The sequence below is a fragment of the Oreochromis aureus genome, linkage group 3 (genome assembly GCF_013358895.1).
Source record: "Oreochromis aureus strain Israel breed Guangdong linkage group 3, ZZ_aureus, whole genome shotgun sequence".
Taxonomy (NCBI): domain Eukaryota; kingdom Metazoa; phylum Chordata; class Actinopteri; order Cichliformes; family Cichlidae; genus Oreochromis; species Oreochromis aureus.
Window position 1 is genome coordinate 110,789,075 of NC_052944.1, and position 72,089 is coordinate 110,861,163.

At 41.2% G+C, this 72,089-nt stretch overlaps 2 protein-coding genes and 1 long non-coding RNA gene across 3 annotated transcripts; 1 reads left to right on the top strand and 2 right to left on the bottom strand.

Annotated features, from left to right (window-relative positions):
- Window positions 1-32,615: 32,615 nt before the first annotated feature.
- Window positions 32,616-34,796, top strand: LOC120437859. Its single transcript, XM_039608423.1, has 4 exons — window positions 32,616-32,638; window positions 33,330-33,354; window positions 33,491-33,600; window positions 33,818-34,796. The coding sequence occupies exons 3-4, from the start codon at window positions 33,491-33,493 to the stop codon at window positions 34,410-34,412; spliced, it is 705 nt and encodes a 234-aa protein (XP_039464357.1). The 5' UTR covers window positions 32,616-32,638; window positions 33,330-33,354; the 3' UTR covers window positions 34,413-34,796.
- Window positions 34,797-43,053: 8,257 nt separating this feature from the next.
- LOC120438985 lies at window positions 43,054-44,767 on the bottom strand. The gene is made up of 4 exons (XR_005612305.1): window positions 44,757-44,767; window positions 44,293-44,461; window positions 43,541-43,754; window positions 43,054-43,441 (listed from the first exon to the last, which is right to left on the bottom strand). It is a non-coding gene; the product is annotated as an uncharacterized LOC120438985 (long non-coding RNA).
- Window positions 44,768-44,796: 29 nt separating this feature from the next.
- LOC120435029 lies at window positions 44,797-48,429 on the bottom strand. Its single transcript, XM_039603772.1, has 8 exons — window positions 48,149-48,429; window positions 47,353-47,489; window positions 46,783-47,089; window positions 46,055-46,137; window positions 45,846-45,898; window positions 45,583-45,625; window positions 44,879-44,932; window positions 44,797-44,823 (listed from the first exon to the last, which is right to left on the bottom strand). Exons 1-8 carry the CDS (start codon window positions 48,333-48,335, stop codon window positions 44,797-44,799), a joined length of 891 nt encoding a protein of 296 aa, XP_039459706.1. The 5' UTR covers window positions 48,336-48,429.
- Between the last annotated feature and the right edge of the window lie 23,660 nt (window positions 48,430-72,089).

Consider the following 72,089-nt stretch of genomic DNA (forward strand, 5'->3'; position numbering starts at 1 on the left):
CGTTAAGCTGAAAGAAAGATGCTTTAATCACAGGAGTCACACATGTGTCCACTGGACCATCTGGGAACTCTTCTTGTTTAGCACTCGTAATAACACAAACACTAAATCCTCCTTCTCTTGTGCTGTTTTGTAGCAGTGTGTACACCTGAGACTGTCACCTGTCTGTCTGTCCTGCACTCTCTCTCTGTTTTTCTCTCTGATTGTGGAATAAAAGTATGAACATGTATTTATAAGTTACACTTGTGTTTGAATCTGCAGCTTATCACACATTTGATTTCCATGTGTGAAAACTGCAAGTGTCCAGAGTGAGGACAGACTGAGGGACCCACTGCTGCACATCATCTGTGAGGCTTTGCACCCCTGATGAGCCACCAGGACAAACTCAGCAGTGTGTGAGGAAGAGGAGGAGGAAGAGCCAGCAGCAGCTGACAGATGGAGAGAATAGACGGACTGTTCCCTGTTTGTGAAGGACTGCTAGGAAAGTTTAACATAACTAATTGTCTGTCCTGAATCAGTCTTATTAGGTAATGTTCAAATAATGTTATCATCCCAGTGTTTTCAGTGTGGGAGAAAGTACTCAGGGCCTTCAAGTTACACACTATGAAAGGCAGCAACAAGTTTAATGTTCAGAAACCTAAAGTATGTATCAGCAGCAGAATGGAGCTAAAAATAAATGTTTGTTTCAGTTCTATGAAGCTTTGAGTATTTTGGATTAGTAGTACTGCTGTGTTTGTTGCATCATATTGCTGTAATTGTTTATATGCTTTATATATTCTGAGGTAAGTTGATCTATAGTGTTACATCATATTCTATAAGGATGTTATGTGTTTGTATACTTTTTGCCCAGTTTGACCCATTTAGCAGAAGAAGCAGATACTTATTAAATCACACAAAGCTTGTGTAGAAACAAACAAACAAATGAACAAAATATGTTCTCCTTCATTTCTGTCGACCACACGTTTCCAGCTTTCATGGTTGCTTAGCAACCTGGGCAGCGCGACGGAGGCTAGACCGTCCCATTTCACAAGCCTCACACTTCCAGCCTTAGTGGTCTTTGAGTACGCGGCCCTTGAGGATCTTTGAGGCTGCGTACTTTAAGGCTGCAGACCCTAAATTGGGGTACAGCCTCAGTGTGTTCACTTTACATTTCCTCGGTTTCGTCAGTTCTGATTTCTCCCATCTGTGCCTTCCTTCTGTGTCTCATTCCCTCGTTATTCCCCAGTGTATTTAAGCCCTATGTTTCTCTGTGTTAGTGCGTTGTCCCTCAAGCTGCTTGTTTCCTTGTGTGCCTCTCTGTGAATTGTAGGTCATATTTTCCCCAGTTTAGTTTTGAATGACTTTCCCCTTCCTGCTAAATAAAGCCGTGCCTTTTGACTTTATTCCCGTGTGTTGTGAGTCGTGCGTTTGGGTCCTCGCCTGCTTCTTGACAGTAAGGGAGTAATATACTGTTTGTGTAAAAATCTGTCATGCTTTACATGCTTTTTACAGCACTCCAAACTTCTGAAAGTATATTTAAAACGAACTAAGAAAACCAAATAAAGAAAGAAAAAATACAAAAGTATTTCCTTAAAAGTAAAGACTGCCAGGAGGGAGAGCTGCCTTGGTGGAGATTTATGTTATTGGAGGGCCTCTCATTAATGACATATATAAAAACTCATTAACTTAGTTAAACTCAGACAACATGCTGATTAAGTGCTTTTATTTCTGCAATGCAGAAGTGAACCTTAGGCTGTGGAAAATTACCCACTTCTTTAAAGAGCTTTAAAATGGAATAACATAGAATAGAATAATTATCCTTTAATTTTCCCACAAAGGGAAATTTGGGTGCAACAGCAGCAAGAAAGACACTTATACAAACAAACAGGACACAGAACAGAAACATACACAATTTTTACATATTTTACATATTTACATCAAATGGTAAAATGGTAATCCAACAACAATAATAATAAAAATTTGTGGGTTTAAAATAATAGACATTCAGAAAGGAACGATTGCAACACAAATAAGTCTAATTGGACACTGTTGGTCAATATTATCATGAAGTGATTGATCCATTGATAGAAATCATCAGATTGATCCAAGTACCTGTGTGAGTCAGAGGACAATACACAGTGTCCCGTCTAGGGACAGGCAATAACATGAGTGAGGATCTCGCTTCCCCCCCAGGACCCAAGCAGCCACAGGAAACAAGTCCGGTCGTTATATTGTGATTTATTTACAAAGTGATAAATAAAAGTGGAACAACAAAACGGGAGTGTCAACACTTCAGGGTGAGCCAAGGCCAAAATAATAAACAAAACACATCTACATAAATCCCGCACCCCTGACCTTACCAAAACAAAGTCAAAAATAAAGACAGAGTCTGACCTCCTTAACTAATTCAAAACAGGAGAAAAAAACGGGTGATCAAAAGAAACGGCAGCTCACCCCTACCCACTCCACTTCCACAACTTTACGGGCAACACTGCAGCCCACGACTGCCACAGGTACACTGCTGGGTGCTGAGGAGAAACGCGAGGACCTCCTTCGCCGTAGCACTCCAGCCTCCTTTTAATGGGCAGATCCTCCAGCTGGAACCAGTCGCGTCGGGGCGGTGTACCCACGCACCAATCGGAGCAGGGCCCTGGCACAGCTGAATTAACATAAACAGATGTTACCTGCCCAGAACAAACACATGATAATGCAAGTTCGTAACATCAGTGACTCAGCCTGGAGCAGGGATTCCAGCTCGTTTTACAGGCAGTGGATCAAACTCTGACTTCACTCTGACCATCAGTGGAGTCCAGGCTGAAGATGCAGCAGTTTATTACTGTCAGAGTTTTCACTGGTTGAACAGTTAGGCTGTGTTGACACAGTGCAGTCGTACAAAAACCTCCCTCAGTCAGACTGAACAGAAACTGCAGTAACTTCCAGCTGCAGCAGAGACTCACACAGTTCAATGAGCACAAACACAATTTCACGAAGGGACTGAATTTTTCATCATATCACTCAGAAATCTGAAGTTCACTATTAAATGATCATTATGGTGGAAACTGATTTCTACCCACTCAAAACTCAGGAAATCTCAAACTGACACAGTTGTTACTGTGAATCTTTGAGTAGTTAGAAGATGCTTGATCATGAACTTTGACCTCAGCTTCATAATGGATCACAGACACACTGTCTTTAAATAAAAGAAACAAATCTCAGCACTCAGTCACCCTGAAGCTCAACGATTTCTAAAGGTTATTAAAATGATCAGTTTTAAAAGAACAAACACTGATCTCAGTCAGTTCAGTGTCAGCGAGGTTCTCCAGGTGTCCTTTTCATAAATAAATCCAATTTTAAAGGAAAAAATAAATAATTCCATTCCTTAAATCGAATCAGTTTAAAGTCAAATATATACAGTTTTACATCTGTTTTTTCTCGTCTTCATGTTCAGACAACAAACATTTGAAAGTGAAACTGATTTCTACCCACTCAAAACTCAGGAAATCTCAAACTGACAAAGTTGTTACTGTGAATCAGTTGTTACTGCTAACATGCAGGCTAAAGGCCTGTATGTTAGCAGCTTTCAGCCAATCAGAGCAGAGTTCAGGATGAATAAAGTCACTTAGTGCATTAGTGTGAACTCATCTGCCTTCTGCAAAGAGGACACCTTCTGTTCATTTAGATCAGCCACAGAAGAACTCAGGCACACATTTCATAAACAGCTTCACTATCATTAGCTCACACACTGATGCTGAATGAGTAGCATTTCAAGCTAAGCAGCCATCAACAAGGATTCCTGTCACTCTGTTGACATCAGAATTAGTCCCATGTCATGTTTTCTTTAGGCTAACACAAACACTTACTGTTACCAACAACTTTAAAGATACAGTTTGACCTGTTTGGTTTCATAATGTCTCATTGAACATCCAGAAATATGAGATCACTTTGTCCTCATTTCTTTCCTTTAGCAGAACAAATATAATTCCCAAAATCCTCCAGTGGATGGAAACTTGTGGTTTGTCCTTTCCATGTCCATACAGGATGTTTCACATGTGTCAGTCTGTCCATCTTACTAATGTTTACTCGTGTGTCAATATGACAAAATGTTACAAATACATCCACGCTGTTCATTATGTTTCTGAATAATTATCAGCTTTTCTCAGGAGCAGGAATCAAAACTATTTCTCTCCACTAGATGTCATAAATGATTGAATTATTCAGTTTTCACTGAGGGTAAAACACCCTGTTATGTTGAGGACAGCTGCAGCTGACTGACTCTGTGTGTTTGCATATGTGTCCTGCCTCTCTGCTCACAGCTGTTAAGAGGCCAGTGTTGATCAGTGGCTGTCCAGGCCTTTCAGAGACACTCACACACCAGCAGCACAATGATGATGACACTGACTGCTGGCCACCCTGGGGCTCCTTGTTCAGGGTGAGACTCTCAGTGAAAACTTTGCTTCAGCATGCAGCCAGGTTCACCACAATGATTTTCTGCTCTGATGGAGAAACTCTGAAACAAGCAGCACTGACCTTCTTCCATCTGTTCTCCATTTTAGAGAAATGATCCTCTAATGTTTGGAAGTTGATCATATTTAATCTTTCAAACTGGATTTGTTTCAATAACTCTTCTTTTTCACATTTGCAGGTTCCCAAGAAACATGTTTGAAAAGGAGGGAAGCATCCCTACTGAAACCTCAGGATGACAATCAGTTTTTCTGACAAATTAATTAATTTGAGAGACCTTGAGTGTTTTTTTCTGCACATTATTATATATTGAAAAGTAAGTAGACATACTTCCAATTGATCCCCTGGTAAACTGAATGACACACTTTCTGGAAGAAGAGATGAAAGTATCATTAAAATAAAGTGTTCAGCCACGTGCAGCCATAGCAGCTTCAGAGATCATCTGCATTTATTCTCTGAACTCTATGAGAAGAATGAAGACCGTTCTTCTAAAACGTATTTCCTCATTTGATGTTTCATGATGGTGGAGAAGCACACTACTTCAAACAGTGGAGAAAGGGGTGTTCATCTGAGCTGAAACCTGGTGGCTGTGAAGGACACAACAAAGTTTTTACATCACTGTTATAATCATACAAGCATTTAGTGAGGCTTTGTATTCAGGCATTTTCATCGTAGGATAGACAGGTTTCATCAGATGATAAAAGTGATCACCCAGACCAGCTGTAAGTAATTTGAAATGAGACATCACTCTAACTGGAAAACTGGTCCCAGCTTTTTCTTGAATTTCTCATCCGTCTATAAATTCCAAAGATTTACATCTGGATCAAAGTAACGTTCTAAATGTATTTTTAAAAATTCCTTATTTAAAGCATCATCAGATCACACTTAAGCCAAGAGTACTCATATTAGTAAATATGCAAACACATAGTCAGACTCAGGGAGCATCTCGCCACATATTCTTTCTCTCTCTCCTTCTCTCTATTTATGAACAACTGTTGTTTTCTCTCCACCTGTCTAAGCGAAACACACAGCGTACACCCCTAGTTATACACAGACATCTATGGGTGCACTAAGATTCGTCTCATGGAATGTAAATGGGGCTGGCTCCAGAGAAAAGAGGTTAAAAATCTTTAACCAACTCAAAAAACTACAGGCAGATGTTGTCCTTTTACAAGAGACCCCCAGAGATCTCTTAGAGGTTCGAATGAACTTAAAACACCTGAGTTTCCTAATGTGTTCTCAGCTTGTTAGAATTCTAGACAAAGGGGAGTAGCAATTTTAATACATAAAAATATTAATTTCACAGTACTCGATACAGTTATAGATCCAGAGGGCAGATTCTTAATCATTAAACTATCTATACTGGATAAAAAGCTATGTATTGTAAGTGTATATGGTCCAAATGTTGATGATCCCTCATTCTTTCACGGTTTTTTCAGTGCACTCTCTGAACACTTAGATGGCACACTTGTTCTTGGAGGCGACCTCAACTTTGGACTAAATAAAGAAATGGATAGGCTCAACACAACAGGAACTCAGCATAATTGGCAGTCCACAAATTTAATCAAACAGTATATGAGCGACTTTGGTCTTTGCGATGCATGGCGCTCCCTTCATCCCACCAGTAAGGAATGTCAAAGTCAAAGTCAAAGTCAGTTTTATTTGTCAATTTCTTCAAATGTACTTGCCAAACAAAGGAATTGAAATTACGTTTCACACTGTCCCATGCGTAGCCATTGACAACAATAAAGTGCAGATGCACAACATTTAGGTAACATACAGGATATAACAAGACAAGACCTAACATATAATAAATAAATAAAATAAAGTGTTTCAACAGTGTGCCCTGGAAAGTAGTGTACTAGTCTACTTGAGGTAGTCCCAGGTTGTGGTTGGTAAGGGTTTTTGTTTAATGCAGCATAAGACTGTAGCAGCAGTAATAGTAATATAAATAATATAAATAGTGCTAAAAAAATACTAAAAATATATAGTAGCAGGTGTGTGCAATTGCAATGCAGAAGTGGTTGTTTCCAGTCAGGAATGTTTTCCAGTTCTTGGTTCAGAGAGTGTTTCCTTGTTGGGGAGTGTGCGTGGGGGTGGGGGGGAGTGTGCGTGGGGGTGGGGTGGGGGGGTAGAGTCCAGTCTGTCTTCCTATGCTTCTGCCAATCTGGTGGTTCTGCTGGCTGGGAGCCAGGAGGGGAGAGAGTTCAGCAGTCTCACAGCCTGGTGGATGAAGCTGTTGGTGAGCCTGGTAGTGCGGGAGCGGAGACTTCTGTATCTCTTTCCAGAGGGCAGGAGGCTGAACAGACAGTGCTTGTGGGTGGGTTGCATTGTTGACAATTGTGATGGCTTTGCGGGTGAGGCGGGTGGTGTAGATGTCTTGCAGGGAGGGGAGTGGTACACCAACTATCCTCTCAGCTGTTCTCACAATGCGTTGTAGAGCTTTCCTGTTATAGTCAGTGCAGCTACCGCCCCACACAGTGATGCAGCTGGAGAGGATGCTTTCAATGGTTCCTCTGTAGAATGTGGTCAGGATGGGTGGTGGAGCACTTGCCCGCTTGAGTTTGCGCAGGAAGTAGAGGCGCTGTTGTGCTTTCTTGGCCAGTGATGCTGTGTTGGTGGTCCAGGAGAGGTCCTCACTGATGTGCACCCCAGGAACTTGGTGCTGCTCACCCTCTCCACCGCCATGGCGCCGTCGATGGTCAATGGGGGTGACAGGTGTGGCCTCTCTGGAAGTTGACAATAACCTCCTTGGTCTTGCTAACATTTAGCAGGAGGTTGTTGTGTCTGCACCACGTGGTCAGGAGCTCAACTCTCTTTCTGTAGTGGGTCTCTCATCGCCTTGGTGATGAGCCCCACATGCGTGTGTCGTCCGCAAACTTCACAAGGTGGTTGGAGCTGTAGGTTGGTGTGCAGTCATGTGTCAGCAGGGTGAAGAGCAGAGGACTGAGCACACAGCCTTGTGGAGCCCCGTGCTCAGGGTGATGCTGTTTGAGACCTTGTTGCCCACACGCATCGCTTGAGGCCTCTGGCTGAGGAAATCCAGCAGCCAGTTGCAGAGGGAGGTGCTGAGGCCCAGAGGTAAAATAATTTCTTTCTCATCACATAAAAAGAAAAAAGATAACAAAAATATTCAGGAATTGGAAAAAATCATCAAATCACTAGAAGAAGCCTACGCGTCCCACCAAGATCAGGAAACATTGAACAAAATACGCAAAACAAAACTAGAATTAAATGAGATAATTGATAAAAAAAACAAAATTCTTAGTACAAAGACTACGCTTACAAAATTATGAACATGGTAATAAATCCGGTCAATTTCTAGCAAACCAGCTAAAAATAAATAAAGAAAAAACAACTATATGTGCTGTTCAAGATTCATCTGAGAACACAGTATATGAACCAAAACAAATAAACAACATTTTCAGGGATTTCTATAAAACGTTGTATTCACCACAAATAAACCCATCTAAAAAGGAAATTGATCAGTTTCTGGACAACATAACTCTTCCAAAATTATTAGACACTCAAGCAATGGCACTGGATTCACCACTGACACCAGGTGAACTCCAGGAAGCCCTGATAAGTATGCCCAATAATAAGGCTCCAGGCCCAGATGGCTGTCCTGCAGAATTCTACAAAGAATTCTGGACGATTCTAGCACCAGTATTTTACAGAACATTGTTGGAAATCAAAGAAAATGGCAGACTTCCATCAAATATGAATTCTGCGAACATTAATCTCCTGCTAAAACCAGGCAAAGACCCTGTATATCCCTCAAGCTATCGTCCAATATCCCTTATTAATGTAGACCTCAAAATAATCTGCAAAGCTCTCTCGAAGAGACTAGAGAAAATAACCCCCCTCTTGATTCATCCTGACCAAACTGGTTTCATAAAAGGTAGGCACTCATCAACAAATACGCGTAGATTACTTAATTTGATAGACTACTCATACAGTAAAAACCTGGAAACTACAATATTTTCTTTAGATGGAGAAAAAGCATTTGACAGAGTTAACTGGAAATTTCTATTTGCAACTTTACACAAATTTGGTTTTGGATCTTCTTTCATCAACTGGTTAAAAATATTATATAATTCCCCAACAGCTTGTGTCAGAACAAATGACCAGACATCCTCCAGCTTCTGTCTCCTGAGGGGCACCAGGCAGGGATGCCCACTCTCCCCTTCACTGTTTGCAATTTTTATCGAACCACTAGCAGCAGCAATTAGACAGAATTCAGTAATTAAGGGCATAAAATGTAAGAACGTGGAACATAAAATCAGCCTTTATGCGGATGATGTGTTACTCTTTCTCCAAAATTCACAAACCAATATCTCTGGGGTAATCGAATTGATAAACTCGTTTGCAAAAATTTCAGATTACTCAATTAACTGGTCAAAATCTACAGTCCTTCCGATTAATTGCTCCTTCCATAATTCCTCTTCTTCTCCACTGCAATCGGGAAATATAAAATATTTAGGTATTAATGTTTCTCCCAAGCTTGCAGATCTAACTAAATTAAACCATATCCCACTTTTTAAAGAAAGCAGAAGGTGATCTGGCTAGGTGGAAATGTCTACCCATATCACTCATGGAAAGGGTTGCCGCTATAAAAATTATGGTCTTACCAAAAATAAATTATCTATTCTCAATGATCCCAACTAAACCGCCACAAGATTGGTTCAGATCTCTAGATTCATATATGTCCAAATTCCTTTGGAAAAATAAGCCACCACGTATAAGCTTAAAAACACTACAAAAGACCAAGGATAAAGGAGGATTAGAACTACCTAACTTTCAGCACTACTTCTTAGCCAACAGGCTTCAGTTTATCTCAGGATGGCTAAAACATACCCTCTTAGATGAAGCTTGGCTAGATGTAGAACAAGCACTTTGCAATAATCTAGAGATTTCAGATCTTCCATTTATCAGCTCAAACATCCAAAGACATGAATGCTTCAAAAACGTCAACATCAGCTCTTCTCTAACAGCATGGTGGGAGTTTCTGAAGTTGACAGAGTCTTCATTAATCCCTTGCAAACGTACACCTATCTGGAACAACCCTGACATATTACAAAACAATAATATGATAAACTTTTCAGATTGGAGTGGTAAAGGAATCAAATATTTAGAACATATACTAGAAGGAACAGAATTTATTTCATTTGACAGACTAGTTACACAATATGGGATCAACAAGAAAAGATTTTTAGAGTATCAACAAATTAAATCCATAGTAAAAAAGAAATTTAAACCGGGAAAAATAAACTGGAAAAATAAAAATAATCTTAATTCTAACCAATATAGAAATTATCTATTAGATTACATTAGTCTTGATACAGCCTCTGCCACCACATCAGATCAATTGCTCTGGGCTACTTTGATCAGCTCCATCACGTAGTGGGGGTGGGGGGGTCATAGTTTGGTCCTGCCTTCACTGTTGTGATTGGTGTGGGGGTTGGGACGGGCTTAGGGCATCAGGGGGTTCCCCAGGAGCATCTTCCTTGGGGGGCTCAACCGGGGGTAGCGGTCATTGCCTATTAGGGGCTCTGTTGGCTCTTAGGTAATGTTTCCTCGTGGCTGCGTGCAGCGGGGCTAGAGGAGGGTCTGTGCTGACGGATGTGGGTTACTGACCTGGTAGCCTGGCTGCCCCTGGGTGGGTCCGGGATGGGCGTGAGGTTCTGGGGGCGCTCTGTCTCTGGGCTGGGACCCTAGCCGGGCCTGGTTGGTGTGTTGCCGGGGTTGTGGGCGGGTGGGTGTATGGGGGCCCAGCTCTCGCGGTGTGCCACCAGGGTGCAGAGGAGGCACCTTAGAACAAACGTACACCAACACTACATATGAGCGGGAGGAGGGAGGTTTGGAGTCTTCTCACACCCCCATTCTCTGCGGCCTGTTGGAGCGGGGGGGCTAGGAGGAGGAGTGGGCCATCTGACTGGGGTCTGGTATGTGGGGCCTCCCTGCCGCTGCGGAGTCGGGGCGGTATGCTTCTCCCCACCTCAGGGAAAAGGGTAACACCACCTGGGTCTGGGTGCAGTTTCAAGGGTACCTAGACCCGGTTCTTAGAGTACGCTTGGGGAGTGTGATTGTGTACAGTGTCTCTTTATGTCTGTCTCCACGTTGGTTGAGTGTGGAGTAATTACATTTGAGAGCATGAGGGTGGGAATGGATGTTTGTATCTGTGTGTGCCTGTTTGTCTGTGTCTATATGTCAGATTGGGTATCAGACGCCACCTCTCTGGGGACATCTCAGGCCCTACAAGGTTTGGAGGCCTATCTCCCCCCACCACTTCCCCTGCCAGTGGCAGACGCCCTCAGACATTGGTGCGTTGGTGGTTCTTTGTGTCTGGGGATGGGCGCCCAGGTACACACCGGCTCACTCCTTGGCGGCTGCTTTTCCAGGCCTGGAGCCTGGGCTCGTTCGGGCCACTTCGGAGGTGGGGTGCCCTCGGACTCTCAGCCTGGGGCTCGGTCACTCGGACACAGCTGGCTGCCTGCGGAACTCATGGGCACGTCACTGCAACCCCCTCTGGCTTCTGCTCCGCGGCTGCTGAGTGATGCCTCATCTGGGACTCTCCTCAGCTCTTTCTGGGATAGTGACGCGGCTACCCCTCTGTTGGTCTTCCCTGGTCTCTTGTGTTCTGGGGGCCTCTGGATGTCTGGAGTTTTGATCTCCTCCATACCTGCTTCATGCCCTGGAGGACGGGGCAGTGGCCCCCCCACACCCTCTAGCACAGCGGTCCCCAACCTTTTTTGCGCCACGGACCAGTTTATGCCCGACAATATTTTCACGGACCGGCCTTTAAGGTGTCGAGGATAAATACAACAAAATAAAACTAGTACCGGTACCGAAAAAAAGAAGATTTATTCATAACACACGTGAAAAGACCCAGGAAAACCGAGTTAATAATAAAAACGATAACAAAATAACGCTGAAAACCGATAAAAACCCAGAAAACCATACATTTCACACCTGAGCCTCAACTCTCGCGGCCCGGTACCAAACGACTCACGGACCGATACCGGTCCGAGGCCGAGGGTTGGGGACCGCTGCTCTAGCAGATCATTACATGAAGGAACCTTTTAAAAAACAAGCGCGCTCATGCTCACAGGTGTACACAGGGGTGCTCACACACACAAACTACACCCCTTTTGGCTCCTACCTCAAAGCACACTGTGCGCTGTCGATCTTACGTGCTGACTCAATAATGTTTAACATTTAATATTTACTGCCATATTCCCATATATCATTGTGATGTTGTTTATTTTATTACCCTCGTTTTCTTCTGCTTGTTGTCTTTTTTCTTTCTCAACAGGTGATCCAGGTGATCGATCAATCGATATATGTATTTTTTTGCTTACTCTGTTGGTTTTTGTTTTTTGCCCTTTTTCCCCATCCCTCTTCTCAGCTGTTTTCCTTTCCCTCTTTCTTTCTCCCCTTTCTTTCCCCCAGTAAAGTCTGTCCCGTATTCCCGTAATGAAAAATAAAATAAACAATAAAAGGTGAATCAAATAGACCATTACGGCAAGGCTGGGATGGTCCGTTTGGTAAAGCAAATCCGTTGGGCATCTTTCTTTGCCTTTAGACAATAATTCTGATGGCAAAAGAGCCAAACGGGACAGGCAAAAAAAAAAATTAAAAAAAATAATTAATTAAATGTGGCAATAAATAATTAAAATTGGAATTAATTAATTAAATAAATAGTTATGACATATGTAATTAATTAATTATTGACACATTTAATTAATTATTTATGTATTTCACATTTTAATTAATTATTGACACATTTATAATAAATAATAATAAACTTTATTTATAAAGCACACTTAAAAACCAAGGGTATGCCAAGGTGCTTAACAAGTAACATAGGGAATAGAAGGAAGATAATAGAAATAGGACCAAGGCAAGTACTAAGTATGCAAGCAGGTAGCTGTCACTGATACATAAGAAAGCAACAGGTACAGAGCAAACAAGAAATTAAATGAGCATAAAAGTGCATAATATAAAATCATGAAAGAAATATTAACTAGAGGGAAAGGCCAGATTGAATAAGTGGGTTTTTAGTCTTGATTTGAACAGTTCAATGGAATCAGATGCGCGGAGGTCGAGAGGAAGGGTATTCCACAGTACCGGGGCAGCCAGAGCAAACGCACGGTCACCCCGGGACTTCAACCGAGATCTGGGTTGGGTCAGAAGTTGTTGAGTGGCAGATCTAAGTGTTCTAGCAGGAGTATGTGGTTTGATAAGTTCACTGAGATAACTTGGCGCCAATTTATTAATAGTTTTGAATGTAAGGAGTAGTATTTTAAATTGAATACGGTACCAATGCAAGCTAGCTAGAACAGGAGTAATAGGGCAAAATTTCCTGGTACCAGTCAAGAGGCGGGCTGCTGCATTTTGGACTGTTTGCAGTCTAAGAAGAAGGGAAGAGGGAAGACCGTAGTACAAGGAGTTACAATAATCCAGCCTGGAGGTCACAAAAGCGTGGATGAGCTTCTCCAGGTCCTCATGTGGAACATAATGCCTAGCCTTAGAAATAAGGCGCAGTTGGTGGAAGCTAGATCTCACTACAGCAGATACTTGCTTATCGAGTTTGAGCGAGCTATCCAGCAGTACACCCAAGTTACTGACATAGTCACACGAAAAGTTAGCAAATGAACCCAGGGCAGCACAGAGTCGGGCAGGAGGGATTTTACTATTGAACACCACAGTCTCAGTCTTCTTATCATTTAACACAAGAGAATTACTCAGGAAATATTCTTTGACCTCCCGCATGCATTCTTGAAAGTAGTGTAGAGACACAGCAAGGTCATCAGTAAGTTCAAAATAGATCTGTATGTCATCGGCGTAACAGTGGAAGGCGATATTGTATTTTTCAAAGATTGCGCCTAGGGGAAGCAAATACAAGGAAAATAGAATAGGGCCTAAAACTGATCCTTGAGGCACACCACAACAGACCGGAGCGGAGGAAGAGGAGAAGGTGCCTAAGTTAACTGAAAAGGATCTATCAGCGAGGTATGATTTAAACCAGTCGAGGGCAGTGCCTCTAATACCCACAGTGTGCTCAAGTCTTAGTAATAAAATGTTATGGTCCACCATATCAAAGGCCGAAGAGAGGTCGAGTAAAACTAGGACCATGGAGCGTCCAGTATCAGTGGTTACAAGAATATCATTAAGAACTCTAAGCAACGCCGTTTCAGTGCTATGCAATGGCTTAAAGGCAGATTGAAATTTCTCAGCGATATGGTTCGTGTCCAAGTACACCTGGAGTTGGGAGAGAACTAGTCTCTCCAGGATCTTGGACAAGAACGAAAGCTTAGAGATCGGTCTGTAGTTTGAAAGGTCATAACAGTCGAGATTTCTTTTTTTAAGAATCGGGTGGACTACAGCATGCTTAAAAGCCAAAGGAACACAGCCTGAGAGCAAGGAAAAGTTCATAAGAAATAGGATACTAGGTCCAATTACATCAAAACAGTCCTTAACTATGCGAGATGGAAGAATGTCAAGCACATTCTTCCATCTGGTGGACCATAACATTTTATTACTAAAACTTCACAATTATAATTTACAACTGAGGAGTGCAAGGAGGTCCTACTTCTCTGACATCATCACCAAAAACAGTCATAACGCTCGGGTCTTATTTTCTACAGTTGACAGGCTAACAAACCCTCCTGTGTCAGTGGCAACTGAACTTCATTCGACCATGGCCTGCAATGACTTTGCCAAATTCTTCACAGAAAAAATCCAAAAGATTAGACAAGCAGTTGGTACATCAACAGCAGATCCAGGATATGTACTGTGTCCACCAAAAAACTGTTTAAACACCATCAAACAGTTTCACCCTATTAACAGCAAAGACCTGGAGGACATCTTAGGTCAACTGAACTCCTCCTCTTGCTGTCTAGATGTCCTGCCAACAAGTTTTTTCAAAAAGGTCTCAAAGACTTTGGAGTCAGACCTGTTACAGATCGTAAACTTTTCTTTAATATCAGGTGGTCATTGGCCAGGATGATTTTAGACAAGAAGGCCGTTTTGGCCGTTTTAGCGGCACTTTGGAATTTTAAGCGGCTAGTCCGTAGCATGTCGAGAGAAACCTGAAGTTTATCTTTTTTCCACCTTCTCTCAGCGCGCCGACACACGCGGCGTAAAGCGCGCGTAGTGTCATTAAGCCAACACTGAGAGTAGGTTCTAGGGCGCTTCATTTTAATGGGGGCAACAGTATCAAGAATTGAAGAAAATAGCGATAACAAGGTATTAGCACAGTCATCCAGCGAGCGAAGAGAACAACAGTCGAGAGTGACAGATGCAGAATCCAAAAAAGACATAGAGAAGTTTGACACCGCTTCAGCATTAATTACACGTAGCGGGCGAAGGGGAGCCGCAGGATGTAGTTCATTAGTGCATAAGCCAGTATCAAATATAACTGGGAAATGATCCGAGATCCCAGCGTCACTTATATCCTTGATACAAATGTCCAGACCATATGAGAAAACCAAGTCCAAAGTATGTCCTTTAACATGCGTTGGATCATTAACCCACTGAGCCAGGTTAAAAGAGTCAGTTAAAGCAAGGAAGTCTTTAGCAAATGGGTCATCCTTACAACAAGTGTGTATGTTAAAATCACCGACAATGAGAACACAACCATACTTAAACAGAACGGAGCCTAGGAGATCAGCAAAGTCCGTGATAAAATATTTGCTATATTTAGGTGGTCGATAAACCACCGCGCAGAGTGTGGTCATAGATGCAGTCATCTCCAATAATTGGACTTCAAAGCTGGAGTAGGTAGGTGAGGGTAACTGCTGGACTGCATATGAATTTTTAAAGACCGAGGCTACGCCGCCACCCCTACCAGTAAGCCTTGGTGAACTAAAAGTGACACAGTCCGATGGAAGGAGTTCGGTAAAAGGGGTAAACTCACCAGGACGAATCCAGGTTTCAGTCAAGAATAAAATATCAATCCGATTAGTGGAGAGGAAGTCATTTAAGAGAAAAGTCTTATTGACCAGCGATCTGACATTAAGCAATGCCATCCGTATCCTAGGGGCTAAGTTGCCACAGGAAGTGCGTCGTAGGACACTTAGGTTGCTTTGGCAAACGCCGCGTCGGAGCGATGTTATCCAGACCCGTGTAGGAAAACATGCCACAGGAATGGCAGGGTAGACTTCGTGGTCGGCCGAGCAGATCCAGCGGTGAGTGAGCAACTTAGCGTCAGAGCGCTCCTGGGAAGGAGGGAAAGAAGATAGAATATCCAGGCTGGCATGTGGGTAGCCTGTGGTTCTGGCTTTAAAGTAGACCCTGAGGCGAACGCGACGGCCGCTTCTTCTACCACGTTTCCTATAGCATTTCTTGTGTAGATTCGGAATAGGTAGATGGAGGAAGCCGGTCGGAGGGTCCAGTCGGGGCGCAGTGGCAACACCCAGGTTCCAGCAAGGATCAGTCCGAGAGGAATAAGAAAGTCGTAGATTTAAAAGTGTTTGCCTGTCGTATGTAATCAGTGCACCGCCATTAGATGAGCATACAGCTAAAAGGATAAAAAAATACAATGCCAAGGTCCATAAAGAGCGTAGAGAGGGTAAAAAGCAGCAGAGCAGATACAGCCGAGGACGGCAAGCCACATACACCGGCGCCATCTTAATTAATTATTTAATGATATATTTATTTATTTCATTTTGGCAGTCCTGGCGCCTGGCTCTCATCATGAATTAATTTTATCTGTCAGCCTCACCCATCAAACTCAGGGGGCGGGGTTAAGGCTGATCGACTCAAAACCATTGCTTTGGCCTGGTGGCCATTGTTTTTAGCACACAACAACCGGCAGAACTGAACTTTGAAAAACTCTGTTTGTGTGTCACCAAATACGGTTTTAATATTTTTTTAGCCGAGAATGTAGTGGTTTAATCTTCATATGTGTGGTCGGTTTGTCAAAATACAGCCTCTTTGCAAAAGTGCTTCGATGATTTCGGAGATGTCTGCCCAGACTCACGGCAAAGCGTGGGATAGACCCGCTCCCTCGCAAGCAATCGAGCTGTTATTACCGCCGACAAAGCGCAGGCCCCGGTACACAGCTGTAATAATCCCCGCTGACACGGACTTCTTCTACTGAGGTTATATTTATCGGGGTGTTATTTCCGAATTATTTCTGAAGTATATAACTAACATTAAAAACATGTTTAAGGAGGAGAAAGAGCAAATAAACTCGATTAACAGCTGATCTTTGGGTTTCTGTTCAGTAATCAGCGTGACCTGCGTATAATCGCAGGAGATAACATTGGTGTTTCCGTCATGTAGTAACTGCTGGCTTTAACTGTACAAAGGTTGTTCGACACTATGAAACACATACAGACTTCATGATGTTCGGCTAATCTTTTTATTGTGAATATTAATCATGAGGGTAAATGGCCCTGTACACCACGGAGCGAGGTCAGCATCTCCATGATATCTTCAGCTCTCTGAGTTAACACAGAGTTTCCCAGCTGACTATCTAACTGTCATCTACGAATATGTCACGGGTCATATCAATATGATTTTACAGAAAAGCATCCTTATTACTGCCAACTATTCCAGAGACGTGGAAATCTACATAAAGAACACAAAAATATAGCAGTCTAACGCAACACTGTAACAGAGACGAACCGTCAGTTTGTCGCAGATCAAAGTGGAATGAAAGTGATTGGTTGAACAGGTGTTCGTGATCTGTGTTTTCTGCATTTTCATCAGCGTCAGGGACTCAGCAGCAGATTAGAATAAAAGTTATACATTTAATAAATTACCAAATGAATCCACGGAAGAAACGAGCAAACCTGTTCCGACAATTTGAGTTTGTATTCCCTCAGCTGCAGACTCGCTGCTGTTTAAATGTTTGAGAGGAAGATTAGATATAAAGCAAACGTCCAACACTCAGTCTGCGTTCACATTTGATATGAGGCCAGCACGTATAGTGGCTGTGTCCTGTTTTAAGATCATACATGTAAAATTGTTGTCTGACCTCCGTCGATCCAGCCGCTCAGAGTCCGTGGTTACCATGGTTACTGCATAAGCAGCTATAATGTTAACAGCGGAAACCTACCGGCAGCACGAGTGTTTATGTTTTTCATTGCAAAAGAACTGTCTGAATGGTTAACTGAAGTTAACTTGGATAAAATATAGTTAAGGAGGATCACAGATAAATGCCCATGTGAGCTGTGTGACTGTTCACCACTGCACTGAAATCAGTAGGCTATTACTGAAATATACGTGCTATATTATAAACTATGATAGGGAGGTCCTACTAACATGTTTAGTTTTAAAGGACACCTTCCTGCCTTTAGTCTCATTCATGAGCAGTATTAGTTTTCTTCTAACATCCAGAAGTCTGCACGATGTGTTTCATAGTTTGTAACAAGCCTTTGACAGTTAAACATAACATGACCGAAAAAGAAAAAAAAGAGAGAAAAAAATCACACAAATTATATGTTAACCTCATTTATTTTTAGTTAAGTAAACTCTAAACATTCTAACAGATCGCTGGTGCTTAGAATACAGTTGAATAACTATTAAAAAACAGATGATATAATATTTCTGTCCAGGTTGCAGTCTGCATTATGAACATGCTGTTGCAAACTCTGCTCCTCTCGGTGGAAATGCGCCTTTAAATACACGTAGACATTGAGGGCTATCAGGAGGGGCTATGCGCTTACCTGCTGCTCTCTGGCAGGTAGCTCCATGCCCTCCTGGGTTTTAAATGCACCTTAGAACACAAATGCATCAACACTACATATGAGCGGGTGGAGGGAGGTTTGGAGTCTTCTCACACCCCCGTCCTCTGCGGCCTGTTGGAGCGGGGGGGCTAGGAGGAGGAGTCGGCCGTCCGACTGGGGTCTGGAAGGTGGGGCCTCCCTGCCGCTGCGAAGTCGGGGCGGTCTGCTTCTCCCCACCTCAGGGAAAAGGGTAACACCACCTGGGTCTGGGTGCAGTTTCCCCCTCCAGGGGCAAGGGTACCTAGACCCGGTTCTTAGAGTACGCTTGGGGGTGTGATTGTGTGTACAGCGCATTGACTGTAGAAAACATGGACGACGCGACCCCGCCTCCTCCCATTGTGCAAAAATGAAGCCAAAATATCCCGCTTGTGGAGGCTGCCATCTTGCAAATTTGGAGCCAGAGTCTGCGCAGTAGTGACTTGAGGTGGAACGACTGTGTAACGCTCCCGCCCACACACCCGCTGGACATGACCGCAAACACGCCCCACTACACTTTTTACGTAGCCCGGCTGCTCGAGTTTTTTTGCTGGTTTACCGCGACTGACGACTCCTTTAATTATGGTAAATACAACCATGTCACTGTTATAAAAAAAGACGCCCAGCTTATCATCTTATAGTTCTAAAATCACTTTGTTGTTAATTCGTTAGCTAGATTAGCCGCTAGCATACGCACTGTGTTGGAGGCTTGTTGCTAGCTAGTTAGCGATGCTACACACCTGCTACTCTAATATTCTGTGTTATTGAAGGATTCAGCACTTCTTATGTTTGTTTTTATCCATTTTTAGACAGCAATGAGATCAGCTGCACACTCCACAGAGGCCCAGAGTTACTGTTAATATCAAAATATAATGCTGTCCTTTGAGATTTTAACATAAGACTGTGAGTGTCATGGATCTAAAACTGTTTAAATCCTCAGAGCCGTCTACAGCCTGGTAACACGGAGACTTTAAAAACAGCAGCAGAACGTTTCAGTAGTGTAGTCTAATTTGTCCTTTTCATTTAATAATAGAGTCCATATTATATCAACAGCTACATTCACCCTGGAGAGAAACTAGTGAGGGAGACCATCAGGACCAAGCTGGATTTCCTGGGTCCAGAGGTTTGGAGAAACTTCTTCCTTTTCTTTCATCACAGCTGTCCTGTGCCAGATGTTCTGTTGACCGACTGAGAGAGGCATCATTTAAGAAACACCAGGAAGACTGAAGCTCATCGCATTGATTAAGCAGGACTCATGATCTTCACCAGCAGCTCCCTCACAGGGAAATCTTCAGCACTCCTCCGTAGGCCCACCCCAGGAGATGGATAAACCCAGCATTTCATGAACACTGTGATGGAGACCTTTGGTTTGTGTAATGTTATAAATACTCAGATACTCCCCAGAGGCTCCAGACTTTTACATAAAGATATTATATTCAGTCCTGTAGAAAGTTATATATTTAAAAATATATGATCCTCTCTGGTTACTCTGGTATGAATAACTTTGAATCACTTTATAGTAAATAACACACAATCTGCAAAAAACTGTGAAAGAATTCCAGATGACAAGTTTGTAGTTCAACATACAAGTGACGACCTTTGACCTTCATCAGGTTTTATTTAATTGTGTTAGAGAAAATCTCATATGCTCTTCATGCAGCTGAGTACATCAAGTGTTTAAAACAGGTCTGTGCAGGTCTGAGATCAGCAGCTTTGTGAAACACCAAACTGAGGTCCTGTTAATGCTGATATATAGTGACACAGTTACATGAGTGATTAATCCTTTTGTTTTTTTGTTTTTAACTTTATCAATAAAGCTGCAGCTTTCACTACAGCACGTGTGGTAACCTTTGTACTATTCCCGAACAGAGATACGCAAGTTTCTCCGTGACTGCAGCTGCCAGTCAAAGCTGCTAGGATGACGTTTCACCCCAATTTAACATCACCGCGGTAGGAATTAGAATCAAACTTATGGGAGAGGAGACCCCTTGAACATCAATCAGCATGATGAGAACTATTGAAAACAAAAGAAAGAATCTTTGGAAAAAAATTATCTGAGGAGAATAAATTTATTTTAGTCTGACCCCAGTCCCATCCGCTAACATGGAGGAGGCGGGGTTTATGACCTATACTGCAGCCAGACACCAGGGGGCGATAGAGACGTTTTGGCTTCATTTTTGGAGAGCTGTGGCGTCGTCCATGTTTTCTACAGTCAATGGTACAGCGTCTCTCTATGTCTGTCTCCACGTTGGTTGAGTGTGGAGTAATTGCAATCGAGAGCATGAGGGTGGGAATGGATGTTTGTATCTGTGTGTGCCTGTATGTCTGTGTCTATATGTCAGGTTGGGTATCAGACGCCACCTCTCTGGGGACATCTCAGGCCCTCCAAGGTATGGAGGCCTATCTCCCCCCCCCCCACCTCCCCTGCCGGTGGCAGACGCCCTCAGATATCGGTGCGTTGGTGGTTCTCTGTGTCCGGGGATGGGCGCCCAGGTACACACCGGCTCACTCCTTGGCGGCTGCTTGTCGGGGCCTGGAGCCTGGGGCTCGCTCGGGCCACTTTGGAGGTGGAGTCCCCTCGGCCTCTCGGCCTGGGGCTCGGTCACTCAGGCACAGCTGGCTGCCGGCGGAGCTCACGGGCGCGTCACTGCAACCCCCCCTGGCTTCTGCTCCGCGGCTGCTGAGTGACCCCTCATCTGGGACTCTCCTCAGCTCTTTCTGGGATAGTGGCGCGGCTGCCCCTCTGTTGGTCTTCCTTGGTCTCTTGTGTTCTGGGGGCCTCTGGATGTCTGGAGTTTTGATCTCCTCCACACCTGCTTCATGCCCTGGAGGACGGGGCGGTGGCCCCCCCACACCCTCTAGCAGATCATTACATGAAGGAACCTTTTAAAAAAAAAAACAAGCGCGTCCATGCTCACAGGTGTACACACGGGTGATCTCACACACAAACTACACCCTTTTTGGCTCCTACCTCAAAGCACACTGTGCGCTGTCGATCTTACGTGCTGACTCAATAATGTTTAACATTTAATATTTACTGCCATATTCCCATATATCATTGTGATGTTGTTTATTTTATTACCCTCGTTTTCTTCTGCTTGTTGTCTTTTTTCTTTCTCAACAGGTGATCCAGGTGATCGATCAATCGATATATGTATTTTTTGCTTACTCTGTTGGGTTTTTTGTTTTTGCCCTTTTCCCCATCCCTCTTCTCAGCTGTTTTCCTTTCCTCTTTCTTTCTCCCTTTCTTTCCCCAGTAAAGTCTGTCCCGTATTCAGCAAGTGAAAATAAAATAAACAATAAAAGGTGAATCAAATGGACCATTACGGCAAGGCTGGGATGGTCCATTTGGTAGAGTAAATCTGTTGGGCATCTTTCTTCGCCTTTAGACAATAATTCTGATGCAAAAGAGACAAAAAAAAAAAAAAAAAAAAAAAAAGGAAATGTGCCTTCTCTTTCCTCTTTGTATAAAACATTTTAAAAGTCAGTTTAATCTCAAAATTCACTGTTAAACCCAAAATACACCAGATAAAGAAAAGCGAATAGTTCAGTGTAACACATGTGCCAGTGAACCATTAAACGTCTGTAAAACTATGCAGTTATGAAACGTAACTTTAGCCTCAGCCAAACCGATTTGCTCAGTTGTAAATAAAACAGTGAAGTAAACGTGACCCGACAGACAAAACCTGAGTGAATTAAGTCCAGCGTTTAACCACTGAGAGCTAAAACTCAGGTGAGGTTTCAAAGCTGTGTGCGGTGATTGGACACCGCTGATAAAGCTGGTTCGCCTATAAAGTGCTCTGTAAGGAAACAAGCTCCAGCAGCTCTGCGCTCGGGAGAAATACTATATTTACTTATCTTCTGCAGAAAAATGCGCTGACATTGCGTTATATCGAGCACGGCTGCCCAGTTAAACTGTGACTATCACCAGGTAACGTGGGCGTGTTTCTTGAATCAGCAGCAGGTGTTAAACAGCTGACAGGTGAGGAGGAGGATGCATGCAGGTAAACCGAGGGCCTTCTGAGCTGATCGCTGGTGTTGTGAGAAACATGTCAGCTCGTTTTTTATGTTACAGAAGCACAGAGACACAAGACCAGGCGGAAAGAGACGATCGTTCGGTGAAAATGAGAATCTGCGAATGCAACATGTGGAACACGGAGAGTGGAATATGTAAACAAACCGGTTAACGTCACCCCCTCGGTGCACTCTGCATGCTGACTGTTAGCAGAGCAGTGAAATCTCTGAAAACATCTGAGCACTTTTGCAAACATGTTCTATGTTGACAACCTGACCAGACATGTGAAGATTACGGGCGCGACATTCGCCGCTAAAACACTGTTAAAAGTGTAGTTGGTGACAGAAAAACGGGTATTTTAAAACTACACCACCACCATTGCTGCCTGTGATTTGAAATGCATTCTGGGATACCTGGCTGCCCCAAGTCTACACAAGCAATCGATTATCTAGGATCGACCTGTTTTAACTTACTTTGCACGGCAACCAATCAAATGTTAGAGAAGCTGCATGGGCAGCGTTAACCCCGCCCCCTGAGTTTGATGTGTGAGGCTGACAGATAAAATTAATTGATGATGAGAGCCAGGCGCCAGGACTGCCAAAATGAAATAAATCAATATATCATTAAATAATTAATTAAATGTTTCAATAATTAATTAAAATGTGAAATACATAAATAATTAATTAAATGTGTCAATAATTAATTAAATGTTTCAATAATTAATTAATTAAATGTGTCCATAATTAATTAAAATGTGAAATACATAAATAATTAATTAAAATGTGAAATACATAAATAATTAATTAAATGTTTCAATAATTAATTAATTAAATGTGTCAATAATTAATTAAAATGTGAAATACATAAATAATTAATTAAATGTGTCAATAATTAATTAATTACATGTGTCATAACTATTTATTTAATTAATTAATTCCAATTTTAATTAATTATTGCCACATTTAATTAATTATTTAATGGTGTATTTAAGTAATTCATTATGGCAGTCCTGGCGTTCCATAGCAGACACATCACAGCATTCAGTTCCAATAGAGGCAGTTTATAACTAAAGTATCAGACATATTCAAGCACAACATGAAACTCTCCTTGTTTTTGTAGAGAAGCTGATCAGGCTGTTTCTTTATTCCCTGAGAGCAGCTGCACTGGATCATCACCAGCATGGATCATTTTTCACTCAGTCAAGTCTTTCCTTTTGTTGGCTGTTCCTCTGAAAACCGAAGTGTGTGATCACAGCTGAAATAAGGGAGATTTTTCCACTTTAAAGTGCTTCAATTAGTGATGCTGTTGATCCACACATCAAATCATCTCTAAGGATCTGAATGTTGAAGACAAACACACAAATATCTCTGCTTATTATGAGGCTAAAAGCTTCATATAGACATAACAGTTAATAATATGTCAGCAGCATATAACAGCCCTGCACACCAGCACTGTGCTTATATTAGACTTTAATCAACATATAGTTATGATTTCATCACATTAGCTCAACGGGCTCACAACAATATTCCACTAATGTAACCTTATTGTGTTATTGACATTTTGGATTTGTATATGGCTGAGGAGTTTTTGTTGGGGTTAACAGGTTAGCTTGTGTTGGCTTTTTTTTTTTTTTTTTTGAGAGAGAGAGAGAGAGAAGACAAATATGCTCCAATGACACGTTTTCACACTTTATGATCAAACAGAATTTCAGATGAGTTTTCCACGGCTCCATGGAGCTCCATCTCTCTGGCTCAGAGACAAAGGCTGCCTCACCCAGGCAGGAAACACTTTTACTGCATGTGGTAAAAACTGAATGTTAATGTGATCGCTCAACAGCTGGAGGAAAGCCTTTAGACCCATGTACGGCTCACGTTTCATCTCCTGCACCTTTCCCACATCTCCGTACATGGAGACGTCGCTTTTCACATTACCATGGCAACCTTCTCTGGTCCTCTGGTCAGGTCTGTAGAGTTAGAGAAGGGGGCGTGTCCTAAGCTCTGCTCTCAGTCTTTACTGCACAGGTGAAGGTAGAAAGTGTGACTGGATCTATAGACTGGAAACAGAGAAACATGCTGAACATTTGAAGCTTTGCAGCAGAAATGTTCATGTTACAAATACAGCAGAGCTGATCTGGGATCAGTGTGTTCACACCTGCAGCTACAACAAGGTTTCATGTCTCCACACGTCAGCATGTGAACTTTACTCTGACTCAGTCTGAGCAGTCAGACGGCATATTTTTAAAGTTAACACATCAACACACAGAGCTGAGCCCCTCCCACCTGTGCTGAGTTTCAGGTGGAGCCCCGCCTCCTTCCAGGAAGCAGCTCACCTGTGTGTCTGTGTTTAGTGTCCAGGTGTGGAGTGGAGCTTGTTGTTGGTGTTTGAAGAAACTGTAAGTTTGCTTTGTTTCCTCCTTTAACCGTTGACTGTTTGTTTCTGTGATCTTTGGACCTGATGTTCAGTGCTTATTTAAGGCCAAACTTTGGATCAGATACAATCAGTTTTTTCTTAAGAAGTTGGTATTCAGGTTTTACTGATATAGTGATAATGATGTCAAACATATGAAGTAAAGCAGTTCCAGCTTACTTCAGGTTTACTAAAAAACAAAGTTAATCTGAAGAAAATTCATGTTTAAATCTTTTGCGTGCTGATAATTTCTGCATATGTAGGCTGTCACTTTAGTCATGCATAACATGCAGAAAAGTATGAGGGGCCGTACAAGCCAAAATTCATTCTTTCACTCTCACACACATACATTCTTCTTTCACACACATATATTTTCACTCTCACACACATACATTCTTCTTTCACACACATATATTTTCACTCTCACATACATATATTTTCACTCTCACATACATATATTTTCACTCTCACATACATACATTTTCATTTATGCATTCCTACATTTTGCTCTCATTTACATGCATTCAATATGCATTTAATCTCACAAATAATATATGTATGTAAGAAGAGAATGCATACATGTCAGAAGAAAATATATGTATGTGAATGAAAGAGTATAGTGGAAACGGAAGGAGTTTAATGGAAACGGAAGGCTGGGTGTCTGTACCGCTGTGATTGGCTGAGAAGCACGCGCGGGTCACTTTCAAGTGTCTGACAGCATGGAGGGGAGAAGAAACTCGAGTTCTTCAGCAAGCTATCGGGTGTTAAGAAATATTTTATCATCTCCTGAAACGGTCACATCGTTGTCCTCGTCACTTGATCGAGATGGGACGGGCTCAACTTTTTTTTACGTGCGCTCAGAATAGTGGCACAAAAATAACGCCACAGTAACCCAGAAAGAGTAATATTTCAAACTCCGCCACTCTGTGCTTCTCTGCCACTGCCTCGTTTGAGTTTTGGACGAAATGGATTCTGAGATATTGCATTTCGTCATTTCGAGCTGATTGGAGACCAGAACAGCCAATCAGATATTTTTGCATCCAAGTCTGTGATTGGCTGGTTTTGTGGCACAAAAATAACGCCATAGGTCACAAAATAAACTTTTAAGATATTTTCATGCGAGAATGGTGCTGTGTAAACTTCAAATATCTGCTTGATTCATCAAGACATCACATATTTCCATAAGTGCTCTAACATTTTCGGAGATGCCTGTTACCTATGGCCTTATTTTTGTCCCACTATTCTGAGCGCACGTAAAAAAAATTTGAGCGCACGTAAAAAAAAAAGTTGAGCCCGTCCCATCTCGATCAAGTGACGAGGACAACGATGTGACCGTTTCAGGAGATGATAAAATATTTCTTAAAACCCCGATAGCTTGCTGAAGAACTCGAGTTTCTTCTCCCCCCTCCATACTGTCAGACACTTGAAAGTGACCGCGTGCTTCTCAGCCAATCACAGCGGTACAGACACCCAGCCTTCCGTTTCCATTAAACTCCTTCCGTTTCCACTATACTCTTTCATTCACATACATATATTTTCTTCTGACATGTATGCATTCTCTTCTTACATACATATATTATTTGTCAGATTAAATGCATATTGAATGCATGTAAATGAGAGCAAAATGTAGGAATGCATAAATGAAAATGTATGTATGTGAGAGTGAAAATATATGTGTGTGAAAGAAGAATGTATGTGTGTGAGAGTGAAAATATATGTATGTGAGAGTGAAAATATATGTATGTGAGAGTGAAAATATATGTGTGTGAAAGAAGAATGTATGTGTGTGAGAGTGAAAATATATGTGTGTGAGAGTGAAAATATATGTATGTGAGAGTGAAAATATATGTGTGTGAAAGAAGAATGTATGTGTGTGAGAGTGAAAGAATGAATTTTGGCTTGTACGGCCCCTCATAGAAAAGTATTTGGTCTTGGCAGCGTTTCCATGTCTTTGAGTTTCATAACTTTTGTATTCACTTAGTACTTTGAGTTTTTAATGAATGGATTTGAGTCTGAGTTTTCTTACTTTGGCGTTTCAAGGTTTTCATCATTAATATTTGGTCTCATGTGTTTCTGTCCAAAATCTTGGATCAATTCTTTTTTTCGTTAACCCTTTACGCCTGATAGGAGTGGACACGATCCGTTTTGAACTATTATTAAAGCGGCAGTACAACTGAAACCACATAAGCTAACACTATTTTTTTTTTTTTTTTTTTGCATATGAAACTAGAGGAATTGAACTTCTTATGCATTTTATGCATTCAGCTTGTCCTAGGTCACATTATCCTTCCACATGTGGCTTTGCAAAAATTGGGTAAAAAGCACTTGCAGCAACAAAAACATAATATTAAAGAAACACGGTTTGCTGATCTGATCAGCTGTTAAAAACACTTCCTATGTTGGAAAAAACATCAGCACGATCTATCTGATGTCTGCCATTATTTGCCCGAGACCGTAAGTGGTGTAATTTTTCTGGAAAACGTAGTTGTTTTTTTTTCTTATAGGGCATTTAAAAAGATATACTGGTGTTTTTAAAATTCGTGTTTGACTTTATGCCTGTCTGTATCATTTCTGGGATGCTTAGAACTCAAATTGCGCTTTTGGAAATAGTTTATTTTGGTTCATATGCTGTTTTTTGCAAATTTGCATTATAATATTTATTTTTGTTTTTCCTACAGTATATGAAAGTTAGTGTATCTCAAAAAGAAACTATGAAGACACTCAAAATAAATTTCCTGTGGTTGGAAACTGTTTTGTGCAACTCTTTCTTTTTTTCTTTTTTTTTTTGCATTTTGCATTTAGAGAAAAACAGGAAGCGAGACATTTTGTATTTACTTTACATGAAATAATCCTAATCATAGATCATATTAAAGTGTAATGAAACAAATGACTGAGGTCTGTTAGTCTTTTTACAGCTCCTTTAAATAACATGTTGTTACCATTGATGCGCCACAAAGATCAGCTGTGCTGTAAACCGAAACTATGCTGCATGCAGTTACCAGTTTTTCTAGTTAGATGTTGGAAACTTCCATGGAGTATGTTTCCTTGGCTGAAAACACCAAACATAGTAAAAAACACCCCTGATTCTCATGAATATGCTGTAAAACTGAGAAGAGAGCTGATGCTGACTTTAATGCTCAGGACCCATTTCTTCCAACCTGACTGTGTTCAGAGATTTCTATAATATCTGATAGCTTTGGATTCATTTGGATACATGTTTACCCCATAAAATCTTGTTAATGTTGCTGAAGGTTTATTTTAACCCAAACTGTGATGATGAAATATAAATGAAATGAGATAAAACTGAGACAAAAATGAGACAAAACTGTCTTCTCTCTTCCTGTTGGTTTCCAATGTATTTAAAGTGAGCTTAGAGAGGTTCTCTGTATGATGAGTTCAGAGCCAGACTGTGTTGGCCAATTATCTCTAATCTTCTCTGCCATTGAAACCAGGATTTAACAACATCATAGCTCAGATAGCTGACTCATCTTATCAGCGCTATTAAAGCCATGTTTGTGTTTTTGGGTTAACCTTAATAAACAGCCTTCTCTCTGTTCTCAGTGCTTCTGTGCTTGCTTCATCGTCTTAAAACACTCCACATAAGATGTTCAAACAACATCAACTTCAAACACACATAAAAATACAAAATCTGCTGCAGAAGTTCTCAATATCAGAGAATGGACATTGCTGAACATGTTGTCATGTTAGAGGCTGTAATACACATGTAAGAAGCACTGATTCAGCTCACTAAACAGGCTCAGCAAGGTCAGGTTCAGGGGCAACACGTTCTCACTCCCAAAGCGTAACATTTTACGCTAGGTGACAAATCGTCAACATATTACGTTTTCGGCTACCCAACACGTTCCTAAATGACGACCTCGGAAAAATGAGGAAATATGAGAACCGTCTGGACTCCATCTACACATGTTCACTCTTTTTCTTCAAATCGCTAGCGAAACACGCTATTTAACGTCATTACAGTCCTGGTTAACGTCAGGAATAAGGTTATGGTTAGGGCAAGGGATAAGGTTAGGTTTAGCGCTAGAATACAGGGCTGGAACGTCTATTACCGCGGGAGCGTCATTCCACTGGATTTCATCCATAACCCGGCGTGTACCATAAGAATGCGGAAGGTCACCTTTCGCGTTCCTCAGGAACGCCGCGGGACATGACAAAACGTCAGCATGTTACGCCTCGGGAGTGAGAACGGGCTGTCGGGGAAAGTACTTTCTTTAATGAGTAATTGATGAAAATACTGGATTACTTTTAAGAACACAACGTAATGTGTGATAGATCAATTTTTTTGAGTGACAGCCCCAGCATTGTATGTTAGCATGTGAACTTTACTCTTATTCAGACAGTGTGAGCAGTCAGATGACAATTTTTTCTATTTTTGGAGTAAACACAAGAAGGTGTGACCTGACAAACTTGAATTTAAATCCAGTCTGAAGGGAGACACAGACATCAGTTTGTACACAGACAGAAAAAAAATCTGCAGGTAGATGAAGGAAAAGTTGTTGGTGGAGCTTTTCATTCATGTGAAATCAGAATTGTGTCAGTGTCCCGCAAAAGATTTTTTACACTAACCCCATAAACATTTTTATAGAAGTCATTGTGACAGAAATATTTAGATTCTTGTTTCACAATGCACCATTGTATGAGCTACACTTCTTGTAAAAAAAAAAAAAAAAAAACTGATTGGAACTGCATTTGAGAAAAGCTCCTGCCATGACCTTCCTTCTGCGAGCGCGCGCACACACACACACACACAGACGCTTTTCTTTCCAAGCTCCTTAGTCTACGATGACCTGGATGACTGAGAACCTTCACAGACAAACAGTTCAGAGGCTTGCATTAGAGTGCATAGCACGGTTATACCGTTGTGAATTTGGCTATATAAACATGCTCGAGAGTCTATCATACGTTTGACATCCAACTACAAATTTGAAAATATATTTTTTTAAATCAGTAACTGCAAATTTAGAGGAAATGTTTTTGGACAACATATGTGTCACATTTTAAACAAGGTTTGAATAATCAGCACTAACACAGAGACATTTATGCGCTGGGTATAACAGACATGCTTACTGTGTGAAAGGACCGCGGATTTCTTGGAGCAGAGAAACATGCTGTATTGTTGTTTTTCTCTGTTGTATAAGCAGCGCCGGACTGTCAGAAACGCTCTGTGCGGGTAGCAAAGTCGGCTCCAACGCACATCCAGGCATCCGTTTGAAAGAAAGGCGTCGCTGCCGCTAGGGTCTAGGGATAGTCAGGCTTTTATTTATATTTGTGGCATTCTGATGCGTTAAAACTCGCAGCCTCTGTGTCCCGCTTGAATCATCATTCCGAAAATTCAAATATTTAAATAAAAATGATGAAGTTAGTGGTGAGGAGCCACGTAGATCCGTAAAATGAGGTTTGATTAAATTAAAGTCTTATGAACAGTGATGATATGTTCCAAACAAACGAAGCTTTCTACATGGCCAAATTGTGTGCTAACTACCTCACACCGCTGTGTCTGGGGTCCGAAAAAAAAGTTAAAACGCTACCTGTAACCCCCTCTGTCTAATCATCGAGTCTTACTGTTACAGTGTGTGAGTAGTAGATAATTATAGGGGTTGATACAGTGCTAGTGTGGCTACGTGTGAATAGTTTGTTTTTAGAAGTATCACAAGAAAAGTTTATTTCTAAAGGGATACCTGGTATTTGTGGTACTCTTTCAGAGCACCAACAAAAAAGCCACAGGTATATTACTACTATTGCAAATCTCAGGAGAAACTTCCAAACAGACATTCAGTGGTGTATTAAGAACAGTGTCAATGGTCCTAAATAACACACGTGGGTTATGACAGTTGGAAGAAATAATATTTGCAAAATATTCCCTTTCTGCCTCTTTAACAGTGTTCTGGTAGCGATGCCAGCAGTCTTTGAGAATGTGAAACGATACATGCAGTTTATCCTTTTTCCATCTCCGGTCTGCTCGTTGACATTCCCTCTTAACAGCGCGACTGCTCTCATTAAACCAAGGCTCAGGTTTAGCCTTAGGCTGCCTGGTTTTTAAAGGAGCCACAGAGTCCATGATTTTTTGACCTCAAGAATAAAACCATGAATTCAGCTCTTCTGTGTCAGAGGAAACAAAGTCAGAAGGGCCGCCGAGCTGATTAAAAGCAGCAGAAAACTGTGCGGCAGTGGCGGGGTTAATAACTCGACAGCACCGAGTAGCAGCGCCAGATTTAACTGCGGTATATCTCAAACCAACGTTGAATAACACAGGCATATGATCTGAGAGTGCACAGTCACAAATCTCCAAGTAAGTGACAGGCAGACCATATGACAGAACAAGGTCCAGCGTGTGTCCGTGCTCATGTGTAGGGCCAGGCACGGACTGCACCAGGCTAAAAGAGTCAATAAGGTTTAAAAAGTCCTTTACCAGTGGCTTATCAGGACAACATACATGTATATTAAAATCTCCTACAATAAGATCACCAGGCACGTGCAGAGGGGGGGGCTAGAGGGGCTTGAGCACCCGCCCCTTTCCTGATGAGTGCCCAAAGTGCCCTTTTGTTGAGGCAACTTTTAAATTTTTTTATTTTATTTTTTATGTGTGTGGGCGTGCGGAGTCCTGTCAGTGCCCCTCAACAATAATATTTAACTATTAATCACAGTTTTGCTAAATATAAGGATCTGGCTTGCATCAGTCACATGATCACATTTAACCAATGATCGCCCTTGACGGCAGAACGCGCTGGTTACGAGCCGGGAACGAGTTCACAAAGAGCACGCGCATTTTTTGCGGTCCGGAGAAACACAAATGAACTCAGACACACAGACTGCGACAAAACCAGTAAGTAGGTGAACAGCGCACGCTGTAGTCTATAGCACCCAGGACTATTAGCTTATTACGTACACGTTGGTAAGTTGTCTTGTTGCAACTGACGAACTGAAACAAATGAGCGTGCTGTGTGTGCAACAGCGTGACAAACATTACCTGTCCTTTTATTAACTGCACAGGTAGTGCCGGTCATAGCTGCTGGCTGCCTGTGTAAGGCTGTCATGGGTCTGTAGCTCTGTCACAGTTTTAAGGAACATATTTAATTTTAAAGTAAGTTACAGGGCTTTTCCTGGAGGGATTATATTTCACTAAAAAACTATCTAATTTGCATGTCCACATAATTATGCATTATTACAATTATAATATTAAAAAAACACGCTGTATTTTAAAGAACATACATTAAAAAGCAGATTATATTAGATTTATATTTTAAATAAGACAATTTGGATTTTACAGCAGTAAAATTATTGAATCTGTACAGTTTAAAATGTAATAAGCTTTCTGCCTGCACAGAGTGGATAGTGAAACAAATGGAATCATCATAATGACATTATTTCATATTTATTACTTCCCCCTCCTCATTGCTTTATTATTGTAGGTCTAGTAATAAATAATAATGTCAGGATTCTGCATCAGCACCATGATGCCCACAGTATATACAGTATTCTGAAGGTCTAAAATGTCACTGTGTGTGTGTGCATGTGTGTGTTTTATTTAGATGTATTTTTAAAAAAAAAAATTATTACTCATGATATAACATTGTCCAGACATGGCTGGTAAGGACATGAGGAGGAAACAGTAGGAGCTGTGTGAGGCTACTAAAGGCAGTGCTATAACATTTTTCTGTCATCATTGTATTATTGATTAAGTGCAAGAGTTGTTAGGTGTGGATAATTAAATGATAGTTTATTGCAATAGCAAGTTGTGCCTTGTTCTCAGATAGAGAGCAAGTGGAGAGTGATAGATGAGATGATGGGATGGAAGGAAGAAGAAAAGCAAAGAGTGATTCACAGGCAGAGCCTAATTTATTTCTCACAGTTTTTTGTTGCCTTGTGGTTCCAAGTGCTGTCACCAATCTTTGCATTTTGTTATTATCTCATGATACTTGTTTAATCAGCTCCCATCTCTCCTATGGACTTTTTAATGTCTACAGTCTCAGATCAGCCCTGCCCTCCAGCACTATCAGCAGCAGGAGCAGCAGAAACCCCTCAACAGCAACATTGTACCCATCAGGTAAAACATCGGCTACGTTTGCTTTGCCTTGTTGCCCATATTAGATTCTTGATGAATGTGTGTTGTTGTTATTCAACCTGGTTCAATGTGCCCCTTTTTAACTTTGAGCACCGGCCCCTTTAAACGTCTCTGCACAGCCCTGAAGAACACTATCATAGTTGGGCATAATCCCAGCTAAAAAAATCAGAAGAGTCGTTTATGAAGTTCTTATTGTATTTCGGGGGGTGATAGATGAGAGCGCAGAAAACCGGGTTTGTACGACTCACCTCAAACGAGGTGAGTTCAAAGCTGGAGAACGAAGGCTGTAGAAAACACTGCTTACATTTAAAATCCTTTTTGTAAACAGTCAGTCGGCGCTCGGGGTTCAGGAGGTCCAGAGGTGCAATAATCTTTTCTGGCATCGTTGTATTTTTACTCAGTTGTATATAGCATTTGTATTCTATTTTTATCTTATTGTATATTTTATTCTATTTTATTTTACTGTATATAGTATTTTATTTTATTCTATTCTGTACAGTTGTGTACTGTATTTATTCTTATTTTATTTTATTCTAATTTTTGCTTCATAACTTGCACTGTCCACTTCCTGCTGTGACAAAACATATTTCCCACGTGTGGGACTAATAAAGGTTATCTTATCTTATCTTATCTTAGTTACCTGCATTTCACTGGTTTCTTTCTTCTGTTGCAGTTTTAGGACCAAAAAAACAGTGAAGGTGAGAACATTCGAGATTTTTAAATAAATATTAAAACAAAGGGTTTTTTTTAAGTAAAGGTTAACTGCTGACAATTTAATACTAAACATATTTAATTGTAATGTAGAGATACATATGTGTGTTTTTTAAACTGTAGATGAACGTGCTGCCCTGCACGATCCTCTCCTTCCTGCTGTCAGCTGGAGCCTCTCTGGCTCAGTCGGATGAGGAAATGCTGACTGGTATCGTTAAAACAATCAGAAGACAGTGAGTAAACACATTTATTAATAATTTCTATCAGAGCTTTAATCTGCTGGATTCTGAGCAGCAGCAGTTCATGGTGCTTCAAACATTCTTCATTTAAACTGTTTTTATTGTTACACACCCAGCTAACATTTCTATGGTTTTCTGCTCATTAAATATTTGATCTGATATAAAGTGACAGAATACTGAGATCTGTGTTCTGTGCCTTTTCCTGTAACAGATACAGCATAGCTGGACAGTTCTGTCTGGCTGCAGTTATCCCACCAAATCTGAACACTCTTTACCAGGTTTTTGAGCATAACTCCTTTGAGGATGTTCAGGAAACGATTGGGGACAATGACTCACCCAATAACAATCGTGGAGTGTATGTAGGCTATGGAGTGATTGTGGCCAGACCAACATTAAGTGCAGACGGACGAAGTGGACAACATGCAGAACGTCGTGTTCTGCAAACTCTGAGAGAGCTGGTGGAAAATCCAAATGAATTCCCAAAAAGCCAGGGAAACTCACTTCTCATCTACTCTTTTCTCTCCGCCTGTGATACATGCACCAGCCGCGACCATCCATCAAGCATCATCAGGGACCTCCAACGTATCGTTCAAACCTACACGACTTCTGTATTTGTGTTTAAAAAAATCTTTCAGCCCCGAATTAATATTGTTTTTACTGAAAATGATTTGACCAATTCCCTTTATTCTCTTGATGAGGCCATCGGTGGGCTGGCTAACATCTTTCGCTGTGACCCTACCTGTTACAGATGCATTGACAGGCAAACAAATGCAGTTTCACGATATTGTATTGCTAACGACGCTTAGCCTTCACAGTGAGGAAGCAGCACCACAGTCAGACACAGACATGACTCTCATTATTAACAGTTTGTTGTCATTTAGTCTCAAGTGAGTCCTCTGAACCGCAGCACAAACAGCTCTCAGTCTCCATAAAGGAAGCTTTGTACAGGATCACAGATGACATCAGAGATGACATCACACTGTGTTGGTGAATCTTGCTGTGTGTTTTCAGACACCTGCACCTCACTCAGACCCCCAACACCCGCTGTTCCTCCACCTGTTTCCCTCATTTACTGATGAATGATGAATGATGAAAGATGTCCAGAAGCATTTGTAAAAGCAGACTGTAACTCAGTGATGGCATTCGTGAATCATGTGACTGCCTGAATACAAGGTGTTTGTGACCCCTCAGTGTTCTGTGTCCTTCCAATAAGGCTCAGCATCCAGCCTGCTGCACATGTCCTTTATTCTGAAGGAGGGTTTCGCACGTTCAGCTTCCTCTTTATGAAACCCAGTGACTCTGAGCTCTTATTTTCTAAATCAGGGTTTCCCAACCACTGTGCTGTGGAAGATTATCTGGTTCTACCTGATTAATACTCTAAGCCAGGGGTGTCCAAACTCCGGCCCGCGGGCCAACTGCGGCCTGCGATCCATTTTTAATTGGCCCACAAGTAATCTTTTTAAATAGAATAGAATATGGCCCGCACTTCAACTTTTGCTTGAGTGTATTGCACTTCTTAGTTTTAACACCAGGGGGAGCTACTGTTGATCAAGGCAGTTGCTCCACCAAAAAGGACAATCACAGAAGAAATTTACCCCAAGTTGCTAAACATGGCAGAACCAAAGAAGCGAAAGGTAGAAAGTGAATGCAGAAAATTTCAGACAAGGTGGGAGAGTGAATATTTCTTTAAAGAATTCAAGACAAAGTGTATCTGTTTGATCTGCACTGAAACTGTGACAGTTATGAAAGAGTATAATATACGACGTCATTATGAAACCAAACATCAGGCCTATGCATCCTACACTGGTGCTGAGCGAGAGCAGAAATTAAAGCAAAGGGTAGCTATCCTGCAGGGTCAGCAACAGTATTTTCTTTCTGAGTCTTGCTCTTGACGAAGGCGGTCGCACTTTTCTCCTCTCCTCGTCTCCTCTCCCTTAGCTTCCCTGCTTAGCCTCTTGTGTCCTTGTCTAGTCTCGTGGGGTTTTTTTGTATTACTTTCCCTGGAACACTCTCTCACAGTCTGTTCTCTAAAACCTAAAAGAGGAATTATGGATTGGATCAACTGGTCCCTGAATGCAATTGACACCCCTTTCTCAACGAGAAGTTTGGGCTCAGGTGAGCCTGAGTGCTGAAGATATCTACCTATTCGGAACCATGGTAACAGGGTTCTTGCTGATCGGAGCTGGCTTGGCCCTGACTTATCGAAGAATTAAGGAAGTGGAACCGGCTGTTCAAACCCCCACAAGGCTGCCCGCTGGGATTGAAACGATGGGACGAGGCGTGAGTTTCTCAAAATGGGCTCATTGAATGCAGCATGGATAAGATCTTGGAGAACCGCACGGCTGCCGTGAATACTCAGAATAAGATCTCTGAGTGCAGACTGATTACATCTCGGAAGGGCTAGCTCGTGTGGAGTTTATAAATTATTATATTATTATATTATTATATTGTTTATTATACAATATAACACACCACATATAATAAAATCACAGCATGGAGGCCTGTGGGTCCACCACAGCTTGCTGCAGGGGAATCTGCCCGGCAACAGGTGACTCGGAAGAGGTTCATGGAGGGCAAGACACACAAGGCTCACATAGCAGGGCCTGTACATACACACACAGTTTCTCAACTTGTTTTGCTCAAAACTGCTACGTGACTTGTCCGGTGTATGTGACCGTTTAGCAATAACAAGAAACATCTGGTGTAGGGAGTAAAGGGTGTCAAGGGTCCGATGTACTGGAATGTTCTTGGATTACGAGAATTGATACTTAGATTTCCAGTAAATCCAACTGCTTTGACGCATATTATTCATCATCAACTGATATAAATACAACTGTTCATTTGTTGTTCTGGGGAGACTGTCTTTGGAAGTTTAATAATGCTCATCTTCCCCACATATATATGTGTTTAATAAAATCACTATTTTGACATCTACTGGGACTTTGCAGTCGTTTGTCTCTTCCTCAAATCCGAACCATGACACTCGGAATAACATCTCTGAGCAAATTGGACGACATCTCGGGGAGGCACACTGTTGTGAGTTCTCAGAATCAACTCCTTGAGCAAAAGAATGACAACATCACAGAACGCAAGCATGGCGAAGCTTGCGGCTCTCCAACGGGAGATTGAGAGACCAGTGTTGGACTGTAGAACCAGAGGCGGAGCCAGACATTTGAAACACCTGGGGCTTAGCCCTAAAGGGTAGTATGCATGTGGGATTTTTTTTTTTTTTTTTTGGGGGGGGGGACAAAATCAGGGCTGGATCAAGACACGAGGACTAAACCCTAATTCAACCAGACCCAGAACTGATCCGGAATTAAAACAGGACTACAACAGTTCAAAATAGGACTGCTTAGGACTTAACCAAGACAGAACCAGAATCAGAACTAGATGCTAGTAGCATTAAAAACCATCATAGACCTGCACTACACTTATTTTTTAATTGTACCAAAGTCCACTATTTAGATTCAGAAAAGTTTATATAATTATTTAGCCTTGTTGTGCAAACAAGCCTGCAAAACTTAATAAATATATAACTTGAAAAATAACAAACCTAAAAAGAAACACTAGGTACGAGATACATGAGTTCCTATGATACGGTGATACTTTTTGGTAAACAACCATTTGACTAACATGTCTGTCTCACCTGCTCTTCTTCCCTCTCTGTTCTGTCCTCATTCTCCATCTCCCTCTCTCTCCCTCTCTGTTCCTCTCTCTCCCTCTTTGTGCTGACAATCATCAAATATACAGTTGAAACCAGATATTTATAAACTCTTCAGATAAAAACACAAACACTTTTTTAATTTTAACATCAAATCAGACTAAATGTTTATTTTTTTTTAGATTGATGAATATAAAAAACATATTTGTTAACTTTAAGAGTAAAGAGAGAAACTATCTGTATTTCTTAATTGCAAATGGCACCAAATTGTATTCAAAATTGAGCCACACTTATGGAGCTCCACAATTCTGTTCCTGGTGTTTTGGTTGACATCTCTTGATTTTCCCATGTCACAGAAACAGGCTCTGTGTTTTGCCTTATACAGTGGGGCAAAAAAGTATTTAGTCAGGAGCAACACGGACTTTCAACTCCCGCCACAGATTTTCTATGGGGTTGAGGTCTGGAGACTGGCTAGGCCACTCCAGGACTTTCAAATGCTTCTTACGGAGCCACTCCTTTGTTGCCCGGGCGGTGTGTTTTGGATCATTGTCATGTTGGAAGACCCAGCCGCGTTTCATCTTCAAAGTTCTCACTGATGGAAGGAGGTTTTGGCTCAAAATCTCACGATACATGGCCCCATTCATTCTGTCCTTAACACGGATCAGTCGTCCTGTCCCCTTGGCAGAAAAAACAGCCCCATAGCATGATGTTTCCACCCCATGCTTCACAGTAGGTATGGTGTTCTTGGGCTGCAACTCAGTATTCTTCGTCTCCCAAACACACGACGAGTTGAGTTTATACCAAAAGTTCTACTTTGGTGTCATCTGACCACATGACATTCTCCCAATCCTCTGCTGTATCATCCATGTGCTCTCTGGCAAACTTCAGACGGGCCTGGACATGCACTGGCTTCAGCAGCGGAACACGTCTGGCACTGCGGGATTTGATTCCCTGCCGTTTTAGTGTGTTACTGATGGTGACCTTTGTTACTTTGGTCCCAGCTCTCTGCAGGTCATTCACCAGGTCCCCCCGTGTGGTTCTGGGATCTTTGCTCACCGTTCTCATGATCATTTTGACCCCACGGGATGAGATCTTGCGTGGAGCCCCAGATCGTGGGAGATTATCAGTGGTCTTGTAAGTCTTCCATTTTCTGATGATTGCTCCCACAGTTGATTTCTTCACACCAAGCTGCTTGCCTATTGTAGATTCACTCTTCCCAGCCTGGTGCAGGTCTACAATACTTTTCCTGGTGTCCTTCGAGAGCTCTTTGGTCTTGGCCATGGCGGAGTTTGGAGTCTGACTGTTTGAGGCTGTGGACAGGTGTCTTTTATACAGATGATGAGTTCAAACAGGTGCCATTCATACAGGTAACGAGTGGGGGACAGAAAAGCGTCTTACAGAAGACGTTACAGGTCTGTGGGAGCCAGGGATTGTCCATGTTTGAGGTGACCAAATACTTATTTGCCACCCTGATTTACGGATAAATTCTTTACAAATCCTACCATGTGTATCCATGGATTTTTTTTTCACATTCTGTCTCTCACAGTTGAAGTGTACCTCTGGTGCGAATTACTGACCTCTGTCATCATTTTAAGTGGGGGAACTTGCACAATCGGTGGCTGACTAAATACTTTTTTGCCCCACTGTATGCATCCACAGGTGTGCCACCAATTTACTCACATGGACTCTACTAACCTATCAGAAGCTTCTTCAGCTCAGAATGGAATTGATTGGAATTTTCGTATTAATTAACAATAAAATTAGTGTATATGTACTCCTAAATGTGATGAAAATGATATAAAATAGACAGCTCTGTCTCTCTTTATTCTGACATTTAACTAATTCAAAAGATATTTCAACATTTATTTATCCAAAACAAAACAAGTTTACTCTAAATTGATGTTGTACAGTAAAAAAAATGTTCTTGTGTTTTCCATAAAGTGTATGTAAATATCTGGTTTCAGTTGTGAATATACTGCTGTGTATTGAAGTTCCTCTTGTTTTGCATAGAAATATACTGAACAACATACAAAGCATAATATATAAAATAACATCTACCTGAGTTTTTTCTTTGAAGGAAGCCCCTTATGTCCATCCTTGTATATCAGTGCATTACTGAAACCGGTTTATTTAGCCGTGGAGGGTAACAACTGAAAATAAATAAACACACATGTAAGCTAAGACTGTCTAAAGAAACAGCTTTGTTGTTGTTCGGCTTTTCATTTCGCCATTTGTTGATTCACTTGAAGAGCAAGTAACGTAATATAGGTCAAGTGATCAGTTTGATATCAATCTTTCGTGATACACCGTCATATTTACATTATTTGTACAGTACGAATGATTTGCTTTGGTACCTGCTCAAACTTCAGTTCTCCTCTGTCTGGCTGGCTCCGTTTCTCTCAGCGCACTCGCGGGCAGCAGCTGCCCCGCCCCCTCGCTCAGTCTCTTAGTGCCTGAGCTCGGATCATACCAATATTAGGGGGGATTTACGCACAGTCGTAAATTCCCACAATGTGCACTATGTGCTGTGTAGAACTGCTTTGAAATTCATATGAGCTGTTCGCACTAAAGTAAAAAGCACCATCACTTCATGCAGATACCCTCTCGGCGCCAGCTGCGGTCGCAGGGCTGGAGACGAACAACAAAACACCCTGATAACGACTGTGTTTAGTCTGTTCCTTCCCATTCTATGCAAGGCCACCTGGGTTGGCTGGAAGACTGTTTACTTAGCCTGGCAGGGCGAAGGACACTGTCTCAGCTGAACTCTCGACACGCACACACATACATATACACTGATATGCACACACTCATCCCCCCTCCCCCCTCCAAACGCCTTCGACGCTTATTCCCTTCCGATGCTGACGGTGGATCATGGTACGGTGGCCCTGAAGTGCAAACCACAAAAACAAATCACAAAACGCACAACAAATTGAAAAGCGCAACAACAAATTGAAAAGCGCAAAAACAAATTGAAAAGCGCAAAAACAAATTCACTAAACGCAAAAACAAATTTAAAAGCGCAAAAACAAATTCACTAAACGCAAAAACAAATTGAAAAGCGCAAAAACAAATTCACTAAACGCAAAAACAAATTGAAAAGCGCAACAACAAATTGAAAAGCGCAACAACAAATTGAAAAGCGCAAAAACAAATTGAAAAGCGCAAAAACAAATCACAAAACGCACAACAAATTGAAAAGCGCAAAAACAAATTGAAAAGCGCAAAAACAAATTGAAAAGCGCAAAAACAAATTCACTAAACGCAAAAACAAATTGAAAAGCGCAAAAACAAATCACAAAACGCACAACAAATTGAAAAGCGCAAAAACAAATTCACTAAACGCAAAAACAAATTGAAAAGCGCAACAACAAATTGAAAAGCGCAACAACAAATTGAAAAGCGCAAAAACAAATCACAAAACGCACAACAAATTGAAAAGCGCAAAAACAAATTCACTAAACGCAAAAACAAACTGAAAAGCGCAACAACAAAAGAAGAATCAGAAAAACAAATTGAGAAGCACAATTACATTAAGAAAACCGGAAAGGGTAGGTACCAGTCGGCAACAGGAGACATCACTGATTGGATGTCCGCGCTGTTCATCTTTGGAACCGGAAGTTACTCTGCCTGTAGCGCATTATTTTCAAACGTGAACATTAGCGGTGACCCAAACATAGCTGTCACTATTCGAGAATATTTTTGATTCAGGACATACATACGAGGTGATACTGGATATGCTCAAGTGTAATCATGACATTTCAATTAGTATGCGTACACTGAAAACACATTTAAAAGAATCTGGACTGTACAGGCGAGGCAACTATTCTCCACTTCCTGAGGTGAGGCGTGCCATTTTGTCCGAGCTTCGAGGACCAGGACAATTGTTTGGATATCGGACCATGTGGCAAGTTCTCAAAACAAAACACAAGCTGCGTGTCAAGCGTGATGTAGTTATGAGGCTGTTGAGACAACTAAATCCTCAAGGAATCGCTTTGAGAACTCGAAGGAGGTTCACAAGACGCACGTATCACTCCATGGGGCCCAATTACATATGGCATGTAGATGGCTATGATAAACTGAAACCCTGTCAGGATGTATAGATGGCTTTTCAAGAAGACTGATGTGGCTTGTGTGTGGAGCAACAAACAACAACCCGGCTGTTATAGCTCACAATTATATAAACTGTGTAAAGAGTCTTGGTGTGATACCAATGAGATTACGAACAGACTTCGGGACTGAGAATGGGACTATGGCAGCAATACAGTGTACCCTCCGTCACGCGCACACGGACTATTATGCTGGATCGTCAAGCCACAGTTACGGATCATCTACTGGGAATCAGCGCATCGAGTCATGGTGGTCTTATTTCAGAAGAGGAAGGTGGGTACATTTGTGTCTGGTAGGTGTAAGCTACAGTGAAAGCTGATCAGATTGTTGTTTTTTACATGCATTTAAGAAAATAGAGTAGCGTCCTGCTGGACGTGTTGAAAAGTTGGATGAGATAGACGTTAACAGCCGTCACTTTATTGCAGGAACTCAAAATGGTCATTGTCAGCTGTTGTGCCGAAATGAGCATGCTTGCCTAGATTTAACGACGCCAATACAAAATGAAAAACTCAGACCAAACTCTCCACTCCTCACAATCAACACACAGAACAGAGTGAAAAGAATACAGCATTTTTAACAAGAACATTACTGCAGGGTCGCTACAATATTTATGGAAAACTAATATGCATTACTTTGTTTGACATCCATTTGTGGCATGTTTTAAATGGGACCAAAATGTAACAAACCCTATAAAATGACCAAGAACAAAGCTAAATTGATTCTTAAATATTAATTATATACCCAGGTCTCAGTTTTGGATGGACTTTTTTGGAGACCTAAGAGACTCTGGAAACTTCAATGGAAGCCACGAACGCCAATGCTTGCTGAGATTCTGCTTCAGAGGGCTTCTACAGAAAGACCTGGATGAATGCAAAGACCTCTGGAACAAACACAGGATCCGGCCAAGCAGACTTGCATCGTGTCCAGGGGATTCAAACAAACTCTATCTCTTGCCTCACAGGTATTTGAGTTCTTAACAAAATTAACCTTTTGCATCAAACTAAATGCAAGGTGTTGTTATTGCTTAAGTTGGTTAATATATATTCATAATTTTACACATAAGTATGATAGAGCAGTTTATAACATGTCACTGCATGCGTTGATTTATATAGTTCCATATTGTCAGCAAAAATCCTTCACTGTTCTATTTTCATTTTGCAGATATGGTTCAAGAGACTGTGGATTTGCTGTTGAGGAGAGGGAACTAGATGCGTTTCCGAGGAGGGGCTACTGGTTGGATTGTGTGGTGATCCAAACATTGGGGAATATTTACAACAGGCTGTACAACAAAACACACTGCAGCAGCCACAAGACTGGGAATCGGCCACAGAACTGTATTTGGCCCTGAAGGACATAGCTGGGTTTTAGATACCAACTGAACTTCAGTTTGTAATGACATTTGTCAGAGTTACTCTGACGAAGACACACACGGTGTCGAAACGTTAGTTTCTTTCCTTTTTGCACCTAATAAAACCTTTGGACTTACTTGAGTGCTCCAGCCCTTCTGTTTTTCCTTCATTTTTAAATGTTAGTAGTGTTTCCTTTCCTCTTGCTAAATTGAATATAATATTGTTCATAATATACAGCAACTGGCATGGATTTAAATATTAACATTTAACCACAAGGAAACATTTAAAATTTTCTTTAATAAAACCATTTACAAATAGTGTCCAGCATTTCTGTCACTTTTCCAACATCCACAATATTCAGAAAAAACAACTAAATGTTTAACAATATGGAAGTTGCTTGTCACATGAATGTGTTAAGTAGTATGCCAACGGCAGCTGAACCTAACAGGGTAACTCAGTAACTGTAACTTGATGACCTTGCTGATTTAAGAACATCCAAATCCTGGAGCATTTTGAATTCCAAAGTCCATGTTGGCCTTAAAGATGCTGTATGAGTCACAGATGGGTAGCTTCAGAGTATTTGCACAGATGTTTGCAACTGGAAAAGGCGAAACACTTAAAAACTGGATGCATGGTGGTGGTGTCATTCCTGCCGGTGGAACTGCCGTCAGCCCTGTGGCAAACATCAAATCTTCCAGACACACTGCTGTTGCCTTCTCTGAAAGAAGAAAGTAAACACTGTAGTACATTACAGAAAATTTATTTCCTCACCTCTCCTTTCATAAAACTATAAACAAATAAAAATGGTCATTCAAACCTTCACAATCAAGGAGATAATCTGCCCTAAAGCCAAGTGTTAGGACCTCCTTATGCCGCTTGTTGCTTCCTGCTGGGCTGAGATCTGGTCTGAACATGCTCTCCAGTTCTGAAGCAGTCAGGGCCTTGGCAGAGAAGCATAGGAGTGGGGCCAGCACACTGGAATTTTGTTGCAGTGCACTTAAAAATTCAGACTTTCCAGTCCATCTTTAAATCTGCAAAGGATAGACAAATAACTAATAATTGGTTTATAGCTATAACTATTGCAGTCTTCTAAATTGTGTTTAAATGTCTTTACCTACTAGATCTTTCATTATAAATTTGGACAGATTTCAAATGCATAGAATCACTCATACACAAAACAATTCATAGCGCTCAGAAATTAACTGTGACAGCAAAAAAGAAGAGCTCATTGGTATTTTAGCATTTAAAAAAAAATAGTGCTTTCACACTGGAATAAACAAGTGTGTCAAACAAGGGATCACCTCTTTTATAAATAACTGAAAAATTAATCATGTTGCATGACTATGATTATTATGGGTCATTGTGAACAATAAATGTATACTAAATTAGAGTTCTAGTGTCAAAAGGTTAATAGCGTGCGACAGTGGCTCAGGAATTAACTTGTTGTTCATCAGATCACACGGATGCTACTGAATCAGTTTTTCATATACATCTGAAGGTCTGAAAATGTCAGTGGCTGCTGTGATGAGCAACTGGCCATCCTGAATTTAAAAGGAGTAATGAGTTTACCGTTGAATGACACTTTGGTTTCTTTCAAGGATGTACCATCTGAGGTACTCCTCCACAAATGCTTGTTTCTCAAAAGGCTTGACGTTTCTGAGGCATCCAGCAGTTTGAAGATTGTGCTGTTTTGCAAAATAAGATTATGCAAAGACTCCTCTGATTCAGCTTTCAGGACCTATTAAAAAAAAAAAAAAAAAAAAAAAAAAAAAGGTTTACTGTAAGAAAAACAAAATATAATTTTCACTACTTTTACGATTCATTCAAACATTGGATTAAAAAAAATAATCAATTTGTTATTTCACTTGTGTTGTTGGGAGTTGGAAATCTGTCCTTTCAGATTACAGAATCTACCTTGAACCTACTTTCAAGATATGATCCAACCCGGATAACTTTTATCCTGATTAAATCTTTTAAACTGGCCCCAAGTGTCTTCTAAGTAAACCCATTCCCTGAGCCTAGGTAATTTTTACCTGATGTAGAATTTTGTGATCTCCTCATCTTGCACATCTTCTACAGTGGCGCTGAAACTCTGATTCCCTGTGATGTGGTTGACCAGGTTCTTGGAGAGGAAATGTGGTGCTGGTCCCCATGCACAATGGATACAGCGATCATCTTTCCTGCTAAAAGTACTCATCTTGCCTGGCAGCTGTTATACAGGGCACATAATTATCATGGTTAATTGCTATTAAATATGCTAATGAAAAAAATACGCCAATTTTTATTAAAATTTCCATTGTAATAATTACGGAGAAAACATCCACCTCTTGAATTATATACAAGATAACGGCTCTCTGGAGGTCCATCAAAGATGGGGCGATTTCACAGACTGGCCATAAGAAGTGTGAGGAATTCACGCCTCGGGCCACCTGTATCCAAACCTTCTTCAAAGCTGCCAGCATCATCATTAAACTTGATGAACATGTCGTAGTTGTCAGAGTATGTGCTGCGTCGAAATCCTCTAACAGCTCCATCCCATACAGCTGACCTTGATATATTGAACCTGCTGACCTTCTTGTGGTCAAGTTCCAGTGCCAAATTTGCAATAATTCCATGTGCCTGCAAATTGGTGTCTCTAAAAAAGGAAACTTTTTTTTTTTTTTTAAAGGTATATATACTTCTCTCATGATTGCATGATGTCTTGTACAGAACAAGATGGCGGTTAATTGGATTCAAATGTTTAAATTACTAACACAGGTTCTTCTGGGGGCTCAGCAAACAGTGAATCGTTATCTAATTGCAAAGTAAAGGCGGTGGAGATTGTCTGCTGCACTGTTTTACTAATAAAATAGTTTTTACCTGTTGTACTTCATTAGCAAGCACAAGATCCCCAGCACCCTTCCTTAGAGAACAAAGAAAAGCATTTTTGTTGTGTACTGTGAAAATATTAATTGACACTTTGAGAATATTTAAGCATCTTGATTAACAAACAAGCAATACAAGTATTATGTAGTCCATGTTCCAAAACCATATACAGAATGAATGACAAAAGTGTATATCTCATTAATACAAAGTGTAGGCAAAAACAGTAAAAGATTACATGTTCTTCAAATATCACTTACTCATATTCTGCCGCTTTCTGTAAAGGACTGCTTTCATGTTGAAGTTCCAATGGCTGAAACAAACAAACAAACACTGCACGCATGAAAGCACGCACAGAACACACACAAAATGTATTTCACATATAACTATTAACTGTTTTACTGAACTGAGGCAAATGGTGGTGGCTAAACAACAAGAAAACTCTATAAAAATTTTAAATTGTACTTACCAGTGTATCAGCAAGATCAAACTCAGAGGGCCTTTTAATAACAATCTCTGGGTCAGAGTCAGACAAGTCTGAGTTTTCTCCAACTACAAAACATGAAAACAAATTAAGCTAAGCTAACTAAATTCATACTAATGTATGAAACTTTATTTGATCATCAATAATAGATTAATACGAAAGGCATAAAGTTAGCATTTAAAACTCATGACTCAGTAGATCCAAAATGGCTGAATTTCATGTTTCCAGGAAGAAACATAACATATACAAGCTAATTTAGGGAGCAATGGTGGCAGAGGAGTTAAAAGCCCGCCCTGTAATCAAAAGGTTGAAGGTTTGAGCCCTGCTCAGTCTGTCACAGTCGTTGTGTCCTTGGGCAAGACACTTCACCCTCCATGCCAGGTGGTGGTAGTGGGAGGGATAGGTGGCATCTGTGTACAGCAGCCTTGCTTCAATCAGTGAGTCCCAGGACAGTTTTGTCCACATTGTAGCTAATCACCAGCAGTGTGTGAATGTGTGTGGGTGAATGACTGGTTTTGTTGTGAAGTGTCTTTGGGGGGGTTGTAGAACCCTAGAAGGTGCTATATCAAATACAGGCCATTCACCATTTTAATGTAGGTATGCTATTGACTTGGGTGCTTTATGCGTAATGTTATCATTTCACAATTTCAAAATTATCATTTGTTGAAACTAAGGAATGTGTGTCAAAATCCAAACAAACATTAGCAGCTTACCATCTTCAAAGTCACTCTTCAAGCAGATGAAAACAGTGATTCTTTGATAAGGCTTGCCAACTTCAGCCTTATAAGCCTCAAGTGTAAATGGTCTTTGTGTTCCAGGGACAGTAATGACCTCAGTGCCATCCGGATACAGAAGAAGGAAAGGTCCATCTTTTAGATCTTTGTTAAAGTCCTTCATTTTTTTAACAGCTTGATTGAGCAGACTTGTGGCAGTAGCGTCAGGGTCTGTTGTTAGGAAAATAGTTTTTCCACGGTATGGCTTCAAACCACCCTTTTTAATGGTCATCAAGCCGACATTTATCTGTAAGGAAAAAGACATGAACAATGGGCCAAGTAGATACTAATATGACTCTAAGCAGATCTATTCAAACTTGAATATTTATTAACTGCAAAAGAGGGATCTTCCTGACAACCTAAATGTACAATTACTCGTAAACAATTGTTCTTATTCTGGATAGCTTTACTACACTGAACATTTTTTACACAACTCCCCTAAGGAATAACAAAAGAATGTCATTAGAAAATTAACCTCAACTTGTTTTCAGACAGAGCTAGCCAAACTACCTGAACCTTTCTTTTTTCCTTTTTCTTTAAGCCCTTCCTCCCTTCAGAAAACTTTTGCCTCTCTTCATTTTTCTTTTTTCTGTATTCTAAGAAGGTGCTGAAGGTTGGAGTCGGGCAGTTTGAGGTAGTCTGTGATGCTAAAGGAAACAAAGAAAAATGTACTACAATGTCACACATTAAAGACATTCATTCATGTGACATTCCATTGTCCACACAACACGCAAATAAGGACAACACTGAATAATCTCACTAGAAAATTTCTACCAAGGAATGACAATGTAACTGATACTATTGACCAATACAATTCTACACCACTAAGTTTTAATGTATAGACACATAATAGTGTTAGTTCCTAAAGTTAACCAAACATAATAAATGAACTAATTTATTATCGTTTCAGTTGTGGAAATGCTCAGAGGACTGTTCCACGAAGCAAGCTAATCCCAAAAGCCAGGCTCACTCTGAAAATCCAGGCTCGATTGCCCCAAATTCGGTTCCAGGAACGAGGCTAACCTGCAGTCTTTCTGCTCATTCATTATGCAATATGCTTGTGGACAAGTCTGGTCCGTGGCACCCCTAGCTGCGAGGTTTGTTAACACTAGAACTGCCCTCAAACCTTCACTACTAGAAAGGTCTTGAGCAGTCATTTTGACAGCTGCGTGCATTTTCAAATGAGCCTCGATTTTCTGAGCTCGCTTAGTGGAACAGCCCTCTGGTCTGCTATGGTCTGGAAACAGCTAACGCTAGGCTAATAAATCAATAAATAACAAACATTTTATTATGCTTATTAACTTACTCAATGGGAGTGAAGTGTCTCCGATGCAAGATGCGTGATAAAGCCTCTCGCCACAGCCGCTGCAAAAGTTTGGTGACTCCTCAACCAGACTTTTCCCATAGCTAGGACAAAACATTCCGCCGTTTTTCAAAAGAAATGCGCTACAGGCAGAGTAACTTCCGGTTCCAAAGACGAACAGCGCGGACATCCAATCAGTGATGTCTCCTGTTGCCGACTGGTACCTACCCTTTCCGGTTTTCTTAATGTAATTGTGCTTCTCAATTTGTTTTTGTGATTCTTCTTTTGTTGTTGCGCTTTTCAATTTGTTTTTGCGCTTTTCATTTTGTTTTTGCGCTTTTCAATTTGTTTTTGTGTTTAGTGAATTTGTTGTTGCGCTTTTTAATTTGTTTTTGCGCTTTTCAATTTGTTTTTGCGTTTAGTGAATTTGTTTTTGCGCTTTTCAATTTGTTGTTGCGCTTTTCAATTTGTTTTTGCGCTTTTCAATTTGTTTTGCGTTTTTCAATTTGTTTTTGCGTTTAGTGAATTTGTTTTTGCGCTTTTCAATTTGTTTTTGCGCTTTTCAATTTGTTTTTGCGTTTAGTGAATTTGTTTTTGCGCTTTTCAATTTGTTGTTGCACTTTTCAATTTGTTTTTGCGTTTAGTGAATTTGTTTTTGCGCTTTTCAATTTGTTGTTGCGCTTTTCAATTTGTTGTGCATTTTGTGATTTGTTTTTGTGGTTTGCACTTCAGGGCCACCGTATCATGGAGACCAGCGCATAAGCTGCAGGCCCGGATGTACTGTACATTGGCTGTCTCTCACCCTTTACCCATCCCTGTTGCTTGTCATGTGTTTCTTTGGTGTATTAAGAGTTTTTCATGTGCTATGTGCAGAGGTGTTTTTTCTGTTCTCAAACTGATCTCCTGTTGGAGCTCAGTCTGGGGAGTTATTTTTTTCCTTTTCTTTCCTCATGTGGTGCATTTTCCATTGTTATACCCCTCTGACCTGTCTTCCCCATGTGATGTTTTTGCAGGGCCGTTGCTAGCCATTTGGGTGCCCTAAGCACAAATGCTTTATGGTGCCCCCGCCACTGAAAAAAAAAAAAAAAAACACATTAATACTTTTGAATTTCTCAGTGGAATTTGTTTAATTAAATAACAACAAACATGACAGTTAAACAAATAAATAAGGTTAAAGGAGGTTAAAAATACTGTTACAAATAAATACTGAAACAAAAATTGAACATTGGAACAAGAACAAAGAGCCTGGCAATAATGTGTAATTTTTTTTATAAAAATAATATATATATATAATATAATAGTATTATTATTAATATATTTACAAATAGTTTCACAATAGAATTTAAATAAGAAACTTAAATAAGAAAAATAAGAATTTGAACACAAAAGCCACATTCCTTAAGTAACTATGTTAAACATTTTTACAATTAGTTGTCAGAGTATGCCCTAGAGAGGCACACGCCTGCATTTTCTGGTTGCAAAATCAGCTATAAGGTCATCATATGATAGCTTCTGAGCCACGTCACCATTGATGCTGATAACAGCCAGACCACTTAAACGTTCCTGCCCCATTGATGAACGCAGGTACGTTTTAATGAGTTTGAGCTTTGAAAAGCTTCGCTCAGCAGAGGCAACTGTGACAGGCAGGGTCAGTGCAATACGCAGAGCAATCCACAGATTGGGATATACCTCTTGAAGCTGATTGTCATGTAAAAATGACAGCATTTCCAAAGCAGACGTCTGTGGTGGCAGCTGAGGAAGGTTGATGATTTCCTGCATCATCTCAGGTCCATCAATGTCAGCTACTCCATTATCTGTCAGTGTCTTCTGTACTTCAGTGCAGTGTTTTTTTAAATCCTCCTTGGACATCCCATTCACTTTGCTGAAATCAAGCAGCACTCCATATTTCTCCTTCACTTGATTCATGGTCTCAAACCTCTCCTGTAGGGACATTAAAGCAGAGTCCACAACACAATTGAAAAATGTGACCTCAAGCTTTTTAAGGGCATCATGGAGGGGCTCATCAACAGCTTCATATGCAAACTGCCTTTTTGTGCTCCTGAGCCTTTTCTCCTTCAACTGTGGTTCTATGTTCAGGGCCTCACAGAGTTCTTTGGCAGCTGACACAGCCTCATCAAACCCAGACTGTCTGTATTTAGAGAGGTTACTTTTGGCAGTGTCAATGAGCCTGACAGCAACATCGAGCTGCATGGAGCTGGACTGTAGTAACTTGTTCACCTGGTTTGTGATTGTAAGAAGTTCACACCACACGATGGAGCAAATCAAAAATCGAAATGAGGCTACTTCCTCAGCAAGCACTTGAGCCTCCACCTTTGCGACTGCATCACTTACAGCTTCTCTGGCCTCCAGGAGAGCATCCTCACTTCTTTTGTCTGACCGGACAGCAGTTACACTTTGAAGCCTGCTTTCCCATCTAACGTCACTCCAAGATTTAAGTGTCAATTTCACATGTTTTGTTAAAATGGCCCATCGCTGGGTGGCACTGGAAAAGAAATTGAACAACTTCTGCAAATACCCAAAGTAGCCAGTTGCATCTGGAGAGGACTTGGCAGCATCAGCTATGACCAGATTCATCGTGTGAGCTCCACAAGGCACAAACAATGCTCTCGGGTTTAATTGTAGCAGTCTGGCCTGAACACCTTGCTTCTTCCCCTTCATGTTGGCCCCATTGTCATAGGCCTGTCCTCGACAGTTTTCAAATGGAATGCCAAGCTCCTTCAACTTGTCAAGGACAACATTGGACAGGTTAAGGCCAGTTGTTTGCTCCACATTTATATAGCCAAGAAAGTATTCTTTAATATCTGGTTGTGCTTGGAAACAAACAATGCGTACTATGACTGACATTTGTTCAGTGTGACTCACATCTGGAGTACAGTCAAGAATGATGGAGAAGTATTTTGCCAACTGGACTTGCTTCACAATGGCGGCGGAATGTTTCTGAAGAGATAATCTGAATTAGTTCGTTCTGTGTCTCAGGGCTGAGGTAATGTGTGTGGGAACCTTCATCTTTTATGTTGGCCAAGTGATTTGCCATTACAAGGTCATATGTTGCCATAAGCTCTACTTCCTTCAAGAAGTTGCCATTGTCCGGCTCATAAAGACAGTCAGAAGAGCCCCTAAAAGACAAATTTCTGGAAGCCAGAGAGAGTTATTGAGAGTAATCGTTTGAGAATCTCTCGCCACTTTTTCCTTTCTGCCTCTAGTAAGGTCAACTCCTGTTGATCTATTGCCATGCTTTTCTTTAGCCGTGTTCCAGTTCTCTCCACTTAAGCATGCACTGTATGTGGTCTTGGCTACACTCATGACCCCTCAAACGGATGTTGATGTTCGACCAGTCACTGAAGCCCTCTGTACTCAGCTTTATATCCTTCACACTGAAAAGCTTACATGCAAAGCAGAACACAGCATTGTTCTGCGGTGAGTACACTAACCAGCTCCGGTGAACCTTTTCTCCATTGGGAAGAATTTTGAACTTAAGGCTAGTGTGAAATGCTCTTCCATCAGGCCCCTTTGGAAAATTAAAATCAGAGCTGACATTAAAAGGACCTCTCCGCACAATTTCAACACGATCAGCATCTACAATGTGAGCTGGCCAAAGAGCAGGATCGGTTGAAGGGGGCACACATGTCTCCACAGTGTCACTTTCTGATAGTCTCTCAGTGACAGGACTCTCAGTGGTACTTGTGTATGGAACTGTACCTGAACTGGTGGTTGATGGTTCTTGTTCTTCTTGGCTAGGGATTGTTGCAGGGTCTACAATGGCTGGTGGTTGATGTCCAGGGATGGCACTACTACTGGATGGTTCATCCTGTCCTTGAGATCCTCCTTGAACATATTTAAGCATTGACCCTGCATACAAGAGAAAATATTCAGGGATTTTACAGAAATACAATTTTGAATCTACAGTAGGCCTACGAAAGATTGCATTATAAGACTAATAAATTAAGTAAGTCACTGGTACATTTAAAAATTACTAACTATATTTTACATGTATAGATTTTCATAATGGCAAATGGCAATATAAACATGCTGTACATAATTTGATATAAATGCGCAAGTAGGAAATCTATATTACTGGAAGATATAGGTTTCATATTACAGTTTCACCAACAGATGTCGCCCTTGATCTATGAACCTAAAGAAAGACGAGAACTATTTATGTGTTCAGACGTCAATGGCATAAATAAGATATGCGTCTTTATAGATATCCTGAAATGCAGCAACATACAAAGTAATCTTGTCTAATCTGATAATAATACTTGACTGCATCACTGACCTATCCCAAAGTTAAGGTTAATCAGTAGCATGCATGACGTTAGCCAGCTAGCAACCTGAGGAGGGAAATGCTAGTCTCACGAATCACGATAACGTTAGCAATCGTGAGTCACGATTGCTAACGTTATCTGAAAACCGTCAATTGAGTGACCATGATGAGTTGCTTTTAGTAGTCCATTCTATATTCATATCCACAACGTAAACAAACTACCCAACATCAATCATTTGCAACATTTGTTAACACAGTATGAACACTGCTAACAGGAGCTATCACAGAGTTGACGGACATGAGCGTGCAAGCAAGGGCTACAATAATGAACTTTTTTTATTATTATTATTTAAACATTGCCTTACCGGCAAGCGACGCCTGAGTTTCATCACGCTTCCTCTTCTTCTTTCTTTTCTCCGCTCCCGACTCCTGTTGCCGTTTCGAGGCCATGTTCAAACAGGTGTTTACCAATTATAGAACAGACCACTGGGAGTGGGGGCACCAGGAGGAGACTGGAGACAGGGCACAAAGCAGATTCACCCCTTTTCTCGGGAAAATTGTTTTATGTTGCTTTTGTATTGTTTAACCATATTAATGCATATGATATTTATAGTATTAATATGGTTTACTTTTTTTTTTTACGACCCTGATTTTTTTGGTGCCCTACCGGCCATTTGGTGCCCTACGCAGTGTGCGTTATGTGCGTTTGCGGAGCTACGGCACTGTGTTTGACACCCCTAATTTACACAGTGTAAGATAAGATAAGATAACTTTTATTAGTCCCACGCGTGGGAAATTTGTTTTGTTACAGCAGACAAGTTACATAGAAAAAATAGAAAAAAAATAAACACTGGAATAAGATATCAATAATTTAATGTACACAACTGTACACAATAGAATAGAATAAAATAAAATACTATATACAACGATGCCAGAAAAGGGTATTGCACTTAATGTTATTGCTATTGCACATGTGTGGATGTCTGTGTTTGATCAGTTGAAGTCTTTGTTGTGGAGTCTGACAGCAGTAGGGAGGAAAGACCTGCGAAAAATCTCCGTATCACATCGTGGGTGCCGCAGCCACTGAAGGAGTTCCTCAGTGCTGTCAGAGTCTCCTTCATGGGGTGGGAGATGTTGTTGTCTAACAGGGATGACAGCTTAGCCACCATTCTCCTGTCACTCACCACCTCCACTGGGTCCAGAGGGCATGCTAGTACAGAGCTGGTTTAGTATTCAATGTGCTAGTGAGTTAGCTCCCAGCTAACTAGCAAACCAGCTAACTGCAGCCACAAGCTGCGACTGCATCTTTCTAACAAGAGCGTCAGACACTCAGAAGGGTTTTCTTTGTGGATGATGATGTATTCTCACACTGATCCTTCAATGGTGATGCTGCCATCCACCCACTGCTCCTGGATTCACATCTTCATCATCATCATCTCCACATCTACACATTGTGTTGTGTGCTGTGGATTCACCTCTGCAAACTCATCACTATTTTCACCATCAGGTTTCTACTTAGACAATAACAAAGGAAGCAGTTTCCCAGGAACTGCTTCCTGTTTTAGAACCTGTCATCACAAGAGTATGTTGCACTTCAGAACACCTCCACATTTCCTCTTATTAGAGGGCTGCCTTATTATTAATTTGCTAATTCTGTCATTTGATGAAAAAACAATGCTTGATCTCACCTGAGAGTTTCCAGTGTACAGTGTGGACTCTTCAGTCCTTCAGACAGAAGCTTCACGCCTGAATCCTTCAGGTTAATGTTACTCAGGTCCAGCTGTCTCAGATTAGAGGACTGAAAGCTGAGACCCGAGGACAGAGCTTCACAGTTTCTCTCTGACAGGTCACAGTGACTCAGTCTGAAAAATAACAGATAAACAATTACAAAAATAAAAAAACTTATGTTGAAGTGTAATGAAATACTATATTATTTAGCATTGTTTAATCTTTTTTTTTTTTTCAGGAAACCGAGCACTGATGCAGAGCAACATGTGGAGAGAATCAGAGGAGAAGAAGTGAAGAGAGATCTGCAGTAAAAGAACAATGAATTGTTCAGTGTGCTTTTGGTATCAACAAATGTGTCAAAGTTCTTTATTTTGTATTTGTTTTAGAAGAATTGATGATTATCACTTAGATAACAACCACAGACCAGGTCTAGAAGGCACTTTGGTAACAGTTACACCCAGAAATATTTTAGAAATGTGGACAATTTGTGCTGCAATGTATTCAGTATTGAACAATGTCAGTACTGATTATTACTTTATAGTTTTGATATTTTATTTGAGTTGTTCCCACCGGATTTGTGTTAACTAGAATAAACATTTAAAAACTAAAGCTATGATCACATATTTACTTACAGAGCTTTATTGGAGGATTTGAACACTGGCAGCAGCCTCAGAAGAGCCTTTTTAAAGCCTCATGTTCTCACTTAGATCATTTATTTCTACTTGCATTTCTTTCTGGGAAAAATGGGGATTACTTTGAAAACAGGAACTATTTTCTCCAATAAGCAGCCCTGGATTAGTAAATCACTCAAACATGTCCTCAGGCAGAAGAAGCTGTCTTGTTATGGGGGAGAGAATAAAAAGATTGAGGCACATAAACTTGTTCAAAGAGAGATAAAGCAGCTAAAATCAGGTCTAAAAGTAAAGCAGAGGTTGAGCTGAATAAAGGACACTCGAGGCTGGCTTGGAAAGGAATAAAGTCCATGGTGGGGATGCAGAACAAGGACAAAAGATGAATGTGATGCTGAATCAGCAGAAGACTTGGACTCATTTAATTCCAGCTTTGATATAATTGATTTCAATGAAGAGCTTTGTGACGTTAGGAAAGGGGTGGTAGCTCTGAGAGTCACTCTAATGAGGTGTCTGTGAAGGTTCTCAGTCATCTAAAGAGCTTTTAAAAAAGGCATCTGGACTTCTTTAAGTTTCTTGAAGATTTTTCATCCGAGAAGCTTCTTCAGTTCTAGAGTCAAATGGTGGAAAATCCCAGATTTAAGCCTGTGGGAGAGTCCGCCAAGGGGGCCATGAACCCCCCGTTGATCCTCTACCTAATCACACGAGCCAAGGTGTGAAAATGGGTGTAGGTCACAATGTTTCAGGTGAGCTCATTGTGAAACCGGTGTTTGGATTAACCCTTTAAGACCTACCATAGAACCAAGTCCGCCAGAGCTTATCTTTATATTTTTACATGCTGTAGTGGCATTTTTGGGAGCATTTCAATGCGCTATACATCAATACAACCGTTATAGCCCAAATTTTAATAATATGTATGCTTTAAGTCCATAGTAACTACATAAATTGCAAAAAAGTGCAATAAACTACAACAAAAAAGGAAAATCATTTTTGGTCTTTTTACATATATTTCTAGTTAGAGAAATTTAAGAGGTTTATCCCTCAAAACTGTAAATGCAAAAAAGTTGCACAAAATAGTTTCCAACGACTGGATATTTATTTTGAGTGTCTTCATAATTTTATTTTTGAGATACACCAATTTTTATATACTGCAGGAAAATTGAAAATAAATATTATAATGCAAATTTGCAAAAAAAAAGCATGTGCACCAAAATAAACTATTTCCAGCAGTGCAATTTGAGTTCTAAGCATCCCAGAAACAATACAGAAAAGCATAAAGTTAAACATGACTTTTAAAAACACCAGTGCTTATAAGGCCCTGAAAGCAAAAAACTAAATTTTCCGCAAAAAAGACCGCTTCCGGTTTCGGGCAGGTAATGGAGGACATGCGATAGTTCGCACTGACATCTATTGCAACGTAGGAAGTGCTATGAACAGCTGATCGGATCGGCAAAGCGTGTTTCTGGAATATTATGTTTTTTGTTGCTGCAAGTGCTTTTTTTTTGCACAGCTATATGTGGAAGGAAACAAGCTAATGGCATAAGAGTACAACTCCTCCGGTTTCATATGCAAAAAAAATTATAATTACTGCTCTAGCTTACGTGGTTCCGGTTCTACAGGGATTAAAAATAGTTACACAAAATGGAGTGTGCCCGCTCCGACCAGTCTTAAAGGATTAAAATGGATTATGCTAAAGTGAACGTGCTAATGAAATCTGAACTGACTGAAATGTGAAGCGTAGATTATTCAGATGTGAAAGAGAGCGAGAGTGATAATAAGGTGGGGCTGAAGATCAGTGAATGTCTTGTAAACACCTGATTGGTTGACTAGACATCAGACCAACAGTTTCAAAGTTTTCCCTGTGGATTATAACTTTAGGAAGATGTGGCATTCATCAAGGAATCCTGCTCTCTGGATTATTTCCATGAACACTGAGCTGGAACACATCTACAGTGCTGGAAGTGCCTCTCTCACCACCAACCTCTCTGTGCACATTCACTTTTTAACCCTTTGTGAGACAATAAAGGTGTAAATCTGAGTATTAATCTATGTTAATGCAAACAACTCTAATAGGTTGCTTTGGTCTTTCCAAGTCATATCTTCCCTTGGAGTCTGTGGTCCAGGCTTCTAAAACTGCCCTAGTTTAACAAGCACTACAATCTAGAGGAGAGCTGCACTAACAGGTGTGACTGATGAGATCTGACCTGCAAGGATACACATGTTTATTTGAATCAGGACAAGCAGGGAAGACATGGACATCAAATCTGTCAGGCTTCCCGAGTCTTCTCACCCACATCAGCTCAGAACTCTGCATTATCTACCGAGTCAGACTCAGAGGGTCAGGCATCAGAAGTTCTACGAAGAGTAGAAAAAGACTTCCTGTATAGGGGTCTGAGGGCATATTGATCCACAGTGTCAGCAGAACGTTCACATCATATTCATCTCAGCACAACTAAAACATGGTGACTGACCTCAGAGTTTCAAATCGACATCCTCGATTCTCCACAAGAACACACAGCTGCTTCACTCCTGATTCCTGCAGGTTGTTGTAGGTTCCACTCAGGTCCAGCACTCTGAGATACGAGGGGTTGGACTTCAGAGCTGCTGCCAGATAATCACAGCTGATCTCTGACAAACCACCGTCCTTCAATCTAAATAAAGAATGAAAGATGTAAGTTTATTAGACAAAGTGTGAGCTTGAAATCATTCAGTGTTTCACAATCTGTTCAGAGCTGAAGAAGGTTCAGAATGTAGAAGTTTAGAAAATGGAAACTCCAAACAGCTGAAGTCAACAGGAAGCAGCTTCAAACAAACACAACAAGAGAAAAAAAACTCTGAATGCTTCACATTAAAGTCGTACATTTATCATAAAAACATGAAAGGTTATCACGCTTTACTGTGTGAAATTTGAAAAAAAAAAACTGAAGAAGAAACATCAGAGTCTAAAACAAAACAAACTCCCAGTTCAGGAGGTCGACAGTGGGACTGTGGTGAAGGCTCTACACTAAAGCTGCACAAAAAAGCTGAAGTTTGAAGCAGAAACTGTAAAGCTGTGAGTGAAAGAGCTCCAGCGTTGGTCACGTTACAGGAAACGTTCTTATTTCCATACTGATGAAAGCATCATGCTTTTATTTCATGCTGCTTTTATTGAGTCACACTGTGAAACTGTTCTGAGCCACAGCTGAACAACATCCCTGTACAGCAGACACTTACAGCGCTTGGCTGCTTCCATTGAACCCTCTGCACAGAGGTTCAGTTTCCTCTTCTGGTCCCAAAGTGCAGAACAACAAGGTTTCAAACAGCTTCATTCCAGCAGCATCAGCCACAGAAGTGCAGAGAAAATTCTTTGGATCTCTTGGTTGTGTAGTATGATGCTGTGTCTTCATATCTGGTGTCTGTGTTGCTTTGTGAGGATGGATCACTCATCTACTGCAGTTCCAGATAAACAAGCTGGACCTGAACCTGGTAGCTTCACTTAGAAAACACTTGTGACGGGAACGCGTGAGAAGTCTTGTGCACCCAAGTGTGGATTTAGAGTGTGGGATGAGCTCTCCAGAGTCTTTGTGGAGATCCACATTCTGCATACTGCCTGTGAGAAGCTGGAGACATTTCTCCTCCAAATCCACTGAGAAGCTGCTCGTGGTGGTATTAGGTTCATGTGTGCGTGTTAGCATTAAGCCTCGGTCACACTGCTGTGGACACGGTCACGGACAGCTGGACACGTGATGGCCGAGTCGTCCTTCCTGTTAAACTTCTTTGAGGTGAGCTTGAAGCTGCTGCGTGGGGCGCATGCACAGCTGGTTATTGTACTGGAAATGTTCTGCAGACGAGTCCACGCTGTGCACACTCCAATGCTGATTGGTTAGAAAGTGGGCGGGAACAGGGAAGAGAGCGACAGCAGTGTTCAGGACAAACATGGAGGATAAAAGAAGAAGAGCATGAGAAGCTCAGATGGAGGCTGCAGTGGACACTTTTCATTGTTTTAACACTTGCTTTCACTTCAGCTTCACCAACAACAGCACAAGCAGAGCAGCCCACTGACTGCATGGCTGTGACAGCGCCCCCTGGTGACTGTAAACCACTACAACATGTAGACGGCCCTCTGCTGCTCATTTCTTTGCCTCCATCACAGGAGTTCTTTATCCTGTTCTTCACTCTCATTGGTTCTTTGTCTGCTTGTTTTTACAACATTAGTCATTGTGATTGTTCAAAGAAGACAATCAGCAGTGACTAAATGTAGCTCCTACAGCAGTGATGGGAATAACTCAGACATCCTGCTGCTCTGGAGAACTGAAGCTCTAAAGGGCTCAGCCTTTATCTACAAGAAACAAAGCTGATCATGGAGACCCAGCAGGTCAGCTGATCTGTGGACAGCACCAGCATCTTTAACTAAGTGTGAGAGGTGAGCAGTCTCTGGAAGCCTTTACTGTCTGATAGTGATGTTTAAACGATGGCTCAGAGCAGGATTTGAATCATTAATTTGCTTTTCTTCTATTATTATGTCTAGCTTCTGCTTCACAGATATTCTCTGAGATATTCTCTGAAATGTTATCCACTGTTGGACAAACTTTTCACAGTTTCTTCATAAAGGAGATCTAATGTGGAGTCCATCTGTGATAATATGTTAAACACTAAATTATGATTCATATGTGAATGCACTGACTGTTAATTAATGATGAGCAGTGTTGGGCAAGTTACTTTGAAAAAGTAATTAATTATAGTTAGTAGTTACTCCTTCAAAAAAGTAACTGAGTTAGTAACCGAGTTACAATATTCTAAAAGTAATTAATTACTTGAAAAGTAACTATTGCGTTACTTTACTTTAAGCTGAACACAGCTTCAACCGTCTGTTTGTTGAAAAATAGTAACGGACCGCATTTTCTTGTTAGTAACTGTAACGGCGTTGTAATGATAGGAATAGTAATTAGTTAGACTACTTGTTACTCAAAAAAGTAACGTCGTTATTCCCATCACTGATGATGAGAACATAATAAGTAAATGTAAAGACATTTGAGTTTGGCTAACATGATGAATCAGAGTAAAAGTAATAAAATAATGAAGTTAGAGACAGGCCTAACTTAGGCTTCAAACAAACACAACAAGAGAAAAAACTCTGAATGTTTCACATTCATACATTTATCATAAAAACAGTCGTACATTTCTAACGAGAGTCACTGATGATCATCTTCTGTTTAGTAAATCAATGAAGCTCTAAAGGGTTCAGCCTTTATCTCCAAGAAACAAAGCTGATCATGGAGACCCAGCAGGTCAGCTGATCTGTGGACAGCACCAGCATCTTTAAGTCTGAGAGGTGAGCAGTCTTTGGAAGCCTTTACTGTCTGATAGTCTCAGAGCAGGATTTGAATCATTATGTTGTTTTTCTTATATTATTATGTTTAGCTTCTGCTTCACAGATATTCTCTGAGATGTTCTCTGAAATTTTTCCCACTGTTGGACAAACTTTCACAGTTTCTTCATAAAGGAGATCTCCTGTGGAGTCCATCTGTGATGATATGTTATACACTGAATTATGATTCCTATGTGAATGTACTGACTGTTAATCAATGATGAGAACATAATCAGTAAATATAAAGATATGTGAGTTTGGCTAAAATGATGAATCAGAATAAAGTAATAAAATAATGATGTTAGAGACAGGCCTAACTCAGGCCAGCTGACAGCCTGTGTACAAACAGACTTCAGCCATATGAGAGTGAGTGTGAGTGAATGACAGCAAACACAGGACACTCTGATCTCTGACTGTGTTTGACTTAGTGAAACAGAGGATTGTACTGAATATACTGTGACTGACAAACAGAGTGTTTAGTCTGCGCTTCCACAGGCCCCGCTAGTTTAGAAAATTATTCCTCGTGAAGAAAGCAAGACAATCAGCGATCGATTGTTTTATTTGCACAAGTGAGGCCCCGTCGGTGTCTCAGAATCGCACTTCGAATCCTACCACAAAATGACCCCGACTTAGGCCTCCGCTCCTTGCCTTTTATTGAAAACATAGTTGCAACACACACAAAACAGTTTACACAAGCACCTCTCACCGTAAAACCCCCTATGGTTCTAAAAGACAAGGCACTATGTGTGTGTATGTGTAAGCACGTGTGTGTGTGTGTGTGTGTGTGTGTGTGTGTGTGTGAGAGAGAGAGAATGTGTGTCATGGGGGTGCGTATGTGTGTCCTCCTGCTGATCACAGAAGGATCACAAAAGCAGGAAGCTTACCACACAAGAAACAGACCTTTCAGATAAACCAAAACCCACTGATCAAAGACCACTGATCGATGGCCATGAGTACCATTCACAGAGAGTTGGGGAATGGCTACAATCACAGCATTGTAAGATGGCGAAAGTGGCCCTTAGGCCCCCTAATTGGTCCACCCCAAGGATCGGGTCCCCAGTGATCAGTGGGTTTTGGTCAGTAGTTGTTGATCAAGGGTCATGAGAATTTGCATAATTAAGATTAAGGAACTGACCTCCCAGCCCATTGTTCCTTCAGTGGGCTGGTTTCAGTCATTATGCAAATGTACTGCTTATAAAATTGGGGAAACCTGCAGTCAGTTGAGACTGAAGAAGTCACTTGGATGAGTGACGAAACGTTTCTCCCACAAAACGCTACGTCCAGATGAACAGAATCAACTTTTGGAGATTTACTTTCCTGGATGATTGAGAATGCATCAAGAAGCTGATCTACACCATGGCAGCCATGATCAGTGAGATGCTTGGCTACAAGTTGAACAACCACAAGTGGCGGTACCCTCCATGGAGAAGGAGGCTAGAGGCTAAGATCAAGGTAGCACGGAGGGAGGTTAGACAACTATCGGAGCTGCAGAAAGGTTTGATGAAGAAGGTGCCTAAGAAGTACAGCAAGCTGTCCATACCTGAGGCGCTGGTTCTGTGGAGCTGTTCTCCACAGAACCAGCCAAGGTGTACTCTCAGTGGCAGGGGAAGAATATGAGAACAGCACCACCAAGGCTGCCTCAGCACCTCGTGGAAGCTCCTGTCAGACATCAGAGCGGTTAAGATGAACAGGCACATGGGTATGGGGCACAGAAAGGGATGGGCAAGAATACCAGAGGCACAAAACACCAGCTACTGGTAGACCAAGCAGTCAGCTGAGACTGCTCAGTCTCAAGCTGGTGAGTGTCAGCACCACAATCGAGGATGAGACAAGAAACATCCACGAATACATCACGAAGATGGCCCCAACTGCGTGCTCAGTGAATACCTCAGGCAGCAGAAACCCAAGAAAGAAGAGGAAGACGAGGAACCATCATGGAAGGACAGGCCCCTGCACGGTATGTACCACCGGCAGATAGCAGAGGTGGCTGATATCTAGAAATCCTACAAGTGGCTGGACAAAGCTGGATTGAAAGACAGGAGAGAGACACTAATCATGGCAGCACAGGAACAAGCTCTGAGGACAAGATCCATAGATGCTGGGGTCTATCGCACCAGGCAAGACCCCAGGCGCAGGCTTGTAAAGATGCCCCTGAGACAATCCAGCACATAACAGCAGGGTGCAAGATGCTAGCAGGCAAGGCATACATTACACATAGTACACATAGTGTACAGGAACATCTGTGCCGAGTATAACCTGGAAGTCCCGAGGTCAAAATGGGAGATGCCCCCCAAGGGTGGTGGAGACTGACCGAGCTAAGATCCTGTGGGACTTCCAGATACAGACGGACAAAATGGTGGTGGCTAACAAACTGGACATAGTGGTGGTAGACAAATGGTGGTGGCTAACCAACCGGACATAGTAGTGGTAGACAAAAAGAAGAATAAGGCCATTCTTGTAGCGGTTCTGAATGACAGCAACATCAGGATGAAGGAACACGAGAAGCTCGAGAAATACCAAGGGCTCAGTGAAGAGCTCGAGAAGATGTGGAGGGTGAAGGTAACGGTGGTCCCAGTGGTAATTGGAGCACTAGGTGCAGTGACTCCCAAGCTAGGCGAGTGGCTCCAGCAGATCCCAGGAACAACATCGGACATCTCTGTCCTTCATATATGTACACTGGAACCCCAACTTACGAAATTAATTCGTTCCCGAGGGTCTTTCGTAAGTCGAAAATTTTTGTAAGTCGAAGCACCCATCGCGCCTTTTGAGTGAACGATAGGCTATAGGCTAATTGCTAACTGCAACGTTCAAGTGGAACAGCGAAGCGCAAGTACGAAAGCCAAGGGGGTTGTCACTAGGGCTGGGTATCGTCACTGATTTCTTGAATCGATTCGTTTCCGATTCACAAGGTCCCGAATCGATTCGATCCACGATTCGATTCAATTCAATTCAATTCAATTCGATTTGAATCTGGGAAATTTTGACAGTCAGAAATATTATAATTCAGATCAGTACATTTACATATTTTTGTATCTATAAAAAGGAAGCTGACACACGCAAGACTTTATCAAAGGTGTAAGAGTCACATCAGATGCCTTTGTGTCAAAGTAGCTGAAGATAAAACACAGAAAAACATGAAGGTGGTTTTCCTGGCCTGGGGTTTTATAAAAATATTCTGCAGCACATCAAAAACGAAAGAAAACCATTAATCAACTTATGAACGTTACCTCTGACGTTACAGCGTTTTTATTAGAGACACGGCTAAGCGTTTTGCATTTTGCATAATTTTAAAAAGTTTAAATTTGTTCAGTATTGAACGGCAGAAATTAGGTTTTCTTTTCGGAAGTTGTAAAAAAAAAAAAAAAAAACAGCGGCCGACAGCGCTGTAAACAACAGTAGACTTGTGCGTAACAAGCAAGCGAATAATGCAGAAAACAGATTTTTAGACGGGAAACTGTTCTTGAAGTACAGAGAGAGAGAGAGAGAGAGAGAGAGAGAGAGCTGTGCATGAAGTGTGATTTTATCGTGGTGGAAGCAAAACAGTAAAAGTCAGAGTGATTTCATGACGATGTTTATGTGAAGCGTAGTTTGGATCTTCTTTTGCTGCTGGTTCGGTCAATATTGTTTGGAGAGAGATAAAACTAACAGCTTTAGAATCAGCGCAAAAAGGGAGTGAACACAAAGCACGGACCCGCCGAAACATCAGAATCAGCGAGCTGTCGGCTTTCAGCCCCGACCGTGTCCGTGCAGTTGTTGTGCCAGAAAGTGATTGCCGTCCGCGGGAGCGCGCGCAGCCGCTTAATGCTGCAGCGCCCGTCGGGTGAGAAAGGCGACATCTCACTGATTCTGATCCGCGGGTCTGCGCTGTGTGTTTACGTCCTTGTGCAGAATCCGTGTACCTGCTCTCATTTACTGTCTTAGCTGTTTGGTGGTTGTTGAAATTTTGTGAGGTTTCACCTGAGATTCTGGCATTTTGGCCAAAATAAATTTATATTAAAAAATCGATTCAGGATTTTAATGAATCGATTTCACGTTATCCAAGCCAGAATCGATTTTAATCGATGAATCGATTATTAAAACCCACCCCTACTACAAACCTATCAGCCACTTCCTGATTGTCTCTGATTCAGAGACAATCAGCAGAGTTATTCCATTACTATGGAGCAGCAGATTTGTACTGCAGACGATCATCTGACCCTGACATCAGGAAAGTGAAGTGAAACTTTGAGCAGGAAGGGAGGTGTTTGTGGGGGAACTGGGATGAAACAAAAGCAAATATGAAGTCTGGACTTGAGAAACATGTAGAAATGTTTGTTGGAAGCTTTCTGTACTTTTACTGAGCGCAGCATTAACTGATGTTTCTATTGTAGTTTCCATAGTAGTGACACTTTAAATCGGTTCCACTGCAGATCACAGAAACACTCAGTGTGTTAGTGGAAGTTGTTTTTAGCTGAGCTGTGTCATCAGGAAGCAGGAAGCGTCTCCATGACAAACTCATGTTACACTTTATCAGCTCCATGTTTCTTCTTCTACTTGTTTTAACTGGAAACTGTGAATTCCTGTCTCACTACAGTGAATAACTGCTCTTCTTTAATGATTTGTTTGGAGCTGATTTTACACATTCATTTCGATATAATTAGTCCAAACTATTTTCATCATTATTCTATAAATATAAATGTACCACTGGCTCTATACATGCTCTGTCTGCAGAAAATGAGCCTAAGAACAAACTAAGAGCATGAGGGTAAAGTTCAAACTGAGCCAAATAGCCCCTTCCTGTTCCAACATGATTGTGCACCAGTGAAGAAAGTCCATAGAGACCTGGAGGAAAGAGTTTGGTGTGGAAGACCACCTCTGGGATGAATTAGAGCTGAGACTGTGAGCCAGTCCTCATCCAACGTCAATGTCTGATCTCACAATTGCTCTTCTGGAAGAGTGTTTTAAAAATTTCCATAAACACTCCAAATCTTGTGGAAATCCTTTCGAGAGGGGTTGAAGCTGCTACAGCTGCAAAGGTTGTTCAGACATCACATTAAGTCCTTTGGATTAAGAACAGTATGTCACTCAAGTTCATTGGTGTGTGTCATAAAAAATAAGACCTCCTTAAACTCACGTTGAAAAAATAAGATGTTCATAGCTTTAAAAAAAAGGTTTTGTGCTCACTGACCTATTTAAATGTTATTGAGGCTTAATAAAGCTCATATTAACAAACTAACTAATAATGGTTGTCAAAAAGCCAGTGGCAGCTGATCGTAATATTTTAGGAGGTCCATGAGAGCAACAAATAACACTGTACAAACAACATCCAGCTGATGTCACCAAAAATATTTCAAGAGTATCTGTGTTAAAAAATCTCCCAGTGACTACAAACAAAAGCCTGTCAGTCCAATAAACTTTACCCTGCTTTCAAATTATTGTCAATTATTGTCAAAATTGATACCCACATATTTCTTAAGAGGGAAAGAAAAAAAAATAGGAAACAGTGTTTTACCACAGGCCTGATCAGCTGATCATGACCGCATCATGAACAAAAACTCCATTATTCTGATGTTCCCAGTTTAGTTGATAAGTGAATTTAAAGATCATAGCTTTCAGCAGAGTAACATGATTCAACTCATTATAGGTTTATTCACTGCTGTAATTAAACCTATACTGAAAAAGGACAATCTTGACAAGACACAAGTGAACAACTACAGGCCGATCTCAAATCTCCCATTTTTAAGTAAGATCATTGAAAAAGCAGTTTCTCAACAGCTCAATTACTTCCTAAAACAGAATAACTGCTATGATGCCTTCCAGTCAGGTTTTAGACAGAACCACAGCACTGAAACCGCTCTGACCAAAGTGTTTAATGACATATGTCTGAATACAGACAGTGGAAAAATGTCGGTCTTAGTTTTCCTGGATCTCAGTGCAGCATTTGATACTGTTGACCACAATATATTACTCAAACGACTGGAGAACTGGGCAGGTCTTTCAGGAACTGTACTAAACTGGTTCAAAACATACTTAGAAAACAGGAAATACTTTGTATCAATAGGTAACTTCACATCTGAGCAGACAAGTATCACATGTGGAGTTCCCCGAGGTTCCATCTTGGGACCCCTTCTGTTCAACATTTACATGCTCCCACTGGCACAGATTATAAAGAACAACAAAATAAACTATCATAGCTATGCAGATGACACACAAATATATATCACAATGTCACCAGGAGACCGAGGCCCTGTACAGGCTCTTGGTAAATGCATTGAGGAAATTAATGACTGGTTGTGCCACAATTTTCTCCAGCTAAACAAAAACAAAACTGAAGTAATAGTCTTTGGTGCCAAAGAAAAACGATTACAGGTCACCAGAGAACTTCAATCTATACACCTAAAACCACAAACCAGGCGAGAAATTTGGGTGTAGTGATGGATGCAGACCTAAACTTAGAAAAACACATTAAGACAATAACTAAATCAGCTTACTATCACCTCAAGAATATTTCAAGCATAAAAGATCTGATGTCTCAACAGGACCTGGAAAAACTAGTCCATGCATTCATCTTTAGTAGGCTTGATTACTGTAACAGCATCTTTACAGGTCTACCTAAAAATCAGTCAGACAACTACAGCTCATTCAGAACTCTGCTGCTAGAGTCCTCACTAAGACCAAAAAAAGTGGACCACATCAGTCCAGCTCTGAGGTCTTTACACTGGCTGCCTGTCCGTCAGAGGATAGACTTTAAAGTTCTGATGCTGGTCTATAAAGCTCTGAATGGTTTAGGACCAAAATACATCAGTGACCTCCTGACCCAGTATGAACCTTCCAGATCCCTCAGGTCATCTGGATCCGGTCTGTTATCAGTCCCCAGAGTCAGAACCAGACACGGAAAAGCTGCATTCAGCTTTTATGCTCCTTATATCTGGAACAAACTCCCAGAAAGCCTCAGATCAGCTGAAACACTCAGTTTATTTAAATCCAGGTTGAAGACTCACCTAAATTTCAAAACTTAAATTTTAATTACTGATTTTATCTACTGTTCTGATTTTATCTACTGTTTTTTTAATCTATTGTAAATCATGCTTTTTATTTGTTTTTGTTTTTAATGTCTCTGTAAAGCACTTTGAATCACCTTGTTGTTGAATTGTGCTATATAAATAAACTTGCCTTGCCATTAACAACTCCAACTGTAAACAGACAACAATGGAACCATGACGTGATGCTGCAGATCTTTCAGTTTCAGAGTTATCTTAAGACAAAAGAATATGCATGTAATCAATCATGTGAGAGCAGCTCGTCAAAGGGATGTCTCCTGCTGACATTAAGTGCGAGGAAATGTTGTTGTGAAACAGGAAGCACAGCAGAGACAAAGCAGGTAAATGTAGTCAGAGGACAGACTCCATCATGATTCTCAGCATTAGACTGCTCTCAGACTCACAGGAGGGCTGTGTCCGAATTCAGGGGAAGGATACTCATAAGGACACTACCTACCTACGTCACAGACGGACGGGTAGTCAGGAAGTGAGCGGCTGTGGACAGCCCCCTTTTTTTCTCCATAGAAACTTTATTGAACAAACAATGAGTATCCAACATAACAGATGGGCTGTGGACAGCCTCCCAGCCTTCAACTCCGCCCTTACTTGCGTGTTTTTCCCGTTCGCTGGCGCCACAGCGCGAAAACTTTAAAATGGACCCAGAAATGTCGCTCCGTTGTGTGGACAATTTTATTTCTCGAGGAGCTAGAAAAACCTTATCGTCGTTGCCCGCACGTTTTGTACCTTAGGCTCATCAGAGACAATCATATCCAGGTAAAATAATTTCCTTTAATCTACACGCATTTAGGAATTACTTAGCTAATTACACGGATAATTGAAATATTCCCGGTGTTGTGCCAAAAAGTGTTCGCCTGCTAAAACTGATTTCCAATGTTTCTGTGTGTAATATGTGTAATATCTTTATGTATGTTGGTAAATAGACTTCGGTGAACATGGTTTACTAAGGGGTTTTATATATACAATAATTACCTGTTGTTCAAGTATCTTTATAACTCTGGTTATAATGTAGGTACAATTGGTATATTTGTTGCGCTGTCTGCTGTCCTCTTGACCACATTACTCTTAAAAATAAATGTCTAATGTCAACCAGATTGTTTGTAAATTGGATGAATAAAGGATATATAAAAGTCACTGCCAAAAAACTGATTGCAGCTTCTACCTTGTTACAGGAATGTTGCTGGTGGCAGCTGCCCTCATTAATTATATCAAGTCACCTACCTACTTGATATCATTAATGAGGGAAACATTTGACATGTTTCACGTATTATAGAACAACAAGTTATTCATAGCAGGTTAAATACGAGCAATCAGTTTAGGGCAAAAACCGGAAATCAGTTTTTGGCAGACGATCATTTTTTGCCACAATATCGGTCATTCTCACACATGTACTGTATCATATAAAATATATAAACTAAATATCTTTGAAACGTATAGAATCTAATCTTTTGTTTGTTTGTTTTTTTACATAGCTCTTTATCAAACTGTTGTCTGCTACAGAGTTACAAGTATTATACTAATAATATAGCCATCCACCATCTCCTGCTTGCATATTTCTGTAAACATCTTAGTGGTGTGGCAGCCACGAGTGAGCCAGCCCTGCAAACCCTGTGGATGGAGGATGCAGGGGACAGTGGGAGGAAGCATCCTAAAGCTCTTTGCAGACCACCCTGTGTGATTCTCCACTCGCCAACCAGAAAAGACAAACCGCAGGTCTCAGTTGCAGCAGCTCATCCACGTCTGATCTTGCTCCGGCAGATTCAGCAACACTGCCAGAGACTTCCTGTAATGTATTACAGTTGTTAAAGAAACGGTCCAGGAACAGGTCACTCAGGTTAATCCTGTGTGAACAACTGAAAATATTGTTTTTCATCTTTACATACTGTGTATTTGAAATATTCTTGTTTAATTGTTATTGTTATTTACTTTATTGCTATCAAATAAATATCCAAGTAATATTGTTCAAAGTTAGCGTTATGTTCATACATGTTAAAAATGCCTGTAAATCAAATTGAGTTCAGTGACAATTACTGTTTGTTTGAATCAATTTATTAACAACATAAAACCTTTAAACTAATGCAACACATAACAATGTAACAAATATATTCAAATAAATAAATTTCTCAATACATAACTCATTTGGGAACTAATCTTTCTAGAAGTGAAAACAGTTTGTCCATCCTCTCCCTGCTCTCCTCTCCTCAGCCTCTCTTTGCTGCCTCATGTCCTCTCTGATGAGGTCTAGCAGCTCATCATCTCTTTTCCTCTTTCTCCCTGTCGTAGGTGGCTGAGCCGCTTCGTCATCGCTGTCGTTTTGGTCACCCACTGCTGTGCTTGGCCCTGGAGTGTCCTCAGGGAGAGAGGAAATTAGGACAGGAGGCTTAATGGAAGGCATCTGTCCTATCACCTCATCCATGAGGGCAAACCAGGGCCAAGTAGCAGCAGTGGGCTTCCCACTGACCCCCTCTCCTGAGCCTGGATACTTGCAATCCTAAAGGCAGAGGAAATAAAAATGACAGCAGGTAAATAAAAACACCATAACAACTCTTAGTAATTGCACATTTATTAACTTGTGTTCTTCAGAATTATCTTCTTGATAACACACATACGTACTTTGTATTCGTTAAAGTTATCTCATGTCTTCTGGCCTGCAAGGGGGTGACTGTCCCCTGCAGGCCCATCTTCTCCAGAATTGTCCTGATCAGACACAACAAATCAGAGAAGAAAGGAAACCATGGCAACTATGTTAATCCCTAAACCCAAATGTTTTCACAGCAGAACACCAGAGGAACACCGTCTGGACATCACAGGTTCTGTACAGCAGCGGTCCGTGAGTCGTTTGGTACCAGGCCACAGAGTTAAGGCTCCGGTGTGAAATTTATGGTTTTCAGGGTTTTTATCGTTAACTCGGTTTCCCTGAGTCTTTCCCTTGTTGTAGTTGTGTGTCTTATTTTGAAAGAAATATTTACACGTTACCATAGCGACCAGAGAGCATTAAGCGGCAGAGAGGAGGATGTTACTGTCAATATTGGCGCATTTTCAGGAGGACGCTGCTAATAAAGTTACACAGTTACACAGTACATTCACGTTTATTATTATATTTACAAAATACCACAGTTTTTGTCTTGGTCGGATCATTTTATGTGGTTGTATTTATCCGCGATACCTTAAAGGCTCTGTGTCTGACATAAACCGGTCTGTGGCGCAAAAAAGGTCGGGGACCGCTGCTGTACAGCATGAGGGCTAATAGGACCGTACTCATATGAATATGATGTGTAAATTGATTTATTCTTATACCTCCACGCCGTAGCGGCCCAATTCTTCACCCCACTGAAGAGGTGATCCTTTTCTCCTCGTTTTAATAAATTAAGCAGTTTGGTCTTTGTTCCCCACAACATATCACCAATTCGAAAAATCAAAATTAGCTGTATGTAAGCGGCAATACATGAAAAATGGCGGGACCCACCATACAAGCTGGTTTACGGTTATTTTAAAGAAAAGAGACATGTCTATGCAGATGCCCAAAGCTTAACAACACAACCGCTATAACAATTTAACTTTTGTACAACCGGGTTTTCATATACTTACATTTGAAAGTGTTTTCCTCTCCTGCTTCGACCACCATCGTTATCAGAAACAAATCTCCTGTATGACCCGCAATGAATCCTGGGATATAGTAGGACATGAAGGATACATCGGACCATCCTTAGAATTCAGGGCAAAGTAGGACGCATTTGTCGCCACATTTTGAGCACGCTTTGAATTCGGACAGCCTTCGTCACGTCCCGTGACGTCATTGCCTCCAAATATGGCATTGGTGCATCCTTCCCCTGAATTCGGACACGACTAACCCTCAAATTCACGGAAAAGTAGGACACATTTGTCGCCACATTTTGAGTGCTCTTTGAATTCGGACAGCCCTCGTCGCGTCGCTGTGATGTCATTGCCTCCAAATATGGCATTTTAAGCATCCTTCCCCTGAATTCGGACACAGCCGAGATCTCTGGTTTGTTGTGGGTGAGTTCCCCATCTGGAAGTGCTGATCTCTGTCCTCTGTCTGTCTATCTGTGTTGTTTTACTCAATCTGCAGTCACTGCTCATCCAGCCACAAGGTGTCTCAGACTCTCCTCCTGCTGTCAGTCACCTGAATCCCATAATGCCCTCACCTGCTTTCACTTCCCTGTTTTTCCTCGGAGGATCAAAAGCTGCCATATTGTTCTTGTTTCTACCTGATGTTCAGCAATTTCTTCTGGTTTTCAAATCTTCTGGGATCCTCAGGCTGGGAATTCCAGTCATGATGTGTGGAGCACAAAGGCCGGATCACCTTTAGTGGCTAAACAAGTCTTTGGGAGCACTAACGAGGCCACGGCAGAAGGTCTGAGGCAGCGAGCAGCTCATGGAGTCAGCGTCTGTGATACAGGCAGGAGCCTGACCATGGAGGGCTTTAAAGATACGTCTTTATTTGGATAACAGTGAAAAATCCTCATCAATACAAAGCAGCAGACATCAGCAACATCAAATGAATGCTGCAGTGTTTGATGTCAAAGGTTATATAGAAGCAGCACGTTAGCTCGAGGGACTCTTTGGTCCAAATGTTTGGAAGCAGAAACTCTCAGCTTTGCCCTCAGTGTTAGTGACGTGTCACTTTGACCTGCTGCTAAATGAAATCAACACATTGATGTCTATGATTCAAAGGCAGCTTTGCTTCCTGTGCTGCTGCTGCTGCTGTGCTCCTGGATGATGCACATGTGGATTTGAATGCTTCTCAAACTAAAGCTCAGTTTGGATCACAGTTCAGTCGCTAGTCTGAGAAATTCTTGTTGTGTCCAAGTGCCACAGTTTCATCATTACTTTGTAAAGAGGGAACTTCATCTGACACATTTTCACAGCTTTGAAGTGGGAATGATGCTTTGAAGGA

Excerpts from the sequence above, each read along its gene's own strand:
- LOC120435029 (XM_039603772.1), bottom strand. The coding sequence starts at position 48,335 with ATGTCCGCGCTGTTCGTCTTTGGAACCGGAAGTTACTCTGCCTGTAGC. Across the intron at positions 46,138-46,782 it reads GAAGAGTGACTTTGAAGATG|TTGGAGAAAACTCAGACTTG; the intron begins GTAAGCTGCTAA and ends CATGTTTTGTAG. Across the intron at positions 44,824-44,878 it reads ATGATCGCTGTATCCATTGT|GGAATCAGAGTTTCAGCGCC; the intron begins GCATGGGGACCA and ends ACCACATCACAG.
- LOC120437859 (XM_039608423.1), top strand. The coding sequence starts at position 33,491 with ATGAACGTGCTGCCCTGCACGATCCTCTCCTTCCTGCTGTCAGCTGGA. Across the intron at positions 33,601-33,817 it reads GTTAAAACAATCAGAAGACA|ATACAGCATAGCTGGACAGT; the intron begins GTGAGTAAACAC and ends TTCCTGTAACAG.